This window comes from Mustelus asterias, chromosome 6 (assembly GCF_964213995.1).
Source record: "Mustelus asterias chromosome 6, sMusAst1.hap1.1, whole genome shotgun sequence".
Classification (NCBI taxonomy): domain Eukaryota; kingdom Metazoa; phylum Chordata; class Chondrichthyes; order Carcharhiniformes; family Triakidae; genus Mustelus; species Mustelus asterias.
In genome coordinates this window covers 115,990,398-116,062,486 of record NC_135806.1, presented here as the reverse complement: position 1 = coordinate 116,062,486, position 72,089 = coordinate 115,990,398, and the positions used below count along the sequence as shown (strand labels likewise).

At 45.9% G+C, this 72,089-nt stretch overlaps 1 long non-coding RNA gene across 1 annotated transcript; it reads left to right on the top strand.

Annotated features, from left to right (window-relative positions):
* Window positions 1–14,821: 14,821 nt before the first annotated feature.
* On the top strand, window positions 14,822–45,643 carry LOC144495340 (uncharacterized). The gene is made up of 3 exons (XR_013498230.1): window positions 14,822–15,045; window positions 41,776–41,857; window positions 44,326–45,643. It is a non-coding gene; the product is annotated as an uncharacterized LOC144495340 (long non-coding RNA).
* Window positions 45,644–72,089: the final 26,446 nt, after the last annotated feature.

Here is a 72,089-nt window from a genome sequence, read left to right as displayed (position 1 = left end):
ATCATAAACAACTGGCTTGCCTGAGTCGATGAAAATCAGTCCCAATGAAAGCTACCCAGAATGACATAGTGTTACAGTGCAGGAATAGACCATTAATGGGGAGGTGGTGGTGTAGTGCTATTGTCACTGGACTAGTAATCCAGAGACCCACGGTAATGCTCTGGGTTCAAATCCCACCATGGCAGATGGTGAAATTTGAATTTAATAAAAATCTGGAATTAAACTTATAATGATGAACATGAAACCATTGTTGATTGTCATAAAAACTCATCTGGTTCACTAATATCCTTTAGGGAAGGAAATTTGCTGTCCTTACCCGGTCTGGCCTACACGTGACTCCAGATCCACAGCGATGTGGTTGATTCTTAAATGCCCTCAGAAATGGCCGAGCAAACCCCTCAGTTCAAGGGCAATTAGGGATGGGCAATAAATGCTGGCCCAGCCAGCAACACCCACATCCCCCGAACAAATAAAAACAAGCCTCATGGCTCTCGGCAGAGCTAATGCTCCATACGAGCTTCCTCTTTGCTTTTTCCATCTCACACCATCTGCAGAATTCCTCCACTCTCACGTACTTAGGCAGCTCCCACTCAAATGTATATAAGTCACTCTCTTTCTTCTCTTTATCATAGAGGTACATTCATCAATGTCACCATAACAATTAATAAAAGTTATAAACCATAAAAATGTCCAGCCATCAAAGGTACATAATTAGCAAAATGCAAGTCTGGTAGTAAGTTATTTTGAAGCAATGTACTTAAGTTTGTTTGAGGCGAGCAGCAAGGGGAGGAGGGGTGGCGGGCAGTGGCTGGGGTAGGGTGTAACACTGTAGTTGACTAAGTTGGTTTAGTTTTCTGTTGGTCTGGTTTGGTTGGCGGTGCAGTGTTATTTGCAGTGGATGGAATAGGGTAACATTAATGACAGCCACCCATTTAGATTTAGTTAAGCAGTGAGTTTTCTTCATAAAGATGGTAAAGGAGGAAATCGTTCATTCCCAACCCCCTTCCCCAAGTTAACGTTATCTTAAATTTGGGTCATCAATTAAGAGCTATTAGAGAAATTAAGCAGAGGCTCCCTAAGCTTTCCAAATGAGCCTCAGCACAATCAAAGACAATCTTATCTTTTTCTAGTGCTAGAGTATCCCATAGTAACCAGAGTCATAAACTGAACTGAAGGTATTTGGCATGAAGCCCATACAGTAAAACATTTCATTGCCAAGTGAAGGAGAGTGTTAACCAGTTCCTTGCTTGCTGAGGCCAGAATACCATCAGGAAAGAGACATAAAGAACAAAGAACAATACAGCACAGGAACAGGCCCTTCGGCCCTCCAAGCCCGCGCCGCTCCCTGGTCCAAACTAGACCATTCTTTTGTATCCCTCCATTCCCAGCAAGCAATACCCGATAGTTTCAGAGATGTCTGCCTGGCTGAACCATTATTAAGTTCTTGAAATGATTGTTACATATGTTTTTATGCTAGCAGTCGTAGTAAGCAACAATTCTCATTTGCTTGGCTTCAAAACATTTATCTTGGCGAGACATTGTAGGCGGGATTTTACCAGCCTTGCTCATCCCAAACCCCGTGAAATCCCGCCCGAGGTCAATAGACCATTCCATGGTCCGCTCCTCGCCCACTCCAATTCCCGTGGCAGGCGGGACTGTACAATTCCGGCCTAGATGTCAAGAAATTCCAACTGCAGCAACACTCATTCTTTAAGCCACTGATTAAATAATCATAGAATCCCTACAGTTCAGAAGACACCATTCGGCCTTACAGTCTGCACCGACTCTCTGACAGAGTATCTTACTCAGGCCCTCTCCCCCTGCCCTACAACCCTACACATTTACCATGGTTAATCCAACTAACGTACATATTTTGTGACACTAAGGGGCAATTTAGCATGGCCAATCCATCAAACCTGCACATCTTTGGACTGTGGGAGGAAACTGGAGCACCCGGAGGAAACACAAGCAGACATGGGGAGAACGTGCAAACCCCACGCATACAGTCTTCCAAGGCTAGAATTAACCTGGGTCCCTGGTGCTGTGAGGCAGCGGTGCTAACCACTGTGCCACCGTGCCACCCCATTTCCCAAAGGACCATAGGCAATGTTGGCAACTCATAGCTTGAGGAATGCCACTCCACATTTACGGGCTAAGGCAAGGAGGCAGGGCCCCCATGAAAAACCCACAGCTGGTAGGAGGATTGTCATTCTGCATCGCACTCTCGTCAATGAAGCTACCCGACCCTTCCACAGGATATACAAAAATCTGATTCTGTATACGTGTTCATTATTATATCTGTGCACACCTATTTGTGTCATAAAAGCATTTAATTGTGACTATTCTAAATTCTAAATTCCGAATATGAGAAAACCTGAGGTAATAGCTTGATCTGAATAAATCGATTTTCCCTCGATTCTGCTCCTTACACCTTATGTACTGACACAGTTGTTCTTTTGTATGCAATCAGAGAACACATTAAAACCTGCTGAGGAATACTTCATAAACAAAATTGCAACTTGTAACTGGATGGAATATTGGAATCTATTATTAAGGAAATCGGAACAATGAACTTAGAAAAACATTGTATGATTAGAACACGTCAACATGTTTTTACTAAAGTGAAATTCGGTCTGACGAACCTATTTGTGTTTTTTGAGGATGTAACAAATTGGGTAGATAGAGGAGAACCAGTAGATGTCACATACCTGGATTTCCGAGAGGCATTGATAAGATGCCGTACAAAACTTTTATTGTAAGATAAGGGCTCAAGGAGTTGGGGCTAATATATTAACATGGATAGGTTAATGGATAGAAGACAGAGAGTGTGCATAAATGGGGCTTTTTGGCCGTGAATAAATGGCAGGCAGTGAATAGTGGAGTGCCACAATTATCATTACTGGGGCCTTGGTTATTTACAATCTATAGTAATGACAATGAGGAGACAGAGAGCAATGTATTAAAGTTTGATGATGATACCAGGCTAAGTAGAAATCTAAGGTGTAGGGAGTTTAATCCAGACAAATGTGAGGTGATGCATTTTGGAGGATCAAATTTAGGTATGAATTATACTGTAAATGCCAGAACCCTTAGGAACATTAACATACAGAGGGATCTGGGTGTGCTGGTCCTCAGTTTCCTAAAAGTGGCAACACAAGTGGCCAAGATGATTAAGAAGGCATATGGCATGCTTGCCTTCATCAACTGGGGCATTGAGTACAGGAGTTGGGAAATCATGTTGCAGCTATATAAAATCTTGGTTAGGCCACATTTGGGGTATTGCGTGCAGTTCTGTTCACTACACTATCAGAAGGATGTGGAAGCTTTGGAGAGAGTGCAAAGAAGGTTCACCAGGATATTACCTGCACTCAAGTGTGTTGGCCTTGAGGAGAGGTTGAATAAACTAGGATTGTTTTCATTGGAAAGACGGAGGCGGAGGGGGGACCTGAAAGAGGTCTACAAAATTATGAGAGGCATAGACAGGGTGGATAGTCAGAGGCTTTTTCCAAAGGTAGAAGTGTCAATTACAAGGGGGCACAGGTGAGAGAGGAGGGAAGTTTAAGGGAGATGTGCGGGGGAAGATTTTCACGCAGAGAGCGGTGGGTGCCTGGAACATGCTGCCAGAGGAGGTGGTGGAAGCAGGCACATTAGCAAGGTTTAAGAGGCATCTGGGTGGGTACATGAATAGGGAGGAAATAGAAGGATAGGGACTGAGGAAGGGCAGAAGGTTTTTTTTAAATTAGGGCATCATGATCAGCACAGGCTTGGAGGGCCGAAGGGCCTGTTCCTGTGCTGTACTTTTCTTTGTTCTTTGTCTTTGGCAGAGAGCGGCTGCAGGGAGATATAGACTGCTTAAGTGATAGACAACAAGATGGCAGATAGAGTATAATGTACAAAATTGTGAAGTTATTCACTTTGGTCATAATAATAGAAAAGCAGAATATTTTTAAAAAGTGAACATTTAAATGATCAGAGAGAGTTTGTTGTGCTCGGAAGGTTAGCATGAAGGTACAGCAAGCAATTAGGTAGGCAAATGGCACGGCCTTTATTACAAGGGGTTTGGAGTACAGGATTAAAGAAGTCTTACTACAACTGTCCAGGGTTTTGGTAAGGCCACATCTGGATTACTGTGTGCAGTTTTGGAATCCACATTTAAGAAAATATATACTTGCATTGGAGGTGGTACAGCGAAGGTTCACTAAATTAGTCCCTGGAATGAGGGAGTTGATAGGCTGAGTAAATAGAGCTTATATTCGAGTTTCGAAGAATGAGAGGCAACCTCATTGAAACCTACAAAATTCTGAAGGGGCTTGATAGGGTGGGAGGTGAGAGATTGTTTGCACTGGTTGGGGAGTTTGGCATATAAGGGGCTGATCATTTAGGAGTGAGATGCAGAGTAATTACTTCACTCAAAGGGCTGTGAATCTTTTGCATGCTCTACCCCAGAGGGTTGTGGATGCTCCTTCGCTTCATACATTTCAGGCCAGGATAGACAGATATTTAGGCCGGAATCCTCCCATCCCACCTGCCACTGGAATTTTAGTGGGCAGGTTGCAGACAATGTGAAACCCCATTGACAATCGGGCAGGAATTTCTGGCTTTTAGACCAGCAGGGCTGGAGAATCCCGCCCTTCGTCTCTCAGTGAATTAAAGGATAGGGGGAGCAGGCAGGAAAATGAGGTGTTTTCTGGAACGTAGGTGTAGAACATACCTTTCCATTGCAGCTACTGGAGCTGGGGTTACTGACAGAGCGGCTGAGGAGCTGATGTCCACACTGGAAGCGCCCTGAGATGAACCACTAGAGACAGCAGGCCACCTCTCGCCTCCCCTGCGAGTCACAATCGTGCCTCCCCGTTGATCAGAGAAGGATGAGGACCTTGTGGAGACTCCAGACACCTCGGGAACCCTCTCACCTATTACTTACTGCTCCTTTCAGCTGCTGGGCAAGTGATAGTATGCAGGTCTGCGCACATCTCTAGCACCCACTGACTGGTCTGTTGGATCTGTCTCTCCATGAGGGTCGTTAGTCTCTCCACAAGACCATAAAACATAGAAGCAGAATTAGGCCACTTGGCCCATCGAGTCTGCTCCACCATTCAATCATGGCTGATACTTTTCTCATCCCCATTCTCCTGCCTTTTCCCCATAACCCCTGATCCCCTTAATAATCAAGAACCTCTCGATGCAGGAAGCTATGCACACACTCCAATCTCAACATCAATAATCACATAGCCATCCTGTGAGTCAACCAATTCCAGTGCTTCCTCCTTGGCTGGCTTTAGTGATCTCAGAGATATCAGCGACACCACTGATCTTGGACATCTTTTTCTCGTTGTGACCCCATTTCTCCTGCAGACAGAAGGAGAGACAATGGTGAGATTTCACACAAAGACTAGGTATCACTCATGGAGGTGACCAGCCTTTAGTCCCTCAGTGCCCGTGTGCCCGCTATCAGAGTGCTCATTGGATTGAGTGTTGTCAAGGTGGAATCATAGAATCCCTACAGTACAGAAGGAGGCCATTCGGCCCATCGAGCTGTACCGAGCACAATCCCACCCAGGCCCTATTCCCGCAACCTCACACATTTACTTTGCTAGTCCCCCTGACACTAATTTAGCATGACCAATCAACCTAACCCGCACATCTTTGGACTGCGGGAGGAAACCGGAGCACCCGGAGGAAACCTATCCAGACATGGGGAGAACGTGCAGACTCCGCACAGACAGTGACCCGAGGCTGGAATTGAACCTGAGTCCCTGGCACTGTGAGGTAGCAGTGCTAACCACTGTGCCACTGTTCAGCCCAAAGTGTAGCCTGGCTCCATAAGCAGCTGGTGCTGGTGTGCCCCCTTGCCAGCACCTGGTTTGTCACCATCTTCCCAGATGGCACGTTGTCCCATATAAGATCCAGCGAGGAGAGAGGTATGGAGCGCTTGCCCTGGCAAAGCAGGGGAGATTATTGTGGCACAACACCCAGGATTGGGGGTGGGGGGAGGAGGGGGCGGGTGGTGGAGTGTGGGGGAGGAGGGGGGGGGGAGTGCAGGCGGTGCGCGGGGGAGGGGGATGGGCATTGTGGGGGAGGTGACCCCCACAGCTGCTGAGCTCCTCTGCAATCTTCTTTCAGCTTTCCTCGGTCGGACGGGAAGGTCTCTCCTTGCCATCCTTTGGGAGTGGAGCTGCTTCCTTTCCTGTGCAGCAGGGGGAGGATATGTTGCGGGGAGGTCTTCACAAACTGTATGGCTACCTGGTGTCGTTCCTCAAGCCAGTTTCCTGCACCATCCTAATGAGCCGCCGGACTCCTCAATCAAGCACACCTTCCATTGGATTCCACAGTCTTCAGGCTATGGAGTCAGGAGGGGTCCGCCCGGAGACGATGCCCCCTCCAGAGTGTTGCTGTGCTGATTGCAAACTGCAATGTTGGACTGAATGCAGGGCTAGCAAGCCTTTAAAAACAGCAGCAGCACTTGCTTCTGCATCGGATGGTGCCGGGATTGGTGTCTGGTGCCCAGCTCATGCCCACATTGAATGGGCCCTATGCCCCCAGGCTGGTAAGTGATCTGCTGCCATGTGATCACTGTCGGTCTGCCACATTCCTTCAGTTCAGCAGCACCATTCACCGTCAGGGATCGCCACCCAGGCACCAAACTCAGCATCTTAATGAACAAGACAAAGTACAGCAGGTACCCTGTCTTTTTAGCAATGTCCTGCTGGACATTATCACTATTATCTTTTGAAAAGGTGTGGGTGAGTTTTGTTTATCCAGGCACCCTCAGGCTGCAAATCCGCTGAGTGTGAAACTCTGATCGTTCCGCAGCTCAGCTTCACACACCTGAGATTCCATTCAAAAATTAACAAGCCAGTACCTCATGTCCATTTCTGATTGGCTAGCAAAATAACCTTTAAAGTTACAGCTTTCAGCAACAGGCTTGTGCCCAAAGCCAGTTGAAGACAGGACCAATGTCCCCCTCCAAGATTCCCACAGGGATGAACCAGGTTCAATTCCCGGCTTGGGTCACTGTCTGTGCGGAGTCTGCACGTTCTCCCCATGTCTGTGTGGGTTTCCTCCAGGTGCTCCGGTTTCCTCCCAAAGTCTGAAAGACGTGCTGGTTAGGTGCATTGACCCGAACAAGCGCAGGAGTGTGGCGGCTAGGGAATTTTCACAGTAGCTTCATTGCAGTGTTAATGTAAGCACTAATAAATAAATAAACATTGCCATTGGCTGGGGTGTAGGTTGGATGGCCTTTAGGGGTCGCAGGGATGGGAACAGGCGTAGGGCAGAAAGAGAGTGGGTCCTGATTGAAACCCAACATGACATCCATTTCATTAATCATAACACCATAAGATATCGGAGCAGAATTAGGCCATTCGGCCCATCGAGTCTGCTCTGGCATTCAATCATGACTGATATGTTTCATAGAAACATAGAATCCCTACAATGCAGAAAGAATTGAACCCGGGCCCCTGACGCTGTGAGGCAGCAGTGCTAGCCACTGTGCCACCCAACCCCATTCTCCCGCCTTTTCCCTGTAACCTTTCATCCCTTCACCAATCAAGAACCTATCTACCTCTGTCTTAAATACACTCAATGACCTGCTCTCCACAACATTCTGTGGCAATGTATTCCACAGATTCACCACCCTGTTGTTGGAAAGATAGTTCAGGAGCTGGAGGCAGAGACCTGGAACCCGGGGCAGGGCACCCACTCAATTCACAGCACAGGCCTCTGGGTAGTCACCCTCCGTGCTAGCCGAGGAGCCTGAGGGAATGTGCTGAACACTGGAGAAGTGAATGCCCCAGTGGGATTACTGACCCCTCAACAAAACTCAAAGCCACAGTGCTGCTGCTGAGGACCTGCCAGCACTAAACCATATGGCTGCAAATGAATTGGAACAGTTGGCACAATTACTTGGCTTTGCAGGAGAAAGAGGCACAGAGTGCCTGAGAGTTGTCCCATCAGACGGGAGGAAGGGTTCCAGAACCGGCATCTCAGCATCGCAATGGAAGAGGATGCCATGGACCTAGCATGGGTGATGACCAAGTCGGGTGATGTGAGATGGGCCTCCATTGTGGAGATGGGGATGAGTGAGTGTGGTGCGTTCATTAGGGGATACATTGCCTGCAACAGTACCAAAGACTGACTTGCATTAGGAATGCTCAGCTCACACAGGAACTTCTGTTCTCCAAGGTTAGTTCTCAGGCTTTATGTGGTGTGTCCCATGGGTACAGATGTCAAGGAGATGGGACTGACTCTCGAACCATCATGGGGCCAAGCACAGCCAGAGCAGGATTCACACCAAACACTGCCGCAACTTACAAACTCACCCTCTGCCACTGCGGATACAATCACCTCAGTGTGTCTTCACGTGCGGTTAGATAGGATGGCACTGGGTGATGACCACGTCACAAGTGATGCAGCAGGAGAAAACTGAGGACAGATGCAGCCGGGAGAATTGGTGTGAGTTAGGTACTTTTCTGTTTTAGCTTCACTTCCTTAGCAGAGCCTCAAATTTAAGCTGACTTTAAATTCCCCGTCTGAGCCACGACTCAGCAGCAGCACTCTGGTCTCTCACTCAGATTGAATTCCAGTCACACTTCAGGGACATGAGTACACAATGGAAGCCGACCATGAGGTGTTGTACAGTCAGAGTGCACAGAGACAGTGAAGTCACAGGGAGAGAGGACCAACAGCGACAGAGCTGCTCTCACATATCGGAGTTTCTTGAGGCACTGTGGTGTCCTGGGCAGGGTGTTGAGGAGTCCACCTTCAGCTTATGTGTGTCACCATAGCTTAGGGCTATGAGCACATGAGCTCCTCCATTGAGAGAGTGGCCAACCTCATGGAGAGTCACAGGCTGCAACACCTGCAGGAACTGTGCACCGACTTTCACAGAATGCGAGGCACATTGCGTAACCTTGACCAGTCAGTGGTTTATAGAACCATAGAAAAGTTGCAGCACAGAAGGAGGCCATTCGGCCCATCTTGTCCATGCCAGCCCAAGGCCACCCTTTACTAATCCCACCTTCCTGCACCCGGCCCAAAGCCCTGTAGTTTACGGCACTTAAGGTGCAGATCCAGGTACTTTTTAAAAGAGTTTAGGATCTTTGCCTCCATCACCAACTCGGGCAAGCGGATTACAGGCACCCACCACCCTCTGTGTAAAAATAATTCTTCCTCATGCCTCCTCTACACTGACTGCCGCTTATCTTGAATCTATGTCCCCTGGTTCTAGAATTCTCCACCAAGGGAAGCAATTTTATCCTGTCCACTCTATCCCTCCCCCTCATAATTTTGGCCAAAGCCAAAGTCTAGTCAAGTATTTATTCTATCGTTTTCTGAAGTTGGAGAAGAGTCATAGAGTCGTAGAGGTTTACAGCATGGAAACAGGCCCTTCGGCCCAACTTGTCCATGCTGCCCCTTTTTTTTAAAACCCCTAAGCTAGTTGGAGAAGATGGGCGAAGGGTATTTTATGTAACTGCAATCCAATATACATTAAAGCCTGTTCACTGTTAGTTGCCTGGGTTTACTATTAATCACCCAGACAATGTGCACACTTCAAGTCATAGGGAGCATTGCTGAACATCTCCAGAATGGCAGAGAGGCTGAACCCATCCCCTCCAGAAGGAAAACAGCCAGTATTTCTAAGCCTAAGACTCACATTGCTAGTGTGTGATGAAAGATTGATACTCACATAGTGCCTTTCCCAACATCTCAAAATGCTTTAGATTTTATTTTAAATTGTAGCACCGATGTAGGGAACACGGCAACCGGTTTCCACTCAAGATCCCACAAACAACATTTTCATAATGACCAGATAACCAGCTTTTCTTTCAGAGATAAATATTGACCGAGACAGCGGGGAGAACTCCCCCGCTCTTTTTCAACATTGCGGCATCATAAGGGATTTTTTTTTTGCTTTTATGTCCGGCTTTGAGGGTAAACGGGACCCCTTGGTTTAAGATTCCATCCAAAAGACTGGCACCACTGAAGGTGCAACACTGCGGAGTCAGCTCAGATTCTCTGCTCATGTCTCTGGAATGTGACTTGAACCCACAATCGACTGGGCGAGAGGCGAGAGTGCTGAGTCATGGCTTAGAAAGAGAAAGATTAGCTTGAGTCATCTCAAAGAGAGTGATTAATATTGAGGTTCTTACAAGGAAATGAAAGCTAAAAGTACCTAAATAACCCTGATTCTCATGTAATCTGACAGATTATCCTATTTTCGTTTTGTTTGGGTTTTTTCAAAAGCCAGAATTTTAAGATTACATTTGTAATATCTGACACATTATTGTCATTTGTCTATTTGTCCCCGATTGGCCCATGTTCAATCCTTGTGTGGCAAAACTGGGGATTTTATTTTTGATTTGATTTATTATTGTCACATGCATTAGTATACAGTGAAAAGTATGTTTCTTGCGCACTATACAGACAAAGAATACCGTTCATAGACAAGGAAAGGAGAGAGTGCAGAATGTAGTGTTACAGTCATAGCTAGGGTGTAGAGAAAGATCAACTTGATACGAGGTAGGTCATTCAAAAATTCATATAACTCCAGTCGAACAAGGCAAAGGTGTGGGCGGCACGGTGGCACAGTGGTTAGCACTGCTGCCTCACAGCGCCAGGGACCAGGATTCGATTCCCGGCTTGTGTCACTGTCTGTGCAGAGTCTGCACGTTCTCCCCGTGTCTGTGCAGGTTTCCTCCGGGTGCTCCGGTTTCCTCCCACAGTCCGAAAGACGTCCTGGTTAGGTGCGTTGGCCATGCTAAATTCTCCCTCAGTGTACCCGAACAGGCGCCGGAGGTTGGCGACTAGGGGATTTTCACAGTAACTTCATTGCAGTGTTAATGTGAGCTTACTTGTAACATTAATAAATAAACTTAAACTTAAATAATGCCAGTGTGAAGCCAACTCTCGGAAACACTTACCTAAAAGGAGACAGGAGATCACAGCCACACAGAGCAGATTGTCTGATCTGTAAATGAATCAGGATACTAGGGCTTTTGCCCACATGCTGACAAATATATTCTTGGCCGAAATATTAATAGATTTTGGCTGAACAGCCTTGAGGACTGAAAATCTGCAGCAACTGTGTTGTCCTCTTGCAACAACTACTGGAAACATTGGTGAGGGCCAAATACACCAGATCCCAGGCTTACTCCCAATCTTCCCAATCTATCAGGGTGAATGAAGCCTTTATTTGCACCAAATATAGCCATCATCATAAGGGAGAGCAGGACCAAAGGTAGGGATTCTGCATGTTAGGAATTCCCATGTCGGACTCTCAGGAACCCCATCAGGATCATGGCCTGGACCCTGGAAATGTTTCAATGGGCCTCCTACGATTTGCTTCTGGGTGGGGGAATGGACCCAATATCCAGTCGTAGACATCCTTTAGTAGGCATGAGTGTTTGCCACTGCCATGAATATCCGCCTGATCCAGGATCAACGGCAGAAGTGTCCAGCAGGTATCTTTCAAGTGTGCGAGGATTTCCATCCTCAGCATGTGTCCATGGCAGAGATGGTTGGAGTGATCGCTACTCAGTCCATGTGGGGGCCGATTATCATTTTTACATTGAAGGCACCTTTCGCCATGTCATATAGCACCATAGCACCATGCCAAGTAGGGCACATTGAGAACGGATCTAGCCGTTCAAAACTAGATACCATGAGGCACTGTGGATAATCAACGACAACAGAACTGTACTCCAGCCCAAGCTGTAACCTCATGGCTTGGTATGTCAGTGAGTTCCATCAGTTGCATTCATCCATATCACCAAACGTGGTTGAATGAGGAACGAAAGGGTATGCCAGCAGCAGCATCATACAGATCGGAAATGAGGTGCTAACCGAGTGAAGTATACAGAGTAAAAGAGCGGAATTCAAATCTAAGTCGTTCCAAAACCAGCGGAGGAAGTCTTAGATCCAAATGCTGCTGCATCCAGTTATAAAATGCCTTGTACATACACTGGCTGAAAGAAGGTGGGCTTGTCTCCAACTGTTAGACCCAGGTGTGAGATTCAGCCCTTTGTGTACGGAAGGCTGAAGCATTCACAACAATGTGGAAAAATCCGGCACTCTATAAAATTGGAATGTCTTGTCATGCAGCTGCCAGTTGTCATGGATGAAATTGCTTTCTCCCGCAGCACCAAAATAAATAAATCGCCCAAATTAAACCATAAATAAAGTTTCTGTACATTCTCCAAATCCTGCTGCTGACCTCTGCTGCCTTTACTCAAAGTATCTAACAACCCCAAATGCTGCTTGGCAGCAGCGAGAGCACAAATACAGCAGAAACCCGTAGATTCCTCGGATTTTTCAGCACAGAAGGAGGTCATTCGGCCCATCCTGGGGTTGGTTGACAAGAAGCCACCCAGCTTAATCTCACTCTCTGGCTCTTGGTCCACACATTGCCTTGAGGGTTATGGCACTTCAAGTACTTTTTAAATGTTGCGATGGTTTCCTCTGCATTCATGTGAGCGAGTATGTCACTACATCATCATGTGACCTCCCATTCTGGGGGCAATCCCTTGCCCCAGATTCAGGAAATGGGAGGAAAATAGGAGGAACATGAGGTGAGCTTAATGAAAGGCCCATTTCTTTTCTGCTCCTAGTTGTCTGGTTTACACGATTCAGTAGATGGCTGGAAATGGACAAATGGACTATTGACTTAGTTGTTTTGTTTGTTATTTTAAATATTGTACTTTTAACTTATTTCTGTATGATACCGATGCTCTGTGTCATCTCACTTTATAAAAAAATCTGATTAGCAGAATTAGCCTGAATGCAGCTTTTGTATATAACATCTTTCAGAGATGAAATACTAACATGGTAGGGAACCCATGTGATCTCAACTGTAGTACATTCTATTATAGGAGAATTGTTAGATCCGTATCACTAACAGAACATGCAGTGGTAGAATTATTGGTTAATGGGACTTAGACTGCTGGTAGAAAATGCACAAAACAGATATCGAGGGAGGAAATCTTAACTTTGTAGCAACTAAATTCAAATCAGGAGAGGTGGTGGTATTGTCACTGGACTAGTAATCCAGAGACCCAGGGCAAGATCTGGGGAACTGGGTTCGAATCCCACCATGGCAGATGGTGAAATTTGAATTCAATAAAAATCTGGAATTAAAAGTCTAATGATGACCATGAACCCATTGTCAATTGGTCTAAAGATCGAATGGGCAGGAAGAAAAGCAATGGTCGGGAAATCTGCCATCCTTACCTGGTCTGGCCTACATGTGACTCAGGATCCGCAGCAATGTGGTTGACTCTTAGGTTCCCTCTGAAATGGCCTAGCAAGCCACTCAGTTGAAGGACACTTAGGGCTTGCCAATAAATGCTGGCCCAGCCAGCAATGCTCATGCCAAGAATGAATAAAACAAAATGGAAGTATCACTCCAATAATTTTTCTTGGTAGCACTGAGCTAACAAGGAAAAAAACAGCCAGAGTTCCTCTCACTAAGTACTTCCATTGGGAAATAAGGTAAAGAAATGATTGTGTTATGCAGTATTGCTTTCTCCCAAAGTTTACGATCTTACCCACATTCACGGTCAGTGACCAAACATGATTCATGGGTAAGATACTGGAACACTGTTTAAAAAAGTTGCATTTATGTAGCAACTTTCACAACTTCAGGACTTGTAGACAACGAAATACTTTTGCAGTGTAGTCACTCGTGTAAAGCAGAAAATATGTCAGCCAATTTGAGCACAGCAAGATCCCACAAATAGCAATGTGCTAACAATCCGATAATCGGTTTTATTTTTGTAATATTGGCTGAGGCAGCAGTATTGGCCAGGGCAACTCCTTAACCTTCTATGAATTGGTACCAATTAATTTTCTACATCTACCTGTGGGGGCAGTTTCACATCTCCTTCAAGCAAGGACAGCACGGTGGCACAGTGGTTAACACTGCTGCCTCACAGCACCAGAGACCCTGGTTCGATTCCCGGCTCAGGTCACTGTTTGTGCGGAGTCTGCTCATTCTCCCCATGTCTGTGTGGGTTTCCTCTGGGTGCTCCGGTTTCCTCCCACAGTCCAAAAGACATGTAGGTTAGGTGCATTGGCCATGCTAAAATTCTCCCTCAGTGTAGCCGAACAGGCACCGGAGTGTGGCGACGAGGGGATTTTCACAGTAACTTCATTGCAGTGTTAATGTAAGCCTACTTGTCACACTAATAAATAAACTTTAAACAATGGCACCTTCAACACTGCAGCACCCCCTCAGTACTGCACTGGGAGAGTCAGTCCAGACTTCAATGCTCAGAGTATCTGGAACGGAATTTAAATGTACAATTCTGACTCAAAGGTGAAAATGGTATCAACAGAGCCAAGGCTGACGCTGGCATCCATTCACCTGTGCCTTGCCAGAACCTTCCAGGAGATCGGCTGATCATTTCTTTGTAAATCTTCTGTAATTTATCTCAGACACAGTGTCACATCTCTGAAAAGAAATAAAACAGATTATGATTCAGACATATAATAAAGATAAGATGGCTGAAACCATAAGGACATTCATTGTATGGGATGTCTTTCTAAACAATCAATGCACCTGTTGTAAGATCTTGAGAAATTTGCCACACTTTGTCCCACGGTCCAATAATGTCAGCTCAAATGTTATTGGGAAATGCCAGGTACAGATTGCAAGTACATGGTACAAATGGGCATTTATGACTAGATATTTCACAATTACTGGTTAATGGATAATGTTTAGCAGAAGGCAAGCCCAGACTGATCATAGTTTTCAAAGATTCTCTCCTTGCTATCATTACGAACGCCAATCGAATCTTTGTTTTTTTTCCCTCAGTAGTCTGTCGCTGGTTCAGTAATTGAGCTGGGGTCAATCTGGATGAGGATTTACAATTCTCGAGTGTTCCTGGAGGTTTGGGTTACAGTGGTTAGCACTGCTGCCTCACAGCGCCAGGGACCTGGGTTCGATTCCCAGCTTGGGTCACTGTATGTGTGGAGTTTGCATGTTCTCCCCGTGTCTGCGTGGGTTTCCTCTGACTACTCCGGTTTCCTCCCACAGATCTGTAGTGGGTAAGTTGTTCGATGGTATTTTAAGAGACAGGATCTCATGGCATTTAGAGACTCAAGGACTGATTAGGGACAGTCAACATGGCTTTGTGAGTGGAAAATCATATCTCACAAAATTGATTGAGTTTTTTGAAGGGATAACCAAGAAGGTAGATGAGGGCAGTGTAGTCGATGTTGTCTACATGGACTTTAGCAAGGCCTTTGACAAGGTACAACATGGTAGGTTGTTGCATAAGGTTAAATCTCACGAGATTCAGGGTGAGGTATCTAAATGGATACAAAATTGGCTTCTTAACAGAAGCCAGAGGGTGGTTGTAGAGAGTTGTTTTTCAAACTGGAGTCCTGTGACCAGCGGTGTGCCTCAGGGATCAGTGCTGGGTCCACTGTTATTTGTCATCTATATTAATGATTTGGATGAGAATTTAGGAGGCACGGTTCGCAGATGACACCAAGATTGGTGGCCTAGTGGACAGTGAAGAAGGTTATCTCGGATTGCAATGGGATCTTGATCAATTGGGCCAGAGGGCTGACGAATGGCAGATGGAGTTTAATTTAGATAAATGCGAGGTGATGCATTTTGGTAGATTGAACCAGGGCAGGACTTACTCAGTTAATGGTAGGGCACTGGAGAGAGTTATAGAACAAAGAGATCTAGGGGTACAGGTTCATAGCTCCTTGAAAGTGGAGTCACAGGTGGTCAGAGTGGTGAAGAAGGCATTCAGCATGCTTGCTTTCATTGGTCAGAACATTGAATACAGGAGCTGGGACGTCTTGTTGAAGTTGTACAAGGCATTGGTAAGGCCACACTTGGAATACTGTGTACAGTTCTGGTCACCCTATTATAGAAAGGATATTATTAAACTAGAAAGAGTGCAGAAAAGATTTACTAGGATGCTAGCGGGACTTGATGGTTTGAGTTATAAGGAGAGGTTGGATAGACTAGGACTTTTTTCTCTGGAGCGTAGGAGGCTGAGGGGTGATCTTATAGAGGTCTCTAAAATAATGAGGGGCACAGATCAGCTAGATAGTCAACATCTTTTCCCAAAGGTAAGGGAGTCTAAAACTAGAGGGCATAGATTTAAGGTGAGAGGGGAGAGATACAAAAAGTGTCCAGAGGGACAATTTTTTCACACAGAGGGTGGTGAGCGTCTGGAACAAGCAGCCAGCGGTAGTGGTAGAGGCGGGTACAATTTTGTCTTTTAAAAAGCGTTTAGACAGTTACATGGGTAAGATCGGTATAGAGGGATATGGGCCAAATGCGGGCAATTGGGACTAGCTTAATAGTTTTTAAAAAAGGGGCGGCATGGACAAGTTGGGCCGAAGGGCTCTATGGCTCTATAACTGTGTGTTAGGCACCAACCACTCACCATCGTTGAAATTCTACCCATAGCTTCAAGCTCCATCAGCAATTTCCAGTTTGGATGAGTGGAATCTGTGACCTACCTGGCAGTCTTTAACAGGACTGCAGGCTGTTCAAAAACAGATGCAAAAATGCCTCACAGCACCAGAGACCCGGATTCAATTCCAGCCTCAGGTCACTGTCTGTGTGGAGTTTGCACATTCTCCCCGTGTCTGCGTGGGTTTCCTCTGGGTGCTCCGATTTCTTCCCACAGTCCAAAGATGTGCTGGTTAGGTGGATTGGCCATGCTAAATTGCCCCTTGGTGTCAAGGGTTTAGTAGGTTAAATGTGTGGGGTTACGGGAATAGGGCCTGGGTGGGATTGTCATCAGTGCAGACTCGATGGGCCGAATGGCCTCCTCCTGCACTGCAGGGATTCTGTGATTCTACATCCTGGAGCTGCCGGATTTCCAAGCCAGCAATCTTATCATTACTTTTTTTTTGTGGTGAGACTTTTTCTTTTCAAATAAAATGTACTAATTTCTTCACTCTGTCAGCTATCTCACTCCCGTGGCCAAGTGAGCTTGGCTTGCAGACAACATCCCAGTGGCAGTCTGAAAGCAGCCACCAGGAGATGATGGCGTGGGATGGATTCCCCTCTAATTTCCCTCCTTCACTACGGAGAAGCATCTATTCTTAGCTTGACTGCTCTTCACAGAGTCATGACTGGAATCAGGCACTTGGTGGGTGTGAGTCTCTGTCACTGACCTTTCTCCCACCCCGTGATGCAGGGCATCGGGATCCTGCCTCGTGAAGCCACCGACTCGTTTTAGTCCCTGAATCTCAATTTAAAGTTTCAACATTTGTGAGGCTGAGATGTGACGGCTGACTTGTCGAGGCTGTCGCAGTGTCTAGAACGCCATCGATTACAAACCCGGTAATGTGGCTTGTTGGCTATCAATCAACATGAATCCCTTAGCAAGGAATTAAACAGAAACACGAGTGAAGCCTGTTAGTTCCGGTGGATGAGATTCTAAAAATATTACAACCCAGATTGCACTGGCATTCTGGATGGAGAAAGCAAAGTGGAAATTCTTCTCATTCTGTCGGAAAATACATCTGACGAAAGTACACATGGACAAACTCATCTGTTAAAAAAAATTAAATTAATAGGACAGCACATTTTGTGTTTAGTGCAAAGAGGTTTACTTTATATTGACAGGAAAACGTGCAGCGAAACCTAAGTTATACTGAACATCCTCATGAATTTACTGCAAAATGAACAAAGTTCCCAGCTGATTGACTGGAATGCTTTGAAACTTTGTTTATTAAAAACAATCGCTTGCGACCACCTTCATGTTTGAACAGGGTGAACTGTCCAGCCAAGCCATCTCCAACATAGACAGTGGGACCAACATTTGGACACCAGGGGCGGGAGTTTCTGGCAACACTTGCCCGAAGGCCAGAGATTCCTGCCCGAGGTCAACGGAACTGTGCATGTCCCACCCCCCCCGCCCACTAAGATTCCCGAGGCGGATGGGACGAGAAAAATTCCACCCCAGTTGTGGTAGCGTGCCCCTTTAATGTGGGGGGGGGGGGGGGGGTGGGGGGGGTGGGGGAGGTTTGGGGGGAGGAGGGGGAGCTGTCTTGTGGATCATGTGACCCAGTCAGCCAATCGGGCTGGAGTGTGCGGCTTCTCTGGTTGTTAAGAGTCTGGAGTCGTGGAGTCTGGTAGCCTTTTCATCACTCTCTGTAAATAGTTATGTACCTCAATAAATCATTTATTTGTTAATCTACCTCGTGATTCTCTATGGGTGAAGATACCACGCCAGTAAGCTGGGATATTTGTTATCTACACTCTAGTGCGAAGCTGCCAGTTTTAATTGGGTCTGTCGGTGCTGCGTCACTTTGAACAGTCTCAAGCTAAGCCTCAAAGACCCCAATGTTACACTGAGCAATTTTACCGTACAATATTTAACACATTTGCCTTTGTTCACTATTCCAGTAGCGGCATTAACCTGTAGAATGGAATTGCAACCACTCTATTATGCTGTGCAATATTAAACATGGGTACAACAACAAGAGCTTAAGAGCATTTGATAAAGGGGCAGGAGTAGACCATACAGTTGTTCAAGCCTGCTCCACCATTCCATTTAAAGTTTAAAGATTATTTATTATTGTCACAAGTTACATTAACACTGCAATGAAATTAAACCCCCCTAGTCGTAATATCATGGCCGAACGTTCTCACCAACTTCACTTTCCCACCCAATTCCCGTATTCCCTGATTCCCTTGGTGTCCAAAAATCTATGCATTTCGGTCTTCAACATAAGCAGTGACTGAACATCCACAGCCCTCTGGATTGGAAAATTCCAAAGATTCAGAACTCTTGAGTGAAGAACTTCCTCTTCATCTCAGTCCAAAATGGCTGCCCCTTTTCCTGGGACTATGGACCAAATTTGCACAGGGTGGGAAATGCTCCAATGGGAAATGCTCCAAACCTCTGCCAGAATGGTTCTGGAGCCTTGATTCCAAGTATCCTGCCTCCACACCCAGCACCCACCATTTTTGCCAAGGGGGGATTGGGTGTGGGTTGTAGTTTACACATTCGTGGTTCATGGAGGAGCTGCATATATAAAAGAGCAGCTGCGAGTGGTGTTGAACATTGTGCAACCATCAGCGAACATCGCCACTTCTGACCTTATGATGACAGGTCATTAATGAGCAGCTGAGGGATGCCTGCAGTGATGTCCTGGAACTGACCTTCACCAATCACAACCACCTTCCTTTGTGCCAGGTATGACTCAACTGGCAGAGAGTATTCCCCTGATTCACATTGATTCCAGTTTTGCTCTTTGATGCCACACTGATGTCTGCCTTGATGTCAAGGGCAGTCACTCTCACCTCACCCCTTGAGGTCAGCTCTTTTGTCCATGTTTGAAGCAAAGCTGTAATGGTTTAAGAGCTGCGTGACCTTGGTGGAACCCAAACAGAGCGTTAGCGAGTAGGTAATTGCTAAGCAAGTGTTGCTCAATAGCACTGTCGATGACTCTTTCCATCACTTTACTGATGATTCATTGCATTAATATTGGCTTATTTAACTCAATCTCTCCTTTTCGGAAGATCTCTTCATCCAAGGAATCAATTTAAAGTTTTTTTAAAGTTTATTTATTAGTGTCACAAGTAGGCTTACATTAACACTGCAATCAAGTTACTGTGAAAATCCCCTAGTCGCCACACTCCAGCGCCTGTTGGGGTACACTGAGGGAGAATTTAGCATGGCCAATGCACCTAACTAGCACATCTTTCGGACTGTGGGAGGAAACCGGTGCACCCGAAGGAAACCCATGGGGAGAACGTGCAAACTCCGCACAGACACTGATCCAAGCCGAGAATCAAACCCGGGTCCCTGGAGCTGTGAAGCAGCAGTGCTAACCACTATGCCACCATGCAATTTTGTGAACCTTTCTTGCAAGTTTTTGCAAGGCAAGTTTATCCTGTCTTTTGGTAAACTGTACACTATACTCCAGATGTGGTCTCACCGAGGACCATACAATTGCAGCAAGACTTCCTTATTCTCGTAGACCGAACCACTTGTAATACCATTTACCATCCCAATTGCTTGCCTGTATGTCAACTTTATAATTCATGTAGCCAAATACCTGAAGATTAGCATTAATGAACCTTGCACCTTTTAAGGATCATAGAATCCTACAGTGCAGAAGGAGGCCATTTAGCCCGTCAAGTCTGCAGCGACCACAATCCCACCCGGCCCTATCCCCATAACCCCATGCATTTACCCTGCTAATCCCCCTGACACTACAGGGCAATTTACCATGGCCAATCCACCTGACCCACACATCTTTGGACTGTGGGAGGAAACCAGAGCGCCCGGAGGAAACCCACGCGGAGAACGTACAGACTCCACACAGACAGTGACCCAAGCCGAGAATTGAATCCGGGTCCCTAGCGCTGTGAGGCAGCAGTGCTAACCACTGTGCCACCGTGCTGCCCCTGAAATATTCTGCTTTTCCATTCTTCCTGCCAACATGGATAGTTTCACACTTTCCTGTATCATTGCACAGCACAATTTTCAGGCTAATAGCATGAACCTTCGGGCTTCTGGTCAGCGATCTAGCAGGGAAATGTAACTTGATCTAAACAGGGGCACAGACTGCGCTTTAATGTGTAGCTTGGCACTTGCAACGACATTATCTCTTTGTAATACATTAGATGGGATTTGGAGCAACATTTTTCATGCGGCTACAGTTCCCAGCCATTAATTATCTGATATTAAGAACGTAAAATAGTCGAAGGAAATGTTACAGTGACAGAAACTGGCAGTTAATAGAGTAATCAATGCATAAGTACATAAATGATCAAGCACAGGGCGTGTTACGAATGGGCTGTAGTCAGTGGAGCAATTTAACCTTGCTATATATTCACCACAAACCTCAGACCAGCTTAAGGACCCACATGTCATCCTGTTTACAAAGAGTGATGATTGTTTTTGAGTTATTTACCACTTTAACATTCACAAAATGCACATTACTGTGCAATGCCATATACGGTGCCTGCCCTGGAACACCCTAACAGCACCGTGCATGTCCCTACAACAGGTGCTAGACTTGGAAGTTGGTGTGCATTTTGGTGATAGTGACCACAATTCGGTTACGTTCACCTTAGTGATGGAAAGGGATAGGCATGAACCTCGGGCCAGTGGTTTTAGCTGGGGGAAGGGTAATTATGAGGCTATTAGGAGAGAATTAGGAAACATAGGTTGGACTAGGAGATTACAGGGACTGGGAACGTCCGACATGTGGAGTTTTTTCAAGGAGCAGCTACTGCGAGTCTGTGATAGGTATGTCCCTGTCAGGCAAGGAGGAATTGGTAGGGCTAGGGAACCGTGGTGCACCAAAAAAGTTTCTTTGTTGGTTAAAAAGAAAAAGGAGGCTTATGTTCGGATGAGACGTGAGCACTCGGGTAGTGCACTAGAAAGCTTTAGATTGGCTAAGAGGGAGTTGAAGAGCGAGCTTAGAAGGGCTAAAAGGGGACATGAGAAGACTTTGGCGGATAGGGTTAAAGAGAATCCTAAGGCGTTCTATAGGTATGTCAAGAACAGAAGGTTGGTTAGGGCAAGTTTAGGGCCAGTTATAGATGGCAGAGGGAAGTTATGTGTGGAACCGGAGGAGATTGGTGAAGCATTGAACCAATATTTCTCTTCGGTGTTCACGCAAGGGGACATGAATATAGCTGAGGAGGACACTGGGTTGCAGGGGAGCAGAATAGACAGTATTACAGTTGATAAGGAGGATGTGCAGGATATTCTGGAGGGTCTGAAAATAGATAAATCCCCTGGTCCGGATGGGATTTATCCAAGGATTCTCTGGGAGGCAAGAGAAGTGATTGCAGAGCCTCTGGCTCTGATCTTCAGGTCGTCGTTGGCCTCTGGTATAGTACCAGAAGATTGGAGGTTAGCGAATGTTGTCCCATTGTTTAAGAAGGGGAACAGAGACTTCCCCGGGAATTATAGACCGGTGAGTCTCACTTCTGTTGTCGGCAAGATGTTGGAAAAAATTATAAGGGATAGGATTTATAGTTATTTGGAGAGTAATGAATTGATAGGTGATAGTCAGCATGGTTTTGTGGCAGGTAGGTCGTGCCTTACTAACCTTATTGAGTTTTTTGAGAAAGTGACCAAGGAGGTGGATGGGGGCAAGGCAGTGGACGTGGTATATATGGATTTTAGTAAGGCGTTTGATAAGGTTCACCATGGTAGGCTTCTGCAGAAAATGCAGATGTATGGGATTGGGGGTGATCTAGGAAATTGGATCAGGAATTGGCTAGCGGATAGGAAACAGAGGGTGGTGGTTGATAGTAAATATTCATCATGGAGTGCGGTTACAAGTGGTGTACCTCAGGGATCTGTTTTGGGGCCACTGCTGTTTGTAATATTTATTAATGATCTGGATGAGGGTATAGTTGGGTGGATTAGCAAATTTGCTGATGACACCAAAGTCGGTGGTGTGGTAGACAGTGAGGAAGGGTGTCGTAGTTTGCAGGAAGACTTAGACAGGTTGCAAAGTTGGGCCGAGAGGTGGCGGATGGAGTTTAATGCGGAGAAGTGTGAGGTAATTCACTTTGGTAGGAATAACAGATGTGTTGAGTATAGGGCTAACGGGAGGACTTTGAATAGTGTGGAGGAGCAGAGGGATCTAGGTGTATGTGTGCATAGATCCCTGAAAGTTGGGAATCAAGTAGATAAGGTTGTTAAGAAGGCATATGGTGTCTTGGCGTTTATTGGTAGGGGGATTGAATTTAGGAGTCGTAGCGTTATGTTGCAACTGTACACAACTCTGGTGCGGCCGCACTTGGAGTACTGTGTGCAGTTCTGGTCCCCACATTACAGGAAGGATGTGGAGGCTTTGGAGAGGGTGCAGAGGAGGTTTACCAGGATGTTGCCTGGTATGGAGGGGAGATCCTATGAGGAGAGGCTGAGGGATTTGGGATTGTTTTCGCTGGAAAGGCGGCGGCTAAGAGGGGATCTTATTGAAACATATAAGATGATTAGAGGTTTAGATAGGGTGGATAGTGATAGCCTTTTTCCTCTGATGGAGAAATCCAGCACGAGGGGGCATGGCTTTAAATTGAGGGGGGGTAGTTATAGAACCGATGTCAGGGGTAGGTTCTTTACCCAGAGGGTGGTGAGGGATTGGAATGCCCTGCCAGCATCAGTTGTAAATGCGCCTAGTTTGGGGGCGTTTAAGAGATCCGTAGATAGGTTCATGGACGAAAAGAAATTGGTTTAGGTTGGAGGGTCACAGTTTTTTTTTTTTTTAACTGGTCGGTGCAACATCGTGGGCCGAAGGGCCTGTTCTGCGCTGTAATGTTCTATGTTCTATGTTCTAACATGGGGACTGCAGCAGCTCAAGAAGGCAGCTCACCAACACCTTCTCAAGAGCAATTAGGGACGGGCAATAAATGCTGGCCTAGCCAATGACACCCACGCCCTGTAACTGAACAAAAAAAGTTGGGTGTCTGTGTCAGCGTCACCCTATCACCTTAGAATTTAAACACAAGTCAGAAGACACTCAGCAATACATAAAATCACTTGAAAAATTCCAAGAACAATGCCACTGCCGCACCCTGTGGATTTAGAACATAGAACATAGAACAGTACAGCACAGAACAGGCCCTTCGGCCCACGATGTTGTGCCGAGCTTTATCTGAAACCAAGATCAAGCTATCCCACTCCCTATCATCCTGGTGTGCTCCATGTGCCTATCCAATAACCGCTTAAATGTTCCTAAAGTGCCTGACTCCACTATCACTGCAGGCAGTCCATTCCACACCCCAACCACTCTCTGAGTAAAGAACCTACCTCTGATATCCTTCCTATATCTCCCACCATGAACCCTATAGTTATGCCCCCTCCATCCACCCGAGGAAATAGTCTTTGAACGTTCACTCTATCTATCCCCTTCATCATTTTATACACCTCTATTAAGTCTCCCCTCAGCCTCCTCCGCTCCAGAGAGAACAGCCCTAGCTCCCTCAACCTTTCCTCATAAGACCTACCCTCCAAACCAGGCAGCATCCTGGTAAATCTCCTCTGCACTCTTTCCAGCGCTTCCACATCCTTCTTATAGTGAGGTGACCAGAACTGCACACAATATTCCAAATGTGGTCTCACCAAGGTCCTGTACAGTTGCAACATAACCCCACGGCTCTTAAACTCCAACCCCCTGTTAATAAAAGCTAACACACTATAGGCCTTCTTCACAGCTCTATCCACTTGAGTGGCAACCTTTAGAGATCTGTGGATATGGACCCCAAGATCTCTCTGTTCCTCCACAGTCTTCAGAACCCTACCTTTGACCCTGTAATCCACATTTAATGAGAGAACCACCAAGCAAATGCCAGTGCCTGAAGCCAGCTCCGCAAGCATTGAGGAAAAACCTCATGGAAAATCCATTTTGATGGACCGGACCTTGTATACCCCTGCCAGGTCCTGTTTTCTCAACTTTCAAATGGACTATATTCATAGAATCCATAGAATCATAGAATCCCTACAGCGCAGAAGGAGGCCATTTGACCCTTTGAATTTGCACCGACCCTCTCTGACAGAGTACCTTTCCCTATCCCCATAACCCCACCCATTTAATATAGCTCATCCACCTAATCTAACCATCTTTGGAGTGTGGGAGGAAATCGGAGCACTCGGAGGAAACCCACGCAGGCACAGGGCGAATGTGGAAACTCCACTCAGACAGTCACCCAAGGCCGGAATTGTGCATGGGTCCCTGGTGCTGTGAGGCAGCAGTGCTAACCGCTGTGCCACCGTGATGCCCCGTAATATTCCAGGGGGAGCGACAGAAAAATTGCTACAAAGACACTCTGAAACACTCCTTGAGTGAAATAGCGTTGACCTTAATGACTGAGAGGAGCTTGCTGCCAATCATTCAAAACGGTGACTACTTATTCATCAGGCTGAGTCACACTTTGTTATTCATCATGAGTAAGAGCGGCGGCAGAGAAGGAAAGAGAAGGAAGCAAATCCAGATCCCACTAACTCTTGGACATCCTGCCCCATGTGGTCAAAGATCTGTGGGTGAAGAATCAGCCTGCTCAGTCACATGGAGAATGGTGACAGAAACGCATGATCCTGAGAAGATGTCAAACTTCAACTGGAAGGACAGCTGACAATGATAATTAAAAGAAGGAGCCGTGATCAGATTCCTTTACTGTAATTATAGAGTAAAAATATCATAGAACAAATCAGAGGTTTTCCTTTTAATGAGAAAGGAAGATGGATTTCAGAAGAAAAGAACGATTGAACATCTTGCAGAGGCTGATATAGTTGAAAGAAGATAGAAGTTGGGGGCAGGTGGGCTCAGAGTTCATCACTGTTGTTGAACTGATATGTGAGGAAATTCTAGCCTGTTACAGAAGGGTCTAATGACATTGTCATCAGGAGAGGGAATAGAGGTGTTAAATTATACCATTAAATTAATTGGGAAAATTGAACTTTGAGGCCCACTACATTGCTGAATTTTGATGATAGTATTTTTGCTGAAGAAAGAGACATAGGTCAGAATTTTGTGCACTGTCTGGTGGGTTCTGAGGCAAAGTCATGGGGTAGTGTAAAGTTGTACGGACGGGACTCACTCCAGGATCCAGCCACCCCAGCCCAGATGCAATTCCATGGTTGGGTGGGCAGGGCCACGGATGGGAAGCTCACCCATGCCCCTATTAAATCCCTTATTAAGGGCCATTTCCTACCCAGCCTCAAGTTTTAGGCTGGTAGGTGCCAGTTGGATCAGGGTGCCAAACTGAAAAGGAAGGCCCCTTCAGATTTGGGGCACCCACCCCACAGGGGCCTAGGAGCTCTGGCCCTCCACCCCCTCCCGGCCTACCCCCTGACATCAGGATCATCCCCCTGGTGAACCCCCCCAGGGCATCCCCTGTCCTCCCGCCCCTGAAACCGCTTGTACTTACCTGAAGTGCAGTTCTGGGACTTAGGCTCAGGGATGGCACTGCAGTACCTCTTCCGATCACTGCAGTGCTGTGCCTGGAGAGGCTGGAGAGCTATCGGCCAATTTATTTGACCAACAATTCTCCAAGACAAGACTTCCATCCAAAGGCAGATGGAAGTCGTGACTGCTGCCAATCAATGGGGATGTATTCTCCACCAACAGTTAGGATGGTGGGCATCAAGCCCTCTCCAACCAAAAATTCAGTCTCCACAGTTAAAACATTTAATCTTAATCCCATCAGGACAAATTTGCAAGAAATCTAAAAAGGAAAAATCATTTATACTGCATGAGGAGAAGGTGATAATCCATTGGCAAGTGAAATCTGATTGGTTGAGACATTGCAATAGAGAATGCACCATGGAACTGCCAAGTTGTTGTTTAAATTCAAACCCTGCAGGCCAACCCTGTTTAGTCAAGGTATTGCTATGGGGAATGAACCAGGAAATGGTTTTCCCCAAGCTTTTGTTTTGTCGAAAAAGGCACAATGCATGAATATGTTATTTCTGTCTGCATGGGACAGGACCCTGATGTGGGCGAATATATGTAGCTTCTAACACACCTAAGTCAGACACATTCTGAGCCCAACTGATAATCTTAAATTGGTTGTCAGTGTAGCTCTTAATACAATTAGGATTGTTTGGCAAATTTTTCCAATTATGGAATCACATCTTATGTTAGAAACCATGGCCACACACGCCCCAAGACTGGAAATTCCCTCCCAAGATCAACAGACCTTTACATGGCCCACCTAATTTTCTGTCCTGCACGCCACAATCCCCAAAGTGGGCTGGATGGGAAAATTTCACCCTGTGTTCTGCAAGCATGGCCTGGTTGAATACAGTAGATAATTTGCTTGCTGTGAACAGCCAAAGTGAAGTGTTGCTTATGTGTCCACCAGTCATTGGTACATATGGCCTACACCGGCACTTAAATTCATATACCGCATTACTCATTCACGTGGTAAGCAAAACATCTTGATGTTGTTCCCTTTGAGAGTTGGTATTCTTGCTAATCTGTCCTGATGAGTCCAAGACCAAAAGCTTTGAGAGCATGTCTCTTTTTTTCAGCAATACACAAGTTCTGTACCACCTAACAATTATTTGTAGTATTTTTGTTAAAGTTCCAGCTTCATGTTAGCAAAAGTTGATGGAACAGTTATTCACCTGGACTAGACATGTGAGATTCAGGCTGATTCAAAGAGTATATATACTACTTAAGCGGGGCATGGAATTCATTTTTTAAAGGAGGGAACATTCCAGCTGTGCTTGGTTCACTTGGAGCAAGATAAACCAAAGACCAGATAAAGTCATGGGCATATGTTGAGAAAATTAAATTTGTTATATTTTGAATATAATGTTCTGATCTGTTTAAGAACAGGACATGGCGTTCTCGGTAGACATTCTTTTGAATATCATGGATGAGGGGGAGAGCAGTAAAATGCCAAGCTTCCCAGAATGCACTCCCACCTTGGCATAAGACCAAAATGTGTCCCTGGTTAAGCATGGTACATGAACTTTTCAACCAATAGGTCCAATTCATAGCATATCACAAGAAAACCCCTTTTTCATATGCAGTAAATTTACTGTTTAACCAAATGGACCAAGTTAAAGGGTGAGCCTGGAGTCAATGAGAGACAATACATCACACACTACAATTTACTACTGATGGTTTTGTAGGAACTTGAGGCAAAAGAGCTTCAAGAAGAGTTGGTGATTCCCGGGAGTCTTAGCAGCGGATTTGTATAGTTACGTCTGGCAGTGAGAAACCTCACCCATCACATATTCGAAAATTCCAAGGCAACGTACCATTAATTCATCTCATTTAAATGGATGAACACCTCTGTTAAAAGAAGTTGACAGAAGAGCTTCACACGGGCTGTTTCTCACTTCATGTTTTTAAGGGTTTCACAGGTTAAGGGGCTAGGATCCCTGGGTGGGATTATGGTCGCTGCAGGCTCGATGGGCTAAAATGGCCTCCTTCTGCACTTAGATTCTATGATTCTATAAGTCTTGACTTGGAAGGTAGAAATAAATAATATTTGCCCAAATGCAGAAAACAAAATGCAGGAAATAGTGTCAGGGGGTGACTTCCGAGGAAATAAATCTCATGCCTTTACCGCTTATATTCCTTTCCAATAAATTCTATATCCATCACTGTATATACTGCACTTCTCTATAATTTAGAGGGCTGATCTTATACTACTCCACCGGCTAATGTATCCAATTAACAGCATGCCATATTTCTCCTGAACTATCTAAATTTACCCCTATTGTTCCGTTTTCTGACCACTGTCTCGTCAGCCACGCTGTTTGTTTAAACTGGGCACTGCAGTGTATGGATGGCCTGGTCTGTAACAGGAGATTTATTGCTACTTTTGATGAGCACTTAGGCATTTTTCTTTTGCCTTGCAAATCTTTTCTTTCCAAATTAGTTTCTTACACCCTCTTGCTTCCATCTGTTACGCACTTTATACTAAACAGTGAACAAGAATCAAATTCCTTTCGAAGTCTGGAACAGTCCTAGTGGGTTTGAAGTTAGCATATGCAACTCCACTATTCAAGAAGGGAATGAGAGACAAAATAGGGAACTACAGTCCAGTTAGCCTGACGCCAATCATCGGGAAAAAGTTGGAACCTTTTATTAAGGAAGTCTTAACACTCGTAGTCAGGTCAGACAAGGTTACCATGATTCCATGAAATGGAAATCATATTTGACAAATTCATTCGAGTTTTTTGAGGCTGTAATGAGTAAGGTAGATAAAAGGGAAGCAATAGATGTAGTATACTTGGATTTCTAAAAGGCGTAGGGTGTCACTCAAAAGGCGGAGGTGACACCCTTTTGATAGGGTGTCACTCAAAAGGTTAAGAGGCAAGATAAAGGTTTATGGAACTGGGGGAAATATATTAGCATGGATAGAGAATTGGTTAATAGATAGGAAGCAAAGGGTTGGGTGCTATTTTCAAGTTGACAGGCCGTGCCTAATGGAGTGTTGCAAGGATCAGTGTTAGGTCCACTACTATTTATAATCAATATTAATAATTTAGATGAAGAGACAGTGAGTAATGCTTCTAAGCTAGGTGGGAAAGTAAGATGTGAGAAGGACAGAAAGAGGCTGCAAAGAAATACAGACATATTAAGTGAGTGGGCAACAAAGTGGCAATGGAATATAATGTAGGTAACTTTTGTTGATTTTTTTTATTATTGTCACATACAGTGAAAAGTATTGTTTCTTGCGTGCTATACAGATAAAACATACCGTTCATAGAGTACATAGGGGAGAAGGAGAGGAGAGGGTGCAGAATGTAGAGTTACAGTCATAGCTAGGGTGTAGAAAAAGATCAACTTAATATAAGGTAGATCTTTTCAAAAGTCTGATGGCAGCAGGGAAGAAGCTGTTCTTGAGTCGGCTGGAACGTGACCTCAGACTTTTGTATCTTTTTCTCGACGGAAGAAGGTGGAAAAGAGTATGCCTGGGGTGTGTGAGGTCCTTGTTTATGCTGGCTGCTTTTCTGAGGGAGCGGGAACTGTAGATGGAGTCAATGGATGGGAGACTAGTTTGCGTGGGCTATGTTCACAACCCTTTGTAGTTTCTTGCGGTCTTGGTCAGAGCAGGAGCCATACCAAGCTGTGGTACATCCAGAAAGGATGCTTCATAGAATCATAGAATCATACAGTGCAGAAGGAGGCCATTCGGTCCATCGAGTCTGCACTGACCATAATCCCACCCATGCCCTATCCGCATGCATTTACACTAGCTAATCCCCTGACACTGAGGGACAATTTAGCATGGCCAATCCACCTAATCCGCACATCTTTGGACTGAGGGAGGAAACCGGAGCACCCGGAGGAAACCCACGCAGACACGGGGAGAATGTGCAAGCTCCACACAGACAGTGACCCAAGCCGGGAATCGAACCCAAGTCCCTGGTGCTGTGAGGCAGCAGTGCTAACCACTGTGCCACCGTGCATCTGTAAAAACTGGGGAGAGTCGTAGGTTGTAAAAAGAGAAAAATTGAATATTTTTCAAAAGATGTGCAACTTGTAAATATTGATGTTCAGAGGCTTCAGTGAATTTGTACGAGAAGGTTAGCATGCAGGGGCAGCAAACCATGAAGAAGGAAAATGGCATGTTGGCCTTTATTGCAAGATGATTGGAGTACGAGAATAAGGAGGTTTTTCTACAATTATATTGGGCTTTGATGAGACTAAACCTGGAGAACTTAGTGCTGCAATCTTCCAGTGACTGGGATTTTCCAGTGCCACTGAGAGTGAACGGGGTTCTGGAGCACCAAACTTTCCATTCTCGATTGGTACAGGTTCTGCCAGGGATGAGACCAGAGAATCCCACCCATAAGCTGGAACTTCCCAGCCGTTCTCACCAGTGAGATTTTCCAGTCCTGCCGACAGCACACCCCGCTGCAAGCTTCACTGCAATAATGGGTGCATTCAACAGGGAACTCCATTGACAGCCCGCTATTGGCCAGAAGATCCTGCCACTGGCCAATAGCGGGCTACCTCCCAAAACACACGGCGGGTTGCATAGTAAACCCCGCCCGTAGTCTCCATTTTTAAGGAACGGTATTGTTGAATGTTCACTAGTCTCAGAGATAAAAGAGTTGTCCTATGATGAAAGGCTGAGAAAATTGGGCCTATAATCCCTGAGGTTCAAAAGAATGTGAGAGGTGATCTCACTGAAACTTATGAGATGCTGAAGGGACTTAGGGTGGAATCCGAGGCTGTTTTCCCCTGGATGGGGAGTCTAAAACAAGGGGTCACAGTCTCATGATAAGGGCAGGTCATTTAGGACTCAGATGAGGAGAAATTCCTTTGCCAGAGGGCTGTGAATCTTTGGAATTCTCTACCTCAGAGGGTTGTGGATGCTCCAACGCTGAATACATTTAAGGCTGGGACAGACAGATTTTTCCAGTCTCAGGTAATCAAAGGGCATCAAGGGAGCAGGCAGGAAAGTGGAGTTAAGGCCAATGATCAGACATGATCACATTAAAGGACAGAGCAAGTTCATGGGACGTGTGATCTTCTCCTGTTCCCATTGCTAATGTTCTGGTGGAACCTCCAGACAGATGGGATGACAAAGGGAGGTGGTGAAGATGTTTCCATTAGTAGGAGAAACTAGGACTCAAGGGCACAGCCTCAGAGTAAAGGGACGATGCTTCAGAACCGAGATGAAGAGAATTTCTTCAGCCAGAGGGTGGTGATTCTATGGAATTCATTGCCACAGAAGGTTGTGGAGGCCAGGTCATTGAGTGTCTTTAAGACAGAGATAGATAGGTGCTTGATTGGTAAGGGGCTCAGAGGTAAAAGACAGGAGAATGGGGTTGAGAAACATATCAGCCATGGTGAAATGGAGGAGCAGACTCGATGGGCTGAAAGGCTGTGGAGGAACAGAGAGATCTTGGGGTCCATATCCACAGATCTCTAAAGGTTGCCACTCAAGTGGATAGAGCTGTGAAGAAGGCCTATCGTGTGTTAGCTTTTATTAACAGGGGGTTGGAGTTTAAGAGCTGTGGGGTTATGCTGCAACTTCAGGACCGTGGTGAGACCACATTTGGAATATTGTGTGCAGTTCTGGTCACCTCACTATAAGAAGGATGTGGAAGCGCTGGAAAGAGTGCAGAGGAGATTTACCAGGATGCTGCCTGGTTTGGAGGGTAGGTCTTATGAGGAAAGATTGAGGGAGCTAGGGCTGTTCTCTCTGGAGCGGAGGAGGCTGAGGGGAGACTTAATAGAGGTTTATAAAATGATGAAGGGGATAGATAGAGTGAACGTTCAAAGACTATTTCCTCGGGTGGATGGAGCTATTACAAGGGGGCATAACTATAGGGTTCGTGGTGGGAGATACAGGAAGGATATCAGAGGTAGGCTCTTTACGCAGAGAGTGGTTGGGGTGTGGAATGGATTGCCTGCAGTGATAGTGGAGTCAGACACTTTAGGAACATTTAAGCGGTTATTGGATAGGCACATGGAGCACACCAGGATGATAGGGAGTGGGATAGCTTGATCTTGGTTTCAGATAAAGCTCGGCACAACATCGTGGGCCGAAGGGCGTGTTCTGTGCTGTACTGTTCTATGTTCTATGTTCTATATCTTATGGTCTTATTGTCCTTCAAGGGTTAAATGCTGCTTGCCCTTTTGCCAAGAACCGCCGTTACCGGACCAGAGAACTCTCTCGAGCAAGTCACAGGAGACCTTCAGTGCTTGCTCATGATGAGGCTGACACATACTTATGGCATCTGTCAGAGGTTAGGTTGTAGGCAATGTGTTCCCTGCTACTTATAGTTTTGGTAGCATTTATGGTCCTGTTTTGTTCTGTTCTCACTTGAGTTTCAAAGTTCCAATGTCCAGTATGAGTGATTTTGTATCATTTTCTGTTTTGCTGTGCATATAACAGAACAATGTTTATATACATAACAACAATGATTTCAAAAAGTCATTCATTAGACAGGAAGCACAAAGGAGGCGGAAGTGCTGTCTATGTACAAGTAACTCAAAGAAATATTGCAAATTTGAAACACAAATTTTGGTGGCACAGTGGTTAGCACTGCTGCTTCACAGCGCCAGGGACTCTGGGTTCAATTCCAGCCTCAGGTGTGGAGTCTGCACGTTGTCCCCGTGTCCACGTGGGTTTCCTTTGGGTGCTCCGGTTTCCTCCCACAGTCCAAAGATGTGTGGGTTGGGTGGATTGGCCATGCTGAATTGCCCCTTAGTGTCAGGGGGATTAGCAGGGTAAATATGCAGAGTTCCAGGAATAGGGCCTGGATGGGATAGTGGTCGGTGCAGACTCGATGGGCCAAATGGCCTCCTTCTGCACTGTAGGAATTCTATGATTCTATGAAATCAGAAAATGCTGGGATAATCAACAGGTTCAGGCAGCAGAGAGAATATAGACAACAGAGAAACAGAGAAAGTACAAACAACATTGTTGACTAACCATAGGGGTGGAATTTAGCTTTGGCGATGGAGGTGGCACCCACCAGTCAGAGAACCAGTGGGATGTACCATGTTGTTTCTCTCCAGGAGACTGAGTGTTGTTACAAGGTGAGCAGTCACTTACTTGAACAGCATCAGGTTTCCCTCCCACCCACACCCATACAATTAATTCCCCAGGAGAGTGGAAATCCCCTTCGCAAGAGCTGCTGGCCAATCAGATGCCAATGGCATTCCAGTATTGGCAATGCCACTGGCAGAGATGACCACCATTGGCACGAGCCCGGCCCTTCACCAGGGATCACCGCTGGATCCCTGGAGGGAGGTGAGTGGGGCGGGATGATGCTAACAGGGAGGAGGTGATTGGCAAAGGGAGGGGATAGGATGCAAGGACTGAGGCATGGTGAGCATCCCCTCACCCCCACCCTCCACCTTCCTAATGCTGGGTCCCTCGATTGAACACTACGACCAGAATTTTCCGGCCGTTCACGCCAGCGGAATTCTCTGGTCCCGCTGCAGTGACCGGAGATTTGGCTGAGCGCCAAATTCTTCGCCCTCGCTTGCAGAGGCAGAGGGGCGTGAACAGATGGGAAATTCCGGCCTGAATGTCTATGAACAATGACCCCCCCCCACCCCACCCCCACCACCACCCCCTCCCCCAACCCCACTTCCCGCACCTTCCGGTAAGCAAAGCAATGGGTGGTTTTCTGGATGGATGGATAACCCATTATTAAATCTCAGTAGGCTCAGGGATAATTGGTTTGAAGAGCTTCATTGGCCTAATCATCTTCCCATCATGAACGGGTGTGTTTCCCACATCACCTGCTTCACGTCACCCTTCCCACTGCCAGGAATCAGACCTCCGAGCCCGGCCTCCATCTTGTCTGATCTAATGGGCTCCACTAAACTCCACCCAGAAGTCAATCTCTATCAATCAGGCCACAGAGCTGGAACAGCAACAGAGGGCAAAGGGAACCCTAGGTCCAAAGGAGAATCATTTCCCTCGCCAGCATACGATGCTTAACACATATCATATTAAGAATTACTCATAATTACTCCCTATTTTTCTTCAGCAAGTATGATGTGGTGTTTGAGGTTTCTAAAAAATGGCAAGGACTTCCTCTGAAGTTTCAGTCACTTTCAAGAATATAGATAAATCATCGCTAATGGAATGAACTGGGAAGTTTAACATTGTATTATATATCATTTTAAAGTATCTATTTCTGTCTAAGACTGTGAATTCTAACTGCTCCAAATACATTTTTAAAAAATATTCTTTCATGGGACGTGGGCATTCCTGGCTAGGTCAGCATTTATTGCCCATCCCTAATTGCCCTTGAGAAAGTGGTGGTGAATAAAGCAGGACAAAAGATATTCCGCAAATGCTACAGTGACATTGTAATGTGATATTTGTATTCAAACCAAGTTTATCTTCATCACATCTGCTGATTTATGTGCACTGGGTGACATAACAGATAAAAGAAATATAAGAGATTCAGGACATGGAGAAGTAGAAATGTTTTTACACAGAGTTGCAAGACTATGAAATGCACTCAAACAAAAGCAATAAACTATCAAGGCAGGAAATCTGAAATAAAAGCAGAAGATGTTGGACACCCAGCAGGCCTGGCAGAATCTCTGTGAAGAGAGCAGAGCAGAGTTCATAATTGGGTCAACAGGTTTTCATCAGAACTGGAATGTCAGTGATTTTTCTACAGGACTGCTGTACATAGTGGTTAGGAATCCTCCTCCCACTGGTTGGAAAGGAATCTTCCCACCTATGCAGCATCCGCAGTATTTTGTCTTTACCCACCTATCTATATCCCCTTGTAGCCTCCTTACGTCCGCTTCATAACATACTTTCCGACCCATCTTTGTGTCATCTGCAAACTCAGACACCATACCACTGGTCCCTTCATCCAAATCATTTATATAACTTGAGTGGAGGTTCCAGCACTAATCCCTGTGATACACCAATCGTTCCGTCCTGCTAACCAGAAAATTACCCATTTATGTCTACTCTCTGTTCCCTGTTAGCTGACCAATCTTTTTTAAAAATTCATTCGTGGGTCATGGGCGTCGCTGGCTGGGCCAGCATTTATTGCCCATCCCTAGTTGCCCGAGGGCAGTTGAGAGTCAACCACATTGCTGTGGCTCTGGAGTCACATGTAAACCAGACCGGGTAAGGACGGCAGATTTCCTTCCCCAATGGACATTAGTGAACCAGATGGGTTTTTCTGATAATTGACAATGGTTTCATGGTCATCAGTAGATTCTTAATTCCAGATTCTTTTTATTGAATTCAAATTCCACAATCTGCCGTGGTGGGATTCGAATCCGGCTCCCCAGAACATTGGCTGAGTTTCTGGGTTAACAGTCTAGCAATAATACCACTGGATCATCGCCTCCCCTTCTATCCATGTTACCCCTGCAAGTGTTTATTTTCCACAATAACCTTCCATGTGGCATCTTATCACTTGCCTTCAGAAAATCTAAGTACAGTATATCCACTGGTTCCCCTTTATCCATTACACCTGTTATTTCTTCAAAGAACTCCAATAAATTGGTTAAATATGATTTCCTTTTCACAAAACCATGCTGACTCTGTCTGATTACCTTGTATTGATCTAAGTGCACTGCGATAACATCTTTATCATCAGGAAATGTTAGACAGGAAACATCCATATCTAACTCCTGGGTAATAATGCAACTCTACCTCCCACACGCTCTCCGACTCTTCACCCCCCCCTCCCCATAAGACCATAAGATATAGGAGCAGAGTTAGGACATTCGGCCCATCGAGTCTGCTCTGCCATTCGATCATGGCTGATATGTTTCTCAACCCCATTCTCCTGCCTCTTCCTTGTAATCTTTGATCCCCCAACCCTCCAACTTTCCCCTGACCCCCTGACCATGCTGCTGACCCTCCCTCTCTGATGCCACCCAGCCTGATCTGCCCTCACCACCCAGCCACTCAACCCACCCTAACATCCTTCTACCCTTTCACCCTATTCACCTTGCTACCTACCACCTGCCATCCTACTCAGCTGTGGCGCGTCGGAACTGTCGATCGATGAGTCGAGCGCCATATCCTGTTCTTATGAGGGCATCTTTCAGCGTCTGGAGGTGTCTGTTGCGATCCTCCTCATCCGAGCAGATCCTGTGTATATGGAGGGCTTGTCCGTAGGGGATGGCTTCTTTAACATGTTTAGGGTGGAAGCTGGAGAAGTAGAGCATCGTGAGGTTATCCGCGGGCTTGCGGTACAGTGAGGTGCGGTGAAGAGTCGGAGAGCGTGTGGGAGGTAGAGTTGCATTATTACCCTGGAGTTAGATATGGATGTTTCCTGTCTAACATTTCCTGATGATAAAGATTAAAAATAACTTCTAACATTTTTCCATGATGGATGTTAAGCTAACTGGCCTGCGGTTTCCTGCTTTCTCTCTCCCTTTTTGAATCCCCCTTTTTGAATAGCCAATGTTGTTCCTTTGTTTAAGAAGGGTAGCAAGAACAATCCAGGTAATTACAGGTCGGTGAACCTTACATCAGTGGTAGGGAAATTATTGGAGAGGATTCTTCAAGGCAGGATTTATTCCCACTTGGAAATAAGTGGACATATTAGTGAGAGGCAACATGGTTTTGTGAAGGGGAGGTCGTGTCTCACGAACTTGATCGAGTTTTTCGAGGAAGTGACGAAGATGATTGATGAGGATAGGGCAGTGGATGTTGTCTACATGGACTTCAGTAAGGCCTTTGACAAGGTCCCTCATGGCAGACTGGTGCAGAAGGTGAAGTCGCATGGGATCAGAGGTGAGCTGGAAAGGTGGATACAAAACGGGCTCGGTCAAAGAATCGGTTGCATTCTTGGACACACGCATCTCCATTAAGGACGGTCACCTCAGCACCTCACTGTACCGCAAGCCCACGGATAACCTCACGATGCTCCACTTCTCCAGCTTCCACCCTAAACACGTTAAAGAAGCCATCCCCTACGGACAAGCCCTCCGCATGCACAGAATCTGCTCAGATGAGGAGGATCGCAACAGACACCTCCAGACACTGAAAGATGCCTTCATAAGAACAGGATATGGCGCTCAACTCATCGATCAACAGTTCCGACGCGCCACAGCGAAAAACCGCACCAACCTCCTCAGAAGACAAACACGGGACACAGTGGACAGAGTACCCTTCGTCGTCCAGTACTTCCCCGGAGCGGAGAAGCTACGGCATCTCCTCCGGAGCCTTCAACATGTCATTGATGAGGATGAAAATCTCGCCAAGGCCATCCCCACACCCCCACTTCTTGCCTTCAAACAACCGCACAACCTCAAACAGACCATTGTCTGCAGCAAACTACCCAGCCTTCAGGAGAACAGTGACCACGACACCACACAACCCTGCCACAGCAACCTCTGCAAGACGTGCCAGATCATCGACACGGATGCCATCATCTCACGTGAGAACACTATCTACCAGGTACACGGTACATACTCTTGCAACTCGGCCAACGTTGTCTACCTGATACGCTGCAGGAAAGGATGTCCCGAGGCATGGTACATTGGGGAAACCATGCAGGCGCTACGACAACGGATGAATGAATACCGCTCGACAATCACCAGGCAAGACTGTTCTCTTCCTGTGGGGGAGCACTTCAGCGGTCACAGGCATTCAGCCTCTGATCTTCAGGTAAGCGTTCTCCAAGGCAGCCTTCACGACACACGACAGCGCAGAGTCGCTGAGCAGAAACTGATAGCCAAGTTCCGCACACATGAGGACGGCCTAAACCGGGATCTTGGGTTCATGGCACACTATCAGTAACCCCCACAGCTTGCCTCCTGGACTTGCAGAATCTCACTGGCTGTCCTGTCTGGAGACAATATACATCTCTTTAACCTGTGCTTAATGCTCCCTCCACTCACATTGTCTGTATCTTGAAGACCTGGTTGGCTGTAGAGATTCGCATTCTAATCAGTATTCTGTAACTTAATTTTGTGTCTCTGTTTGAGAGCAGATTTCCACTCCATCTGACGAAGGGGCAGCGCTCCGAAAGCTAATGGCATTTGCTACCAAATAAACCTGTTGGACTTTAACCTGGTGTTGTTAAAACTCTTACTCGGTCAAAGAAGACAGAGGGTAGCAGTGGAAGGGTGCGTTTCTGAATGGAGGGCTGTGACAAGTGGTGTTCCTCAGGGATCAGTGCTGGGACCTTTGCTGTTTGTAATATATATAAATGATTTGGAGGAAAATGTAACTGGATTAATTAGTAAGTTTGCAGATGACACAAAGGTTGGTGGATTTGCGGATAGCGATGAGTACCATCAGAGGATGCAGCAGGATATAGATCAGTTGGAGACTTGGGCGGAGAGATGGCAGATGGAGTTTAATCCGGATAAATGTGAGGTAATGCATTTTGGAAGGTCTAATACAGATAGGAAACATACAGTAAATGGCAGAACCCTTAGGAGTATTGATAGGCAAAGGGATCTGGGTGTACAGGTACACAGGTCACTGAAAGTGGCAATGCAGGTGGGGAAGGTAGTCAAGAAGACATACGGCATGCTTGCCTTCATTAGCCGGGGTATTGAGTTTAAAAATTGGCAAGTCATGTTGATGCTTTATAGGACCTTAGCACTTGGAATATAGTGTTCAATTCTGGTCGCCACACTACCAGAAGGATGTGGAGGCTTTGGAGAGGGTACAGAAAAGATTTATCAGGATGTTGCCTGGTATGGAGGGCATTAGCTATGAGGAGAGGTTGGAGAAACTTGGTTTGTTCTCACTGGAGCGACGGAGGTTGAGGGGAGACCTGATAGAAGTCTACAAGATTATGAGAGGCATGGACAGAGTGGATAGTCAGAAGCTTTTTCCCAGGGTGGAAGAGTCAATTAATAGGGGGCACAGGTTTAAGGTGCGAGGGGCAAGATTTAAAGAAGATGCACGAGGCAGATTTTTTTACACAGAGAGTAGTGGGTGCCTGGAACTCGTTGCCGGGGGAGGTAGTGGAAGCGGATATGGTAGTGACTTTTAAGGGACATCTTGACAAGTACATGAATGAGATGGGAATAGAGGGATATGGTCCCCGGAAGCGTAGGGGGTTTTAGTTAAGTCGGGCAGCATGGTCGGTGCAGGCTTGGAGGGCCGAAGGGCCTGTTCCTGTGCTGTAATTTTATTTGTTTTTTGTTCTTTGTTAAAGGAGTTACATTCGCTATTTTTCAATCTAATGGAACCTTACGCGAATCTCGGGAATTTTGGAAAATTAAAACCAATGCATCAATTAACACACTTGCCACTTCTTTTAAAACCCTAGGATGAAATCTATCAGGACCCAGGGACTTGACAACCCACAGTTTCAGTACCACTTCCCTGGTGATTGTAGTTTTCTTGAGTTTCTCCCTTCAAATTCCTGGTTTACGGCTATTTCTGAGATGTTACTTATATTCTCTATAGTGAAGGTTGATGCAAAATACCTGTTCAATTCATCTGCTATCTCCTTATTTTCCATTATTAATTCCCCAGACTCACTTTCTGTAGGACCAACACTCGCATTGTTAACTCTCTTCTGTTTTAAATATCTCTAGAATCTCTTACAGGGCAGCACGGTGGCACAAGTGGTTAGCATTGCTGCCTCAAAGCGCCAGGGACCCAGGTTCAATTACCTGCTTGGGTCACTGTCTGTGTGGAGTTTGCACATTTTCCTCATTGCTGTGTGGGTTTCCTCCAGGTGCTCCGGTTTCCTCCCACAATCCAAAAGACGTGCTGGTTAGGTGCATTGGCCATGCTAAATTCTCCCTCAGTGTACCCGAACAGGTGCCGGAGTGTGGTGACTCGGGGATTTTCACAGTAACTTCATTGCAGTGTTAATGTAAGCTTACTTGTGACTAATAAATAAAAAAACTATCTGTCTTTATAGTTCCAGCCAGCTTTCTCTCGTCCTCTATTTTTTTCTATTCATTCATGGGACATGGGCGTTGCTGGCTGGCCAACATTTATTGCCCATCCCTAGTTGCCCTTGAACTGAGTGGATTGCTGGGCCATTTCAGAGGGCGGTTGAGAGTCAACCACATTACTGTGGCTCTGGAGTTACATGTAGGCCAGACCAGGTAAGGACGGCAGATTTACTTCCCTAAAGGACATTAGTGAATGTTCCCCTCCTTATTAATCTGTTAGTCATTCTTTGTTGTTTCTTATATTCTGCCCAATCTTCTGATCTTCCACTCCCTTTACACAATTATGTGCTTTTTCTTTAAGTTTCATATTATCTTTCACTAGCTCTGCTTTCATACCTTCATAATTGCTCTTACTTAAGTTTAAAACACTAGTCTTAGACCTACTCTTCTCTCCCTCAAACTGAATGTAAAATTCAATCATACTATCAGGGGCACCTTCTCAATGAGGTCATTAATTAATCCTATCTGATTGCACAATACCAGGTCTGGTATATCCTGCTCTCTGGTGGGCTCTAGAACATGCTGATCTAAGAAATTATCACAACAATATTCTATGAATTTGTCATCTACATTACCTTTGCCCATCTGATTATTCCAGTCTATATGTAGATTAAAATCCCCATGGTAATTTCCAAATCTTTTTGACGAACTCCAATTATTTCTTCTTTGATCAATTTTAAGTTTATTTATTAGTGTCACAAGTAGGCTTACATTAATACTGCAATGAAGTTACTGTGAAAGTCCCCTTGCCGCCACACTCTGGCACCTGTTCGGGTACACAGACGGAGAATTTAGCATGGCCAATGCATCTAACCAGCAAGTCTTTTGGACTGTGGGAGGAAACTGGAGCACCCAGAGGAAACCCACGCAGACATGGGGAGAACGTGCAGACCCTACACAGACAGTGACCTGGGTTCCTGGCACTGTAAGGCAGCAGTGCTAACCATTGCACCACCATGCCACCCGATACCCCATCCTACTATGTGATTACTGTTCGGGGCTGTACACCACTCCCACAGTTGAATTCTTGCTTTTATGATATCCTCATCTTTACCCAAAGTGCTTCTATATCCCGCTTTCCTGAATTTAATCCAGCCTTCTCTATTGTGCTAATGTCGTCTCTGATTAACAGAACCACCCCTCCACCTTTTCCTAACTTCCCATCCATCCTAAAAGTCACCCTTTAACATTCAGGTCCTGATCTATGCCATCCCGCAGCCACATCTCTGTAATGGTTATTAGATCATACTTATTAATCTCTATTAACACTGCGTTTATTTGTTTTTTTTTCAAATGCTATGTGCAGCTACGGAGCCTTACTTTTGTCCTTTTATTATTTTTGTAACCTCTAGCCTTATTTGGTGAAGTACTCTTAGACTGGTACTCTCTGTCCCTTCCTGTTACAGCCTGTTTAGCATTTCCCATATTAATAACTCTTTCTCTTTAGCCTTTTCTCTACTCTTTGATTTACCACACTTTCATGTATAGCTATCATGAGCTATTATCAGGGTAGTGACCTAGTGGTATTATCGCAAGGCTATTAATCCAGAAACCTCTGGGGACCCGGGTTCGAATCCCACCACGGCAGATTGTGGAATTTGAATTCAATTTTACAAAATCTGAAATTAAGCATCTACTGATGACCATTGCCAATTGTTGGGAAAAACCCATCCGGTTCACTAATGCCCTTTAGAGAAGGAAATCTGCCATCCTTACCCAGTCTGGCCTACATGTGAAACCAGAGCCACAGCAATGTGGTTGACTCTCAACTGTCCTTGGGCAACTAGTGATGGGCAATGAATGCTGGCCAGCCAGCGACGCCCATGAATAAAAACAAAATCATTCAGATATCTTAGAGTGTGGCGATATCAAACACCACTCAAAAACAGAATGTGTCTCAAACTCGGAATTTCCATGAACTTTGTTCTTTCACTTCTGTCACTTTGTCTTGGCTTTGATCATTTCCAGATTACAATGGGCCTGACCCTGCTGTCTACAGAATAATCCGCTTTAACTGCAGCCTCAGAAGGCCACCCCTCGCTACACCGATGTGAGTTTCATTTACCACAGCTATTTCTATTTATCTTCTGAGTGAGATTTGAAAACTTGAGTGAAATTTGTACTAATCAGGGCCCGGATTGAGATCGTATTAAATCTACCTCATGTGAGTCCCTGACAATCAACAGAAACTTTCATATGCCTGAGCTGCATTGATTCCAGAAGTGAAAGGATGCTGTGGTAAGCCAACATTACAGAGTTCCCCATTTCAGTTGTATTTGGTACCTTGTATCCTAGTAACACAGGGTATCACAGCCTATGGGAGCTTGTTTCTGACGCAGTAAACAGGTGGGTATTTTCACCGCGGATCCAGAATTGCTTCCATTTCCTTTCAGAAATTGCTGAATCGCAAAACACCAATTTATCGTTGATGAAATTTTGTTTATTCATTTTACTGCCACGTGGGCATATTTATTACCAAAGATCAAACAGCTCGCTACTGATCGCCAAGTTATCAAATTAACATAACTTCAACATATTTTACCTTTTAGCTTGCCATGAGTAAAGCAGTAAATTATTTTTGCAAGCCTGAGAAATGCAGACTGGAAACCAGACCTTATTGCGTGGGGTGGCACAGTGGTCAGCACCGCTGCCTCACAGCACCAGGGAGCTGGGTTCAATTCTCAACTTGGGTCACTGTCTGTGCAGAGTCTGCACATTCTCCCCGTGTCTGCATGGGTTTCCTCCGGGTGCTCTGGCTTCCTCGCACTGTCCGAAAGATGTGGGGGTTAGGTGTATTGACCCGAACAGGTGCCAGAGTGTGGCGACTAGGGGAATTTCACAGTAACTTCATTGCAGTGTTAATGTAAGCCTTACTTGTGACTAATAAATAAACTTTTAAAAAGAATCTGCTTACCTTATCTTTCTATGAAATACATTCGCTCACCCATGCCATGATCACAAGCAGGAGATTTAGTGACTCAATGACAACATTGTACATGGCCTAGATGGGTTTGTAGAGTGACATTTTTGCCAGCAGACAATATCTTCACTCTTAGATGGTTCCCAGATGCCTTTGTATGAGCTGTCTATTACTCCAGGGACATTGGGAATCACTCCAGTACCCAGCAAACCGTGCTGACCTGCCGTTACTGTGCCTGGAACATTATGAAGCGAGTGTAAGGGGTTGCGGCCTGGCGAATGCAGTGCTAACCTGGATTATAAATTCCAAATGTATCATCAGTGTCATGGAGCGAGGGTACCTTAACCACGAGAAATAGTTTAGGGCTTCTAGGTTTAGAATTCTTAGATTGCAATCGGGGAGCAAGCTTGGTTTTCTTGGCTCCCTTTTTGAATAAAAGGTTACAAAGGTACCTTTCATTGACAATCACAGTAAGAGGTCTCACAACACCAGGTTAAAGTCCAACAGGTTTATTTGGTAGCAAAAGCCACTAGCTACCAAATAAACCTGTTGGACTTTAACCTGGTGTTGTGAGACCTCTTACTGTGTTTACCCCAGCCCAACGCCGCCATCTCCACATCATTGACAGTCACCCAGGGCAGGTGCCAGAGAGGGGAGGAGGAGGGACAGGTTAGGTGGGGGCTGTTGAAGAATCCTGATAAGGGTAGGCCCCAACCCCTGTCCAACTGATCAGTCACCACTTCCTGTCAAGGGTTCTTTAATAGGTGTTAGACCTCTAACTTACATATGCAAGGAGCCCAATATCTGTCTCCCTGACACAGCAAATTTTAAAAAGGATCGATGCCTGCATGATCGACCATAGGTCTTCCTGAAAAGTACCCTATTGTATGCCCAGACAATGGGCACAAATCATACCAGTTTCACCTTCAGGCCAAAGAGAGTCAAGCACTTTGCGAGTCATGAAGACTTCACATATGAAGTGGTGGGGTGATGGTATTATCGCTAACCTGTTAATCTAGAAACCCAGCTAATATCCTGGGGACCCAGGTTCGAATCCAGCTACAGAATTTGAATTCAATTTTTTAAAAATCTGGAATTAAGAATCTACTGATATCCATGAAACTATTGTCGATTGTTGAAAAAAAAATCTAACTCACTAATATCCTTTAGGGAAGGAAACCTGCCATCCTTACCTGGTCTGGCCTACGTGTGACTCCAGAGCCACAGCAATGTGGTTGATTCTCAACTGCCCTCCGAGGACAACTAGGGATGGGCAATAAATGCTGGCCAGCCAGCGACGCCCAGGTGCCACAAATGAATATTTTAAAAATGTTGTAGTTGCAAACAAAAATGTCCTCTCAAGATCCATTTCTGAAAATGATCTTCTTATTATTGTGAAGGTTTTCTGTGAGAAGAAGTATTTAATATGGAAATGTTGAAACATAAGTTTGAATACACGCGCTTGTTCAGAGCATTTTGTTATCGATTGTTATCCCTGTCATCAACACGCTCATGATTGATTAATCTGATCTATTGACTGGATACCTCGATTCTTAAGAGTGCAATTAAGTACCTCCTCTTGCCTTTCTTCTTTCCAGCTATGAAGTCCAGAGCCTGAACCCATACCTAACCTTCCATCTGACCTCACTTATCAGGAAAATAATTGTGAATCCACTACAAGCAGACAGAAAAAGAAACTTAAAATCAACAACCTCTCCAGTCATTCTAGAAATATTTGCAGTGATGTGCAGATTTACCTAGTAAATCTTGCCAGCTAAGATATTCCTCGTGACTCAAGGAGCGTCCTCTTCCAACAGCATTATAAATTGTCTGGTTGTTTTTGCATTTCCCTTTTGTTGTCTGATTGTTTTTTGGCATTATTTACTGACAAGAATACCATTGTTATACCAGAGAAAGAATAAAAGGTTGCATTTTTTAAGTGCCATTTCTGTAGGTAAGGTTGCAAGTATAGAGATCAATTTATCATAGTGTAAAGCGATATAATGTAACTGTAGTTGACACCATAATGCGGCTGTTTTATCTCAACTGTCAAAGCTTTGTCAGATAGGTGTATATCACATCTGATCCAAGTACTGTATTCTTGATTAGAAAGTACTTGAATGCTGGAGGGTTATCTATCAACTGCACGTTACACACATCTGTCTGGAAAAGCAGCTGAGTCGTATTAACCATTTAAGTGTTAGACTTGGCTGCTTATATTTTTTTTTACAACTGATTCATGAAAGGAACTTATAATCGAATCAGTTCATCAGCTTGAAGAATGTAACAGTTCACGGCTCGGGATATCTGTGTGGTTTGGGAGTTCAAATCCTCATTGGTATGGGCGTAGTAAACCATGTGGGTTTGTGGTTAAGGCTTCAGGTGACTGTCTCTCAGGCGTGTACGGTTTCACCCAAGGGAGGGGGTAGTACACGCGCTAAGATTTCACACCTATAGAATACTTGGAACACTCTTCTTGGCTCTGAGCCTCTCTGTGAACAGGCAGTTTGCCCTATTCATTTAACATCAAACAGGATCTGTGCACAGGATGCACACTTTACTGCAACAGGCAGTATCTCCCACTCACCTTCATTGACTTGGGCCTTTCTGACAGATAGTGTGGTCACAGCTTTCCTGTTCTGTGAAAATCTCAATTTGGGTATATGGGGGGAAGGGGAGGACGGTTAAAGACTCGAGTCTTTTGCCTCATGAAGCTTTAGTGTGAAAATCGACCAGATTTCACAACGTGGTTCAAAATGGTTCCGTATCAGAGGAGACCAGAATTTGTGTTGAGAAAGCATAACCTTCTGTTGCAACTCCATGTGACAGTGGCCTTTTCTTGAATCCTTGGCCACTATTTTCACAAAGTTTTGACTTGGACAGAATGCACAAAATGAACATTATACAGTGACATGAACAAGACCTCTTTTGCAAAAGAATTGCATCTGTGCAATTAATGTGCTAACGTGCTGTGTGTGGTTAATGTGCGATAGGTGTAACGTAAAAACAAAAGATCACTGTCTCATTATTGTCTTTAAAGGGAATACTTTCACCGACATTTTGATGTTTTTTTTTGTAATTTTATTCGTATCTGTCCTGACACCTCTACGGTTGCCAGGGTAACCACCATTCTGCCCATCAACCATCACTCCTTTCTGCGAGGGTGCAAGGGCCACCTTCCAACACCTCCCCCACCATGGGCACAACTGCGATCGGGAGATAAGTGGTCCAGGACTCAACTTGCAACCTAGCTTTATGTTACAGAGAGTCAGACTACTAATGCTCAGCACCACTCAATACAGTTACTTAGAACCCATTTAGGATTCCCCTGAGCAGGCACTGCGCAGTGGGGAAAGGAGCAGCAGCAGGGCAAGAGGAGCAGCAAGATCAGAGGTGAGAGGGGCAGCAGTGGGGCAAATGGAACAATGAAAGCGGGGTGAGAGGAGCAGTCCTGGCAGTTGGGGGTGTAACACACCGAAAGTGCCCACCGATCCCAGCACCTTGTTTCCATGGTGTCTTTGACAAGGATGGAAGTGAAACACCAACACTGGTTTTTTTTAGTTTTTAGTTTATTTATTTGTTACAAGTAGGCTTACATTAACATTGCAATGAAGTTATTGTGAAAATCCCCTAGTTGCCACATTCCGGCGCCTGTTCAGATAAACTGAGGGAGAATTTAGTATGGCCAATGCACCTAACCTGCACGTCTTTCGGACTGTGGGAGGCAACCGGGGCACCCAGAGGAAACCAGCGCAGACACGGGGAGAATTGCAGACCGCACAGATAGTCACCCAAGCTGGAAAACCCACGCAGACATGAGGAGAACGTGCAGACTCCACACAGACGGTGACCCGGGGGCAGAATTGAACCCGGGTCCCTGGCACTGTGAGGCAGCAGTGCTAACCACTGTGCCACCGTGCTGCTCGATACGCGCCGTCCTACCATGTGATTAGTGTTAGGGGGCCTGTACGCCACTCCCACAATTGACTTCTTGCCTTTATGATATCCTCATCTTTACCCAAACTGCTTCTATATCCCGCTTCCCTGAATTTAATCCAGCCTTCTCTATTGTGCTAATGTCATCTCTGATTAACAGGACCACCCCTCCACCTTTTCCTAACTTCCCATCCATCCTAAAAGTCACCCTTCAACACTCAGGTCTGAATCTATGCCATCCTGCAGCCATGTCTCTGTAATGGTTATTAGATCATAGATCTGACCCGAGGCCGGAATTGAACCCAGGTCCCTGGCGCTGTGAAGCAGCAGTGCTAACCGCTGTGCCACCGTGCCGCCCTTTAGCTTAATTGTTTTTAGTTGTTGTTGTTACGTGCTGTGCACTGTGTGAGGGGTCAAACAGCCTTCAAATAGGAGCAATGGAATTTAGGAAAGTAACAATACGATATATCGGGACAGTTCACAGATTTTCAAATTAATAAAGGAGCATATCTAATTAGAGATAAGCACTCACAGGAGCAGGAATGTGCTATTCACCCACCTTGAGTATATTCCGCCATTTTTTAACCATGGCTGCATCTCTGCTTCAACCCCATTTATCTACCTTTGTTCCATTTCCTTTGATACACTTACTTATTAAAAATCACAGTTTGAAAACGCTGTGGGGAAGGTACTTCTGATTTTGTACATCAACAGCAAAAGCTTTAATTTGACGATTTTATCCGCTTATTCAGGATCCGTTACCAGAGGAAATTGTTCATGTACCACAACCACGCTGAATCACTTCATCATTTTAAATGCCTTGATCTGATCACCTCCTGAACCCAAGGGGAATACAAACCAAATTTATGCAGCCTGTCCACATAATTTAATGTTTAGGATCCCTGGTGCTATGGCGAATCTCCCTCCAAGGTCAGTGTAACTATCCTAAGGTTCTTCGTCCAAAACTGAACATAATACTTCAGATCAGGTTTGACTCTGTACAAAAAGGATCACTTACCTCACCATTGAAATCCAGCTGTCTGGAGCTAAAAGCCAACATTACATTAGCCTTTTTAAATTACTTTTGATAGCTGTGTAGTTGATTTTAGTGATTCATGCACCTGGACCCCGAATATCATTGCTTTTCTACAGCTCATAATCTCCCTTTGTTAATAAAATATCCTTATTTGCTTTTCTTAGATTCAAAGGCCTCACACTCCCCCATGTTGAAGTCCATTTGTCATCACTTTGGCCATTAATTAGTAATGTGGCCCATCGCATCAAGAACTGTGCTGGCCAGGCCCACAGAGAGGCCATATGTCTGTCTCCCAGTGGTGGCAAAACCTCCCCTGGTGAATCCATAGAATCCCTACAGTGCAGAAGGCGACCATTTGGCCCTTTGAGTCTGTACCGACCACAATCCCACCCAGGCCCTATTCCCAAAACCCCCTCTGCTGATCCCCCTGTCACTAAGGGGCAATTATCATGGCCAATCAACCTAACCCACACATCTTTGGAGTGTGGGGGAAAACCGGAGCACCCGGAGGAAACCCATGCAGACAAGGGGAGAATGCACAAACTCCACACAGTGACCCAAGGCCGGGATTGAACCCAGGTCCCTGGCGCTGTGAGGCAGCAGGGCTAAGCACTGTGCCACCATGCTAGAGGGTAGAGGGTGCTAATCCGGGATTCCCACCTCCTGGTGATGGAATGTCCATTAGGCTCATTAATGAGCCAGTTGACACCCATTCTCCACAAGCCCACAGCCATTTATTGGTGGCTCAGAGATTAAATGGAGCCCACACAGCTTTCCCACACCTCATGAAGGCGGCACAACCAGTGGCCTCCCAGGGTTGGAGGAGAGTGGGGTTCCTCATAATCAGGCCTAGATGGCCTAATGGTATTATCAGTAGACTATTAATCCAGAAACTCAGCTAATGTTCTGGGGATCTGGGTTCGAATCCCGCCAGCGCAGATGGTGAAATTTGAATTCAATTAAAAAAAAGGATCTGGAATTAAAAAAGTCTAATAAAGACCATGAAACCATTGTCGATTGTCAGAAAAACCCATCTGGTTCACTAAAGTCCTTGAGGGAAGGAAATCTGCCATCCTTACCTGGTCTGGCCTACATGTGACTCCAGAGCCACAGCAGTGTGGATCACAATATGGTCGAATTTCTGATACAAATGGAAGCGGAGAAAGTAGGGTCCCATACCAGTGTCTGTTTGAACAGAGGGAAGTACGATAGGATGAGGGCTGAATTGGCTAAGGTGGACTGGGAGAGCAGACTGGTAGGTAGGACAGCTGAGGAACAGTGGAGGATTTTTAAGGAGATCCTTTTCAGTGCTCAGCAACAATATATTCCGGTGATAAAGAAGGGTTGTAAGAAAAGGGATAACCAGCCGTGGATAACGAAGGAAATTAAGGAGAGTATTAAATTAAAGACCGATGCGTACAGAGTGGCCAAAAATAGTGGAGAATCGGAAGATTGGGAAAACTTTAAGAAACAACAAAGAACGACTAAGAAAGCGATAAAGAAAGGAAGGATAGGTTATGAAGCTAGGCTAGCTCTAAATATAAAAAATGATAGTAAAAGCTTTTACAAATATATAAAAAAGAATAGAGTGGCAAGAGTGAATGTTGGACCCTTGGAGGACGAGAGGGGGGATTTAATAGTGGGAAATGAGGAAATGGCTGAAACTTTAAATAAGTTTTTTGTGTCGGTCTTCACGGTGGAAGACACAAATAGTTTACCGAATATTAACGATAGAGGGTTGGTAGGAGGAGAGGTACTCGATACAATTAATGTTACCAGGGAGGCAGTGCTTGGTAGACTAATGGGACTGAAGGTGGACAAGTCCCCGGGCCCGAATGGAATGCATCCCAGGGTACTGAAAGAAATGTCAGAGGTAATAGCGGATGAGTTAGTGGTTATTTATCAAAATTTGTTGGATTCTGGGGTAGTGCCGGCGGATTGGAAAACGGCTAATGTTACGCCGCTGTTTAAAAAAGGAAATAGACAAAAGGCGGGTAACTACAGGCCGGTTAGCTTAACGTCTGTAGTTGGGAAAATGCTGGAATCCAGCATTAAAGAAGAAATAGCGGGCCATCTGGCTAAGAATGGTTCGATTAAGCAGACGCAGCATGGATTCATGAGGGGAAAGTCGTGCTTGATGAACTTGTTGGATTTTTATGAAGATGTGACTAGTGCGGTTGATGGAGGGGAATTGGTGGATGCGGTGTTTTTGGATTTCCAAAAGGCGTTTGATAAGGTGTCTCACAAAAGGTTGCTGAAGAAGATTGGGTCACACGGAGTTGGGGGTAGGGCGTTAGCGTGGATTGGGGATTGGCTATCCGACAGGAAGCAGAGAGTCGGAATAAATGGGTGCTTTTCTGGTTGGCAGATGGTAACTAGTGGCGTGCCGCAGGGATCGGAACTGGGGCCTCAACTATTTACCATTTATATAGACGATCTGGAGGAGGGGACTGAGTATAGGGTAACAAAGTTTGCAGACGACACAAAGATAAGTGGAAAAGTGAATCGTGTGGAGGGCGTAGAAGGTCTGCAGAGAGATTTGGACAGGCTGAGTGAGTGGGCGAGGATCTGGCAGATGGAGTATAACGTTGACAAATGCGAGGTTATTCGCTTTGGAGGAAATAATAGCAAATTGGATTATTATCTAAATGGAAAAAAATTACAACATGCTGCTGTGCAGAGGGACCTGGGGGTCCTTGTGCATGAGACGCAAAAACCCAGTCTGCAGGTGCAACAGGTGATCAAGAAGGCAAATGGGATGTTGGCCTATCTCGCAAGGGGGATAGAATATAAAAGCAGAGATGTCTTGCTGCATCTGTACAGGGCACCGGTGAGGCCACAGCTGGAATACTGTGTGCAGTATTGGTCCCCTTATTTGCGGAAGGATATATTGGCCTTGGAGGGAGTGCAGAGAAGGTTCACCAGGTTGATACCAGAGATGAGGGGTGTTGATTATGAGGAGAGATTGAGCAGATTGGGTTTGTACTTGTTGGAATTTAGAAGGCTGAGGGGGGATCTTATAGAGACCTATAAGATAATGAAGGGGCTGGATAGGGTAGAGGTGGAGAGATTCTTTCCACTTAGAAAGGAAGCTAGAAATAGAGGGCACAGCCTCAAAATAAAGGGGGGTCAGTTTAGGACAGAGTTGAGGAGGAACTTCTTCTCTCAGAGGGTGGTGAATCTCTGGAATTCTCTGCCCACTGAAGTGGTGGGGGCTACCTCGTTGAATATGTTTAAATCACGGATAGATGGATTCCTGATCGGTAAGGGAATTAGGGGTTATAGGGATCAGGCAGGTAAGTGGAACTGATCCATTTCAGATCAGCCATGATCTTATGGAATGGCGGGGTAGGCTCGAGGGGCTAGATGGCCTACTCCTGCTCCTATTTCTTATGTCCCTATGTTCTTATGACTCTCAACTGCCCTTCAAGGGCAACTAGGGATGGGCAATAAATGCTGGTCAGCCAGCGACGCCCATGTCCCACAAATGAATAAAAATAAATTGAAAGGGGGGAGGAGGAGGAGGGGGATGGGAGGTTTCTGTTGATCCCCTGTCCCCCACCCCTCAATCTGCAACCTGTATTCTATATGTGTTTCCTTGGCAAAATGATCTCCTCCATCTTCATTCCGTTCAGAGTTTTTAAATGGGAGCAAGCATATGGCCATCTAAAATCGGGTCTTAAGGTCACGAATGTAGCCCAATCAATCACGCAAACCAGCCTCCCATCCATTGACTCTGTCTACACTTCCCACTGCCTCGGCAAAGCAGCCAGCATAATTAAAGACCCCACGCACCCCGGACATTCTCTCTTCCACCTTCTTCCTTCAGGAAAAAGATATAAAAGTCTGGGACCATGTACCAATCGGCTCAAGAACATCTTCTTCCCTGCTGCTGTCAGACTTTTGAATGGACCTACCTTACATTAAGTTGATCTTTCTCTACAACCTAGCTATGACTGTAACACTACATTCTGCACTCTCTCATTTCCTTCTCTATGAACGGTATGCTTTGTCTGTATAGTGCGCAAGAAACAATACTTTTCACTGTATGCTAATACATGTGACAATAATAAATCAAATCAAAACTTATTTTTTGTGGAATGGGGGATGGAGAATTTCACTTTCATTTTCCTTGGATCTTGTGCTGTCAGAATAATAAATTTGGTTTCAAATGGAAATGGCGGCACGGTGGCACAGTAGTTAGCACTGCTGCCTCACAGCGCCAGGGACCCGGGTTCAATTCTGGTCACTGTCTGTGTGGAGTTTCTCCCCATGTTTGTGTGGTTTCTTCTGGTTTCCTTCCACAGTCCCCAAAAATGTGTGGAGTAGGTGGATTGGCCATGCTAAATTGCCCCTTCGTGTCAGGGGGACTAGCAGGATAAATATGAGGGGTTACGGGATAGGGCCTGGGTGGAATTGTTGTCGGTGCAGACTCGATGGGCCAAATGGCCTCCTTCTGCACTGTAGGGTTTTTATGATCCAGCGCGCCGTTGAATTTAGTTAACACATGCTGCAGTTGTGCAAATCGCTAAGTTATGAAAAGGAAAAGAATTGCGTGTTGCATGTTAAAATTTCTTCTGAAAGAGGATTTTTTTTTGAAGGGATAGATAAGTTGCTACTGCACCACCTGACCCCATTGTACCCTGTATATCTCTCGTCTCGTTTCTGTTTGTTTGTGGTTGATACTGACCTTGGGTAGAAGCACAGTTCTCAGAAAAGTTTGACGCAAACTTCCCCTGTGTTGAGGTTTACTTATTCCTGATACTGCGTTTCAGATTAGAGGGGGAAAGCTGTTAAACAGTCACAATGGTGTTGCAGGTCTGCAAAATTACTGATTAACTGCACCACACCACCAGAAAACAATAAAAATGGCACATTTTATAAAACGCTCTTAAATGCATTTGCTCCCAGCTGGCAAGACAGTGAGTTTATTAATTGAATAATTTGCAACAAAACTTTATTCATTGTCACAGAACCCCTACAATGCAGAAGAGGCCATTCAGCCCATCAGGTCTGCACTGACTCTGACAGAGTATCTCACCCAGGTTCTCTCCCCCGCCCCATCCCTGTAACCCCATGGCTACTCCATCTAATCTTGGGACACGACGGGACAATTTAGCATGGCCAATCCACCTAACCCGCACATCTTTGGACTGTGGGAGGAAACCGGAGCACCCGGAGGAAACGCACACAGACATGGAGAGAATGTGCAAACTCCACACAGACAGTGACCCAAGGCCAGAATTGAACCCGGGTCCCTGGAGCTGTGAGACAGCAGTGCTAACCACTGGGCCACCGTGCCGCCCGTTTGTAGGAATGAGCATTGTAAAATTGAAACTGAAACATTAATATGTATTTTGTAGTGAAATCTGACAAATATTAATGATTTGATTTGATTTGATTTATTATTGTCACATGTATTGGGATGCAGTGAAAAGTATTGTTTCTTGCGTTAAACAGACAAAGCATACCGTTCATTGAGTTCACTGGGGAGAAGGAAAGGAGAGAGTGCAGAACGTAGTGTTATAGTCATAGCTAGGGTGCAGAGAAAGATCAGCTTAATATAAGGTAGGCCCATTCAAAAGTCTGATGGCAGCAGGGAAAAAGCTGTTCTCCCCGTGTCTGCGTGGGTTTCCTCCGGGTGCTCCAGTTTCTTCCCACACTCGAAAGATGTGCAGATTAGGTGGATTGGCCATCCTAAATTGGCATTAATATTCCAAAATGTGTAGATTCGGGGGATTGATGTGGTAAATATGTAGGGTTATGGGGATAGGGTGGGGACAGAGCCTGGGTTAGATGCTCTGCGCAAATCTGATGGGTCGAATCTCCTCTTCTGCACTTTTAGAGGTTCGATGATTCTATGAAATATTGGACAAGGACAATTGTCGTGGAAGTGTGAGAAGGTTTTGGACTTTGCCTTTTATTTAGCCAAAGCCGATTTGCTGGATCTGATATGGTATTCAATAAAATCCAGTCAATACAGTGTCTGAACTTTAACAAAGTATCGCTGCATATAGTTAATTCAGTGACTTTTTAATGAGGGGTTATTTAATTAGGGTCACCTTAATGACACTTAAATTGGAGTGAACCTGAGCTGAGTGTTCTGGATGCCAACTTAAAGTGCTGAAAACATTGGAGCCAGGATGGTAGAATGCTCAGGACTAATATATGAAAGTCCACACAGCTGATTTAATATGGAGTCCATTAACAGAACTAAAATAACAGAGTTGAACATCTTTGAGTCACGTACTGCCAAGCAGGTCAAAAAATGCAATTAAGGAGTTCAGAAGACCTCTCTACCTTTCACGTTTGAACAATGGAAGGAACCCCCATGCCCATTGTGATTCCCAGCCCCATTCAATCATCTTCTCCTGTATTTCAATGCATTCAGTCAGAATCATTTAGACTCTCCCATGTGTGTGCAACATTAATTGCGGAAGTGTGCTTTTTACCTTATAAATGTTGTTAATTTAGAGGCGTCAGGGCAAGCTTATTCACCATTGAGACATAGAATCCCTACAGTGCAGAAGGAGGCCATTTGTGTCTGCACCAACTCTCTGAAATAGCAACTTATCCAGGCCCTTCCCTCCACCCTATCCCTGCAACTCCACGCATTTACCCTACTAATCCCCCTAACCTACATGTCTGGGGACACTCAGGGGAAATTTAGCATGGCTAATCCCTGTAACCTACACATCTTGGGACACTAAGGGGCAATTTAACATGACTAATCCCCATAACCTACACATCTTTGGACACTCAGGGGCAATTTAGCATGGCCAATCCACCTAACCCGCACGGCTTTGGACTGTGGGAGGAAACTGGAGCACCCGGAGGAAACCCACACAGACACGGGGAGAATGTGCAGACTCCACGCAGAGCTCACCCGAGGGCAGAATTGAACCTAGGTCCCTGGCGCTGTGAGGCAGCAGTGCTAACCACTGTGCCGCCGTGAACCCATACACAAAATATCCGTGAGGCAATGTACCAAAAATCCTTGGGAGAGGAATTCACAGAAATAACTTTTAAAAATTGAGGTGTAATGCTAATTTGATTACTGAGATCAGTTGTGCTTGTGACTGGAATGAAAACAAAGTAAGGCCATGTTCTCCCCCCGCCCCTCCTTCTCCCCGCACACCCCCACCCTCCCCCCCACCCTTGCCCGCTCCAAGCAGTAGAAATATGAAACAGACAAAAAAAAAAGATCTGGCAGCTTATGCAAAGAGTGTACGGACAGCAAGTCTAAGGGCAAATTTCAAGCTTATCTTCTGTACCACAAGCAAGGGTGAAACAACCAGAAAAAGATAAGAATGAGAAATTGATTCCGGGGATGAATGGGGTTGACGTATGAGGAGAGATTCAATAGTTTGGGCTTGTACCGGCTGGAGTTGAGAAAGATGAGAGGGTTTCTGATTGAGGTATATAAAATTTTAAAAGGGATTGATAAAGTAAATGTAAACCAAGGCTGAACTCTACCACCTCGCCACCACGGAATCGGCGAGGGCAAGTGTCCGACAACAGTTGACCTCGGGCGGGAATTTCCAGTCTCACTCGAGCGAGGCCATAAAATCCCGTCCCAAAAGTTTCCTCTTGTGGGGCAATCTAGAACAAGAGCTGCCAGTTATAGGTTGCAACGTGGTAGAATTAAAACTGAGATGAGGAGGAAATACTTCTCGCAGAAGGTGGTGAATTTGTGGAACTTGCTGCCCCATAGCGCGGTGGAGTCAGAATCGTTGAATGGTTTCAAGAGGGAAAGAGGTATATTTCTAATTTTAAAAAAGGAGAGAGATATGGGGATCAGGTGGAGAGGTGGATTTGAGGCCAGGAAGAGATCAGCCATGATCTGATTGAATGGCAGAGCAGACTCAAAGGGCTGAATTTGCCTACTTCTGCTATTTGCCTTCTTCTTCCTGTGTTCCTATGTACCTATGACCTGTCCAGTTGTTATTGTCTAAGTACCATGCCGAGCAGTGTAGGCAAGCATTGTCTTCCAAACTTTCATATCATAGCAACATTGGGTGACCTCATTGTTAGGGTTCTGGTGATGCCAGTTTTTAATGCTGGTTCACCCTCAGTTCATGGATGCCCATCCCATGCCATTGGGTATTGACACAATAGTGCCAACTGCAATCATGCTGCTTACAACTGTTTGTACTGACCATACTTGACTAGGAAAAAGGGGAAACTTGAGGTGACATCCTGCCTTCCTCACGTGTATTTGAAGGGAACACAAACCCTCTTCCCAAAGGAACCTCCACATGGCACCAACCAGCCCGTGTCCTTCGAGGTCACGTCTCCTCTAACGTCACCATCTGATGGATCCAGAATTGGCCATCACTTGTAACTCTGAGCATGAAGTCCTTCCTGGTACTATTAGCCAGGCCAATTGGACATGTTGAATACGTGATGAAATAAAATGAGTGGCATTGGGCAGCACACAATGTGAGCCTAGTCAAAGAGAAAAAGGAAGCATTTGTCAAAGCTAGGAGGCTGGGAACACATGAAGCAAGTGTGGAATACAAGGAAAGTAGAAAGAAACTCAAACAAGCAGTAAGGAGAGCTAAAAGGGGTCATGAAAAAGCATTGGCCAGCAGGATTAAGGAAAATCCCAAGGTTTTTTACACATATATAAAGAGCAAGAGGGTAGCCAGGGAGAGGGTTGGCCCACTCAAGGACAAGGGAACAATCTATGCATGGAGCCAGAGGAAATGGGCGAGGTATTAAATGAGTACCTTGTGTCAGTATTCACCAAAGAGAAGGACTTGGTGGATGATGAGTCTGGGGAAGTCTGGGTGTGTAGATAGTTTGAGTCATGTTGAGATCAAAAAGGAGGAGGTATTGGGGTTCTTGAGAAACATCAAGGTAGACAAGTCTCCAGGGCCTGATGGGATATACCCCAGAATACTGAGAGAGGCAAGAGAGGAAATTTCTGGGGCCTTGAGAGAAATCTTTGAATCCTCACTGGCTACAGGGGAGGTCCCAGAGGATTGGAGAATAGCCACTGTTGTTCCTTTGTTTAAGAAGGGTAGCAAGAATAATCCAGGTAATTACAGGCCGGTGAGCCTTACATCAGTGGTAGGGAAATTATTGGAGAGGATTCTTCGAGACAGGATTTATTCCCACTTGGAAATAAGTGGACGTGTTAGTGAGAGGCAACATGGTTTTGTGAAGGGGAGGTCGTGTCACATGAACTTGATCAAGTTTTTCGAGGAAGTGACGAAGATGATTGATGAGGGTAGGGCAGTGGATGTTGTCTACATAGACTTCAGTCAGGCCTTTGACAAGGTCCCTCATGGCAGACTGGTGCAGAAGGTGAAGTCGCATGGGATCAGAGGTGAGCTGGCAAGGTGGATACAAAACGGGCTCGGTCAAAGAAAGGAGTCTAACAACACCAGGTTAAAGTCCAACAGGTTTATTTGGTAGCAAGATCCACTAGCTTTCGGAGCGCTGCTCCTTCGTCAGGTGAGTGGGAGATCTGCTAACAAACAGCAAACAGGGCATATAAAGACACAAACTCAATTTACAGAATAATGAATAATGATTGGAATGCGAGTCTTTACAGCTAATCAAGTCTTAAAGGTACAGACAATGTGAGTGGAGAGAGCATTAAGCACAGGTTAAAGAGATGTGTATTGTCTCCAGACAGGGCAGCCAGTGAGATTTTGCAAGTCCAGGCAAGTTCTGGGGGTTACAGATAGTGTGACATGAACCCAAGATCCCGGTTGAGGCCGTCCTCATGTGTGCGGAACTTGGCTATCAGCTTCTGCTCAGCGACTCTGCGCTGTCGTGTGTCGTGCAGGCTGCCTTGGAGAACGCTTACCCGAATATCAGAGGCCGAATGCCCGTGACCGCTGAAGTGCTCCCCAACAGGAAGAGAACAGTCTTGCCTGTGATTGTCGAGCAGTGTTCATTCATCCGTTGTCGTAGCGTCTGCATGGTTTCCCCAATGTACCATGCCTCGGGACATCCTTTCCTGCAGTGTATCAGGTAGACAACGTTGGCCAAGTTGCAAGAGTATGTACCGTGTACATGGTGGATGGTGTTCTCACGTGAGATGATGGCATCCGTGTCGATGATCCGGCATGTCTTGCAGCGGTTGCTGTGGCAGGGTTGTGTGGTGTCGTGGTCACTGTTCTCCTGAAGGCTGGGTAGTTTGCTGCGAACAATGGTCTGTTTGAGGTTGTGCGGTTGTTTGAAGGCAAGAAGTGGGGGTGTGGGGATGGCCTTGGCGAGATGTTCGTCTTCATCAATGACATGTTGAAGGCACCAGAGGAGATGTCGTAGCTTCTCCACTCCGGGGAAGTACTGGACGACGAAGGGTACTCTGTCCACTGTGTCCCGTGTTTGTCTTCTGAGGAGGTCGGTGCGGTTTTTCGCTGTGGTGCGTCGGAACTGTTATCCTGTTCTTATGAGGGCATCTTTCAGCGTCAGGAGGTGTCTGTTGCGATCCTCCTCATCCGAGCAGATCCTGTGTATGCGGAGGGCTTGTCTGTAGGGGATGGCTTCTTTAACATGTTTAGGGTGGAAGCTGGAGAAGTGGAGCATCGTGAGGTTATCCGTGGGCTTGCGGTACAGTGAGGTGCTGAGGTGACCATCCTTGATGGAGATGTGTGTGTCCAAGAATGCAACCGATTCCGGAGAGTAGTCCATGGTGAGTCTGATGGTGGGATGGAACTTGTTGATGTCATCATTTAGTTGTTTCAGTGATTGTTCGCCATGAGTCCGAAGGAAGAAAATGTCATCGATGTATCTAGTGTATAGCATCGGTTGAAAGTCCTGTGCGGTGAAGAAGTCTTGTTCGAACCTGTGCATGAAGATGTTGGCATATTGAGGTGCGAATTTGGTCCCCATGGCTGTTCCATGTGTCTGGATGAAGAACTGGTGTTGAAGGTGAAGACATTGTGGTCCAGGATGAAGCGGATGAGTTGTAAAATTGTATCTGGAAACTGGCAGTTGTCGGAGTTGAGTATTGAGGCAGTTGCAGCAATGCCATCATCGTGGGAGATGCTGGTGTAGAGTGCCGAGACATCCATTGTGATGAGGAGTGCTCCTGGTTCAACTGCTCCATGTGTGCTGAGTTTCTGTAGGAAGTCTGTAGTGTTGCGACAAAAGCGGGGGGTTCTTTGTACAGTGGATTTCAGGATGCCCTCGACATAGCCGGAGAGGTTCTCGCACAGGGTCCCATTACCCGATACGATGGGAGTTTGTGTCTTTATATGCCCTGTTTGCTGTTTGTTAGCAGATCTCCCACTCACCTGACGAAGGAGCAGCGCTCCGAAAGCTAGTGGCGTTTGCTACCAAATAAACCTGTTGGACTTTAAGCTGGTGTTTTTAGACTCCTTATTGTGTTTACCCCAGTCCAACGCCGGCATCTCCAAATCATGTCGGTCAAAGAAGACAGAGGGTAGCAGTGGAAGGGTGCGTTTCTGAATGGAGGGCTGTGATAAGCGATGTTCCTCAGGGATCAGTGCTGGGACCTTTGCTGTTTGTAATATATATAAATGATTCGGAGGAAAATATAACTGGATTGATTAGTAAGTTTGCGGACGACACAAAGGTTGGTGGATTTGCGGATAGCGATGAGGACCATCAGAGGATACAGCAGGATATAGATCAGTTGGAGACTTGGGCGGAGAGATGGCAGATGGAGTTTAATCCGGACAAATGTGAGGTAATGCATTTTGGAAGGTCTAATACAGATAGGAAATATGCAGTAAATGGCAGAACCCTTAGGAGTATTGATAGGCAAAGGGATCTGGGTGTACAGGTACACAGGCACTGAAAGTGGCAATGCAGGTGGAGAAGGTAGTCAAGAAGGCATACGGCATGCTTGCCTTCATCGGCCGGGGTATTGAGTTTAAAAATTGACAAGTCATGTTGCAGCTTTATAGAACCTTACTGAGGCCGCACTTGGAATATCGTGTTCAATTCTGGTCGCCACATTACCAGAAGGATGTGGAGGCTTCGGAGAGTGTACAGAAAAGATTTACCAGGATGTTGCCTGGTATGGAGGGCATCAGCTATGAGGAGAGGTTGGAGAAACTTGGTTTGTTCTCACTGGAGTGACGGAGGTTGAGGGGAGACCTGATAGAAGTCTACAAGATTATGAGAGGCATGGACAGAGTGGATAGTCAGAAGCTTTTTCCCAGGGTGGAAGAGTCAATTACTAGGGGGCACAGGTTTAAGGTGCGAGGGACAAGTTTGAAAAGAGATGTACGAGGCAGATTCTTTACACAGAGAGTGGTGGGTGCCTGGAACTCGTTGCCGGGGAAGGTACTGGAAGCGGATAGAGTAGTGACTTTTAAGGGGCGTCTTGACAAGTACATGAATGAGATGGGAATAGAGGGATAAGGTCCCCGGAAACGTAGGGGGTTTTAGTTAAGTCGGGCAGCATGGTCAGTGCAGGCTTGGAGGGCCGAAGGGCCTGTTCCTGTGCTGTAATTTTCTTTGTTCTTTTGTTCTTTGTTCTCTGTTCACACACTGATCCACAGGGGGGTAGACATGATGGGTGCCCCTTCAACTCTCCAGGAAATAGGAACAAGCTCCATTACAGCACCAAATAATGCCAAGTGGAAAGCAGACACATTCTCAGAGGGGGAGGCAATGAACAGGCCGGTCCCCATAGTCCACCCCCTCACACCTCACTGCAGCTAATCCAAAGAGTGCACAGACAGCAGATTAAGAGCAGATTTCAAGCTTATCTTCTGCACCACATGCAATGGGTGCAACAGCCACAAAAAGATACCAGGGAGAAATTGTGTAATGGAAATAAATTAAACTGTGGAACTTCAGTGGTGATTGCTGGGCTTAAAGCCAATTTTGCTTTCTCGTTCTGGGATCTGGTGTGAGCCTGCGAGGAAAAAATAGGAGAAGCTCTGCATTCATTCTTACATTTTATTTGTTACTAACATTGTTGGTCATGGATCAGTGTGTGGACTGAGTGTAGGGTAACAAAGTTTGCAGACGACACAAAGATAAGTGGATAAGTGAATCGTGTGGAGGGCGTAGAAGGTCTGCAGAGAGATTTGGACAGGCTGTGAGTGGGCGAGGATCTGGCAGATGGAGTATAACGTTAACAAATGCGAGGTTATTCACTTTGGAGGAAATAATAGCAAATTGGATTATTATCTAAATGGAAAAAAATTACAACATGCTACTGTGCAAAGGGACCTGGGGACCCTTGTGCATGAGACTCAAAAACCCAGTCTGCAGCTGCAACAGGTGATCAAGAAGGCAAATGGGATGTTGGCCTATATCGCAAGGGGGGATAGAATATAAAAGCAGAGATGCCTTGCTGCATCTGTACAGGACATTGGTGAGGCCGCAGCTGGAATACTGTGTGCAGTATTGGTCCCCTTATTTGCGGAAGGATATATTGGCCTTGGAGGGAGTGCAGAGAAGGTTCACCAGGTTGATACCAGAGATGAGGGGTGTTGATTATGAGGAGAGACTGAGCAGATTGGGTTTGTACTCGTTGGAATTTAGAAGGCTGAGGGGGGATCTTATAGAGTCCTATAAGATAATGAAGGGGCTGGATAGGGTAGAGGTGGAGAGGTTCTTTCCACTTAGAAAGGAAGCTAGAAATAGAGGGCACAGCCTCAAAATAAAGGGGGGTCAGTTTAGGACAGAGTTGAGGAGGAACTTCTTCTCTCAGAGGGTGGTGAATCTCTGGAATTCTCTGCCCACTGAAGTGGTGGAGGCTACCTCATTAAATATGTTTAAATCACGGATAGATGGATTCCTGATCGGTAAGGGAATTAGGGGTTATAGGGATCAGGCGGGTAAGTGGAACTGATCCACTTCAGATCAGCCATGATCTTATTGAATGGCGGGGCAGGCTCGAGGGGCTAGATGGCCTACTCCTGCTCCTATTTCTTATGTTCTTATGTTCTTATGTTTTACTTATGGACAAAGAAAAGAGAAACTAAAGAATATTGTCACTCTGTTTCTCCCCACTATTTCACTTTCTCTCTCCCATTATTTGTTGTAGGTGTCACAGATTTTCTCATTGCCATTGTACCTTTCTGATCTCCAAATTCTATTCTGTATATTTAGCACGCAGAGGGGTAGATTTTAACATTGTGGGGTGGTGTACAACTCGGCGACAAATTGGAAGCCTCAACTTACTTCTCACAATTGATTTCAACAGAAATTCAGATCGAGAGAGGTGTTAAAAGAGGTGGGCGGCACGGTGGCACAGTGGTTAGCACTGCTGCCTCGCAGCGCCGGGGACCCGGATTCCATTCCGGCCCCGGGTCACTGTTTGCGTGGAGTTTGCACATTCTCTCCCTGTCTGCGTGGGATTCCTCCGGGTGCTCCGGTTTCTTTCCACAGTCCAAAGATGTGCCGGTAAGGTTGATTGGCCATGCTGAATTGTCCCTCGTGTCAGGGGATTAGCAGGGTAAATATGTGGGGTTATAGGAATAGGGCCTGGATGGGATTGTGGTCGGAGCAGACTCGATGGGCCGAATGGCCTCCTTCTGCACTGTAGGGTTTTTATGATTCTATGATTCTATGAAAACAGGCTGTTGATTTACTAGCACTGCCTCCATACCATTGCAAAAGGTCTGCAAGAAATTTCAAAGGGCCATGAACGAAGCCCAGTCCATCACTCAAATCAGCCTCCCATCCATTGACATTGTCTAAACTTCCCACTGCCTCGGAAAAGCAGCCAGCATAATCAAGGACCCCACGCACCCCAGACATTCTCTCTTCCACCTTCTACCGTTGGGAAAATGATACAAAAATCTTAGATCATGTACCAACCGACTCAAGAACAGCTCCTTCTCTGCTGCCGTCAGACTTTTGAATCGACCTACTTCGCATTAAGTTGACCTTTCTCTGCACCCTAGCTATGACTGTAGCTCTACATTCTGCACTCTCTTGTTTCCTTCTCTATGAAGGGTATGCTTTGTATAGCACGCAAGAAACAATACTTTTCACTGTATATTAATACATGTGACAATAATAAATCAAATCAAATAAAAAATCTACTTGTAAATCTCTGTATATTATACGTGTAGTAAGAAGTCTCACAACACCAGGTTAAAGTCCAACAGGTTTATTTGGTAGCAAATACCATAAGCTTTCGGAGCAATGCTCCTTCGTCAGATGGAGTGGTCTCTGTTCTCAAACAGGGCACAGACACAGAAATCAAATTACAGAATACTGATTAGAATGCAAATCTCTACAGCCAGCCAGGTCTTAAATGTACAGACAATGTGGGTGGAGGGAGCATTCAACACAGGTTAAAGAGATGTGTATTGTCTCCAGACAGTGCAGCTTGTGAGATTGCGCAAGTCCAGGAGGCAAGCTGTGGGGGTTACTGATAATGTGACATAAATCCAACATCCCGGTTTACACCGTCCTCATGTGTGCGGAACTTGGCTATCAGTTTCTGCTCAGTGACTCTGCGCTGTCGTGTGTCGTGAAGGCCGCCTCGGAGAACGCTTACCTGAAGATCAGAGGCTGAATGCCCATGACTGCTGAAGTGCTCCCCCACAGGAAGAGAACACTCTTGCCTGGTGATTGTCGAGCGGTGTTCATTCATCCGTTGTCGTAGCGTCTGCATGGTTTCCCCAATGTACCATGCCTCGGGACATCCTTTCTTGCAGCGTATCAGGTAGACAACGTTTGCCGAGTTGCAAGAGTAGGTACCGTGTACCTGGTAGATGGTGTTCTCACGTGAGATGATGGCATCCGTGTTGATGATCCGGCACGTCTTGCAGAGGTTGCTGTGGCAGGGATGTGTGGTGTCGTGGTCACTGTTCTCCTGAAGGCTGGGTAGTTTGCTGCGGACAATGGTCTGTTTGAGGTTGCGTGGTTGTTTGAAGGCAAGAAGTGGGGGTGTGGGGATGGCCTTGGCGAGATGTTCATCTTCATACGTGTGTATACGTATTATACGTGTGTCAGGATTTCCTGCCCCCACTTTCGGTGAGCAGGAAAGCCAGTGGGGGGGGCGGAGGAGCAGGGGGGAGTCCCAAAGTGGCTTCTGGCAGGCGGAATTTTCCCGCTTGATTGTCCTCACCACCCCCGCCAATGACATAACAGTGTCCCACCATGAAAGGTCTGGAATGCCATTACCATACATCTAAATATCATTACCAAGCTTCCCCGCTCTATTATCTGCCCATGTTGGGCCTAGACTAATGGGGACCTGGCGATCAATCCCTGACAGATGTGCACGGGTAGGTACAGCCCCCGGGGGGGAGAGGGTCAAGGAGCGGGGTGCTTCTGTAGGTGAGGTAAATACAGTTTTCTTCTGTCCGCGTGTGTGCGTGTGTTTGGGGAGGGGGGGCTGCATTTCCGGGAAGGGGGAGCTTCTGTCGGGGAGGGGGGTCCCATATCTGTGGAATGGGGCAGCACGGTGACACAGTGGTTAGCACTGCTGCCTCACAGCGCCAGGGACCTGGGTTCAATTCCCGGTTTGGATCACTGTCTGTGTGGAGTCTGCACGTTCTCCCCGTGTCTGCGTGGGTTTCCTCCGGGTGCTCCGGTTTCCTCCTACAATCCAAAAGATATGCTGGTTCGGGTACACTGAGGAGGAATTTAGGATGGTCATGTTAAATTCCCCCTCAGTGTACCCGAACAGGCACTGTAGTGTGGCGAGTCGGGGATTTTCACAGTAACTTTATTGCAGCGTTAATGTAAGCCTACTTGTGACACTAATAAATAAACTTTAAAACATTAAGCCTTGGGTCCAGTCTCCCTAAGGAAGGGTACCTGTTTCTGTTGCGGTGGGGGGGATTCCATGGTAGGGGTCGGGGGGGTGTGTGCCTGGGGGCATGTTCCCTTCGGGGGGTGACCTTTGTGGCTCTGGGGGTGATTTTCTTTCTATTTTTGTAGCTTGAAAGCCGAGGTTACTGGTGGGGTGGCCTCATTCAGAGCCTGTTCCACCAGTGTGGCATCATGGGACCCGCCTCCATGGTGTTCTTTAACTAAATGTCAAAACATAAGGCGGGAAAAGCCAGCAGAGGGATAGGTGAGCTACACATCTGCTTTCTCGCCTGAGTTCACACTTAGTCAAAAAGTAATAAAATTCCACCCTTTGTCTTTCTCTTTGTTTCAGGTAACTTCGTACTTTTTTCACCTCACTAGAACTAGTGCAGACCACGTTGTGTTCTAGGCTTTTTCTCAGGAGCAGGGTACCATTGGTGTTGGATTTCCCGACCCCTTCTCTGCCGAATGCACCTCCCCACAGGTCCGTATCCTGGCGTTGACATCACCAAGGTGGGTGAGCTTGTCGTCTGTTGGGACGGAAAATATCTACAACAAGGTCTTGTCTCAATCAACACCTTGTTCCATCAGAGGCACAAGCACAAGCCTCATGGCAACAGTCTCCAAGCACTGGCACCCGCTCAATGATGTCATTATCTGAGTGAGGGACCACAAGCTTGTGCGAATCACTTGCCCCGTGACATTGCTGGACAGGCCACCATCCAATTCACTCTGTGATCAATGTTAGTGTAGTTCCTAGGCTGTAACGACAACAGAAGCAATGCTGCAGGAAAATCAACGCAGTCGCACTCAAAGACCTCGATAAGAGAGCCCTATTCAGCCAGCACCTCAGCGCCAAGAGGATTCCTAGTGACCAATGGTGTCCACAACGCCTGGTCTGTCCTTCAGGCCTCCATAATCAGCACCTGCAAAGAGACGCTTGGTCACTCAACCAGGAAACACCAAGACTGGTTAGATAAGAATGACCAGGAGGTCCAATGGCTGATAAGCTGCATGTGCAAGGCTTTTCTGAACCTGAAACAGCAACCCAACTCAAGAGCAGGAAAGCAGCTCAACAGATGCCTGAAGGCTGAGGCCCAGAAAAAAACAGGTGACCTAAAGAGCAGATGGTGGGTGGAGAATGTGCAGGAGATCCAGCAGTTAGCTGACAACCATGTGTAAGCTTCCTCTAGCGCAATCAAGGTCACCCAAGGCCCTATCCCACTGCTGACCAAGAACAGAGGGGTGCTCATCGAGAACAGAGGAGCAGTCAGCAACTGCTGGAACGAGCACTTCGAAGAATCTTTAATAGAGACTCTGCCTTCAACGTGAATGTCCTCAACTCCATTCCACATCATGCTACCCACCACCATCTCAGCACAACCCCAACCTGGCACAGGGTTAAAAAGGCCATCCAACAGCTAAAGACCAACAAGGCATCAGGAACAGATGGAATCACTGCCGAAGCACTAAAACATGGGGGAAAAGCACCATTGGCCCAAATACATTACATCCTTTCCCTTATCTGGAAGGAGGAGAACATGCCAGGAGATCTCAGAGATGCCATAATTGTGATCATCTTCAAGAAAGGTAACAAGTCTGACTGTAGACATACGAGAGCATGTGCCTTACACTAAACATCCATAAGACAAAGGTCCTCCACCAACCTGCCCCAGACACACAGCACGTGCCGTCTCCTGGTTATCAAAATCCACAACGAGGTCTTAGACAACGTGGACCACTTTCCATACCTTGGGAGCCTACTGTCAACAAGGACAACGAGGTTCAACACTGCCTTCAGTGTGCCAGCACAGCCTTAGGTCACCTGAGGAAGACAGTGTTTGAAAACCAGGACTTCAGACTCAGCACCAAGTTCCTGGTCTATACAGCAGCCGTGCTATTTGGCTCAGAGACATGGACTATGTACAGAAGACACCTCAAAACCCTGGAAAAATACCACCAGCGCTGCTTCTGCACAATCCTGCAAATCCACTGGCAGGATAGGTGCACCAGCATCAACATTCTTGCTCAGGCCATGATGTGAAGATGCCGGCGTTGGACTGGGGTAGGCGCAGTAAGAAGTCTCACAACACCACGTTGAAGTCCAACATGTTTATTTGGTAGCATGAGCTTTCGGAGCACTGCCCCTTCATCAGGTGGCCTTGCTCAGGCCAACATTCTCAGCATCAAAGCATTGACCACGCTCGATCAGCTCCGCCTACCTAACACGAGATTCCCGGAACATGCGCTCTACTCGGAGCTTCAACATGGAAGTGAGCTCCAGGAGTGGAGAGGAAACACTTCAAGGACATCCTCAAAGCCTCCCTGAAAAAGTACAAAATCCCCACCGACACCTGGGAAACCCTGGCCTAAGACTGCCTGGAGAGAAGGAAAGGCACCCAGGAGGGAGCTGAATACCTCGAGTTTCATCACCTTCATCACCGAGAACAAGCTGAAGCCAAGTGCCAACAGCAAAACAAGTAACTCCCCACCCACTCCTCCAATCACTGAGACAGAGACTGTAGGTCATGCATTGGATTCCTCAGTCACCCGAGAACTTATTTTTAGTGTGGAAGCAAGTCACCCTCGACCCCCAAGGGATTCCCTGAGGAGAATAATGCAGAGGAGGCCATTTGAAAGAGCTATCCCAATTGGTGTCACTCTCCTCTTTATAGCCCTGCAATTTCCTATTTTTCATGTATATACCCAGAACAACGTGCTGCATAAAGTAAATTCTCCTTATTTCCCCTCCCCACCATGCCAAATATCTTAACACCCATACGTTTTTGTTTAAATCAGTACTTGATTCTCCCAAATCTATTAGGGAAGAATAGATGGTGACCATTTTTATTTCTCTGTATTTCTATACACAGACATTCTCACAGGGACAAAACCTTAACTTGTGACCGGTTGTATAATAAATTGTCTCTGTTTTTTTGATTCAACTTCCCTCTTATCTTTTCTGCACATAAAATTTACAATGTTAAGTGTTATCAGTTTGTGAGGAGGCACTCGATGGTGCATTGTACTTTTATTTTCAACCAAAAGGCTCTTTGCAGCACACATAATATACTTTTTTATTGCAGTAAGGCCCTTATCATGGGTCTTATTGTGTGAACATTCACTGGGTACACTGACTGGAGCTTGCTTGATCAGCAAAGAAGAAAGCAACATAGCATTAAGTGCTGCTGTCATTCAGGTTAAGTTTATTTATTAATGTCACAAGTAGACTTATATTAACGCTGCAATGAAGTTCTTGTGAAAATCCCGAAGGCGCCACACTCCAATGCCTGTTCGGGTACACCGAGGGAGAATTTAGCATGGCCAATGCATCTAACCAGCACGTCTTTTGGACTGTAGGGGGAAACCGGAGCACCCGGATGAAACCCACGCAGACACGGGGAGAACATGCAGAATCCGCACAGACAGTGACCCAAGCCGGGAATCAAACCCGGGTCCCTGGCGCTGGGAGGCAGCAGTGCTAACCACTGTGCCACCGTGCCGCCCCATTCTAAACATTAATAATAAACTGTGCAAATGATAGTGAAATTGCAGTTCATTTTTACAATCCCTAGAATCACAGAATCCTGGAATCCCTACAGTGCAGAAAGAGGCCATTTGGCTCATTGAGCCTGGAATGACAACAGTCCCACCCAGGCCCTATCCCCGCAACCCCACACATTTATCCTGCTAATCTCCCTGACATTAAGGGGCAATTTAGCACGGCCAATCAATCTAACCTGCATATCTTTGGACTGTGGGAGGAAATCGGAGCACCCGGAGGAAACCCATGCAGACACAGAGTGAACATGCAAACACCACACAGACAGTCACCCGAAGTTGGAATTGAACCCGGGTCCCTGGTACTGTGAGATAACATTGCTAACCACTGTGCCACTGTACCCCCGTGCCACTCTGAAGTCTGGGCATAAAGTTTCCACATTATCATGCAGTTAATACTGAGTAATTTGTGCAGATTCATGGTTCCATCCACCTAATGGAACTCACAAAAGCAGCTCACTGCAACACATAGGGTAGAATTTTAAGGATGGTTACCTGAGAGTCAGTGCGTGACGTGCTAATGCCAACTCTCGGAAGCCTGATGACATTTAATGCTCACCTGGGCATCGATTGGCAGTGGACGGTTCTTCCATCCACCCTTGGAAGGAAATCTCACCCGTGAGAGCTGTCGGCCAATCAGTTTGGTGTGAAGACGCCCTAGCCAGGAGACCCGAGGCCAGAAGTGGCCCAAAGCAAGTGGTCTGACTGCACATACAGGTTGTTCATCAATCCACCCACTGCTAAATTTAACGTGGATTCACCCCTTTTGTCTGCAAGAAATAGGAACAACGCTTAGCAATGTTTCCTTCCCTAAGGCAAAAGCAAAATACCGCAGATGCTGAAAGTCCAAAATAAAAAATTGCTGGAAATTCTCAGCCGGTTGGCAGTATCTGTGGAGAGAGGAAGTGCTCACGTTTCAGGTCAAGGACATTTCTTCAGACTATATGTACTTCCATAAGTCTCCTGTTGTAATGTAAATGTCTAAAGTTCACCCTAAAAGCACTCAGGGTGTTCTTCTCTGGCCCATATTCAACATGGTAACGCTGCACATATAGGCTAGAGCAACTTCTGTGCAGTTCATTTGCCACAAATGATTCAACAATGGTAGTTAGCATCTGGCTTTTCCTTACCTTTTCTCTCCCTTTGCTTCCCCTTTCCCCCCTTTTCTCTATTTTACCTCTCTCCCACACATTCCCCCCCCCCTCCCCCTGCTCCCCCAACATCTCCATCTGTCAAAGCTTACCCTCTGATTTCAGCTTCTCTGCCGTCTGGCCATTCACACCCTTTATTCTCTCTATGGGCTGCCATTAGCAGTCTTTTCCCCTGGTTTCTATGGCGATAACTCATCTCTCATTCCCTTCCCCCTGCAGTATGAATATCTCCCACTTTCTCTGCCTTTTAGCTTTGACAAAGGGTCATCTGGACTCGAAACGTCAGCTCTTTTCTCTCCTTACGGATGCTGCCAGACATGCTGAGATTTTCCAGCACTTTCTCTTTTGGTTTCAGATTCCAGCATCCGCAGTAATTTGCTTTCATTATGGTAGTTGCCACACCAGATTCACCACCCTTCCAAATTTCCTATTATTAAATTTAATAACTGAAGAGTCAGGAATTACATAACTCGCCTGTCCTGACCTCCGTACCCAATTGTCTACAAGACTGTCCTTCTGCCAAGCATCATTTCTCAGTGAGAATGCTAATTCACACCATTTAAGATCAATAACTCCACTGAAACCTGGGATGGGGCAATCGCCAGCTTATGAGGAAAGGTTAGACTGGCTTGTCCTGTATCCATTGGAGTTTGGAAGAATGAGTGTCGATCTTATTGAAACATATAAGATCCTGAGGGGACTTGACAGGGTGATTCCCCTTGTGGGAGAAACTAGGACTAAAGGCCACAGTTTATAAATAAAGGGTCTCCCATTGAAGGTGAGAAGCAAGGTTTTCTCTCAGAGGGAGGTGAGCTTTTTGGAACTCTCTTCCTCAGAGAATGGTGGAGACGGGATCATTGAATATTTTTAAGGCAGATCAGCCATGATCTTATTGAATGGCGGAGCAGGCTTGAGGGGCTAGATGGCCTACTCCTGCTCCTAGTTCTTATGTTCTTATGTTAGACAGGTTCTTCACTAACGAGGGAGTTTACTGGGGGTAAGCAAAATGTGGAATTGAGGCCACAATCAGAACAACTGTGATCTTATTGAATGGTAGAGCAGACTTGAGGGGCTGAATGGCCTACTCTTGCTCCTAGTCCATGTGTTGCTATGTAAAGCCTAGTACCGGATAAGCCATGTTAATGTAAAAATGTCAACATTTTAATGGCCACGATACCCAACAAATTTAAATATTTTCTGGTGGACCTCTTTGTGGGTGGCACGGTGGCACAGTGGTTAGCACTGCTGCCTCACCGCGCCAGGGACCCAGGTTCAATTCCCGGCTTGGATCACTGTCTGTGTGTAGTTTGCATATTCTCCCCGTGACTGCATGGGTTTTTCCTCTGGGTGCTCCGGTTTCCTACCACACTCCAAGGATGTGCAGATTAGGTGGATTGGCCACGCTAAATTGCCCCTTAGTGTAAGGGGGTCTAGTTAGGGTAAATGCATGGGGTTAAGGGGATAGGGCTTGGGTGGGAGTGTGGTCGGTGCAGACTCAATGGGCTGAATGGCCTCCTTCTGCACTGTAGAATTCTATAAATCCATATCCTCTGAGATCTAGGTGGTTAAAGGGACTCTAATCGATTAGTTCTTCCTCTAATAAACCTTTTCCCTGAGGTCTCCCTGAAATCTGTGCGTTTTACAGATCATTAAATGTTACAGCTTTGCCTCACTGCCTTCTCCGCATATCCCTCAAATTCCACCGCCCCCCCTCCCTCAGGACCAACAACAACCTTGGGATATTTTGTCCATTTTCGGTTGTTGGCAGGGGGAGCTTTGCTTTCGCACACATTGGCACTTTTGCAGATGTGCTTTCCATGAATGTTCATCCATTAAATCAACGGATGGAAAGTCCTGCGCACGGTGCCTGTGTTTTCCCAGCCCGATCCCAGCTGTGAGGTTCCCCACAGGACATGCGAATGAAGAATTGAGGAATATTGACCCTCCAGTTGTTTCGAGATTGCCTTATCTGCAAGCCTGCCACTGTAAATATTTGAACAAATCTTTCCTCATCGCCCTTGTTACCCTTAACTCCTTCATTTTACTCTGCTTTTAGCCCTTCGCACAGAACTAATTTCCTGAACTAACTTTGTCAATCCACATAAAATTGAATAATGCTGGAAAATCTCAGCAGGCCTGACAGCATCTGTTGGACAGTAAGTAGTCTCACGACACCAGGTGTTACAGTCCAACAGGTTTATTTGGTAGCACCCGTTGGACTGTAACCTGGTGTTGTGAGGCTACTTACTGTACCTACCCAGTCCAACGCCGGCAACTCCACATCATGGCTAGCGTCTGTGGAGAGAGAATAGAGCCAATATTTTGAGTCTGGATGACCCTTCACCAGCTCTGACGAGGGGGGTCATCCAGACTCGAAACATTTACTCTATACTCTCTCCACAGATGCTGTCAGGCCTGCTGAGATATTCCAGTTTTTTCTGTTTTTGTTTCAGATTCCAGCATCCACAGTACTTTGTGTTTTACTTAAAATTGAATTATTTTATTACGTCAGCTTGGCCTCTCTCTCTGAGTAGGATGATTAATGAACGACTAATATGCATTCCCCAGATCTTGTTACTTTCCACCTTTGCCGAAGAACACCCTTTCATTATCCCGATGTTTCAGATTTCCTATTCCAATGTGCATAATTCTACTTTTTCCCATATTTAATCCACTTCACATCCCTTAGCCCATTCATTTTATTTGTTTTAAAATAAGGGGGATACCATTTAGCACCGAGATGAGGAGAAATTTCTTTACACAGCAGGTTGTGAATCTTTAGAATTCTCTACCCCAGAGGGTTGTGGAAGCTTAGTCATTGAGTATAGACTCATAGAATCTACAGTGCAGAAGGAGGCCATTTGGCCCATCCAACCTGCACCAACAACAATCCCACCCAGGTCCTATCCCCATCACCTCAGCCTGCTAATCCCCCTGATACTAAGGGACAATTTAGCATGGC